Source organism: Staurois parvus, unplaced genomic scaffold (assembly GCF_062004578.1).
Source record: "Staurois parvus isolate SC_StPar_1 unplaced genomic scaffold, SC_StPar_1.0 ptg001120l, whole genome shotgun sequence".
Taxonomy (NCBI): domain Eukaryota; kingdom Metazoa; phylum Chordata; class Amphibia; order Anura; family Ranidae; genus Staurois; species Staurois parvus.
Window position 1 is genome coordinate 100832 of NW_028318916.1, and position 72089 is coordinate 172920.

The 72089-nt window shown below is 46.3% G+C and overlaps 1 protein-coding gene across 1 annotated transcript; it reads right to left on the reverse strand.

Annotated features, from left to right (window-relative positions):
• Positions 1-32633: 32633 nt before the first annotated feature.
• LOC149440061 (neuronal pentraxin-1-like) lies at positions 32634-55426 on the reverse strand. Its single transcript, XM_089658983.1, has 5 exons — positions 54868-55426; positions 51735-51942; positions 46519-46763; positions 44677-44856; positions 32634-40673 (listed from the first exon to the last, which is right to left on the reverse strand). The coding sequence occupies exons 1-5, from the start codon at positions 55321-55323 to the stop codon at positions 40452-40454; spliced, it is 1311 nt and encodes a 436-aa protein (XP_089515109.1). The 5' UTR covers positions 55324-55426; the 3' UTR covers positions 32634-40451.
• Between the last annotated feature and the right edge of the window lie 16663 nt (positions 55427-72089).

Sequence of the window (72089 nt, forward strand, 5' to 3'; positions counted from 1 at the left end):
CCACTTAAACCCACCAAACGACAAGGCCAAATGTACAGCAATGGTGGAAACAAGATTCCAAGTTAGACCAGAATCAATAAAACAAAACCAGATCTGTTGGAGGGAATATTGAAGAGAAAATGTCAGTTTTTGGCCATATCACAAGAAACTCAGCAGGAGAGGGCAATGCAAGATTGCAGAAGAGAGCAAAGTAATACAAGAGAAAGGGAGAAGAAGAAGATGGTGGATGATGACATCCTGGGAATGACAGGCAGCTGTTAGAACATGAACCTGCCAAAGACAAGGCCCACTGGAAAGTAATGGTGGAAGCAAAGGTCCATGTTGTGCCCATACATACATGTGTCCATTAGTAGGACCTAATACTACATTCACAGTTCCAGCTCATTGTCCTAAGTCTTCAGTCACACTGAATCTGACTGAAATTGTGTGACTTCACTCGAATTCACATCATTTCAAAGTTGGATGTCAGTCCGACTTCAGGTGTGACTTGGAAGACATCTGTGCGACTTCATGCCCAGATGTCTGTGCAAGTCACACCTGAACTTGCAAAAAGTAGTGCATGAAGTACTTTCCAAATCGGTGCGACTCCGATCACATTGATGTGACTGCTTACATTGCAGACAATGGGGTGCAACAAGTCGCCCGGTGTGACCTGGGACTAATCTGCTGAGGTGTCTTCTGAAAAAAAAAAACTTTCATATGAAGAGAATTTCCTGAATGTCTCCTCCATCTTACAGTGTTTGGTGACTGGGTGACCTTCCACCAAGTGAGAGGTAGTGCCTACCTAGGTGCAAAACTGACCTCTAGAAAGTCAGCACTAGCATATAATCCTCGGGAAGGAGGCTGCAGCATCAGCTAGGGGGAGGGGCAGGCACTCTATAGGTGGGATTGTAGCAGGTGGATGCTATGAAAGTCATTCTGGTTTGTATGACCCCGTACCAGAATATAAAATGATAAATAAATGAGAATAATCACATAAATTAAGAGAAAATACTGCTACACAACATGGCTGGAGCTGGGGGAATTCAGATGAGTATGGCACAGAAGATTTAGTAGTGGGCAGTTACTGGGAATTCTGCTCAGCCCAGCATGACTCCTATTCCTGAAATATTCTGCTAGTCTAAAGAAGGCTAAAAATAAAAATGCGTGCATAAACCGTAACCATTGCCTTGTCTCACCTGCTCAGGAGAGGGGAACGGTTCCTGGAAAGCAGCCTGAAGCACCTGATTTCAGAACCCGCTCTACCAACAAGGCATTCTCAGTTCTGACACTAACGTGAAGGCGCATTCCAACAAGTGCATTGTGGGAACTTATAATAGCTTTTACCTTGCTTTACTGCAAAGAATGCTAACACAGAAAGGTCACCAGTGTGTGGTCACCAGTCGTCTGGAAGGATATCCTTGAACTGGTGATTGTATAACAAAATAATGAAAGAGGGTTAGAGGAGTTCAGTTATGGAGGATGGAGGTCCTTGGTTGTGGGGTTTGTAGGACCCCAGTTATGGGGGAGGGAGGAGCTCAGTTATAGGGGATGGAGGACCTCAGTTATAGGGGATTGAGGAGCTCAGTTATGGGGAATGGTGGATATCAGTTATGGGGTTTGGAGGACCTCAGTTATAGGGGATGGAGGACCTCAATTATAGGGGATGGAGGATATCAGTTATGGGGTTTGGAGGACCTCAGTTATGGGGTTTGGAGGAGCTCAGTTATGGGGGATGGAGGACATCAGTTATGGGGTTTGAAGGACCGAAGTTATGGGGTTTGGAGGAGCACAGTTATGGGGGATGCAGGACCTCACTTATAGGGGATGGAGGACCTCAGTTATGAAGGGTGGAGGACCTAAGTTATGGGGGATGGAGGACATCAGTTATGGGGTTTGAAGGACCTCAGTTATGAGGTTTGGAGGACCTCAGGTATGGGGTTTGGAATAGCTCAGTTATGGGGGATGGAGGACATCAGTTATGGGGTTTGAAGGACCTCAGTTATGGGGTTTGGAGGACCTCAGTTATGGGGTTTGGAGGAGCTCAGTTATGGGGGATGGAGGACCTCAGTTATAGAGGGTGGAGGACCTTAGTTATGGGGAATGGAGGACATCAGTTATGGGGTTTGGTGGAGTGCAGTTATGGGGGATGGAGGACCTCACTTATAGGGGATGGAAGACCTCAGTTATAGAGGGTGGAGGACCTTAGTTATGGGGAATGGAGGACATCAATTATGGGGTTTGAAGGACCTAAGTTATGGGGTTTGGAGGAGCTCAGTTATGGGGAATGGAGGACATCAGTTATGGGGTTTGAAGGACCTCAATTATGGGGTTTGGAGGAGCTCAGTTATGGGGAATGGAGGACATCAGTTATGGGGTTTGAAGGACCTAAGTTATGGGGTTTGGAGGAGCTCAGTTATGGGGAATGGAGGACATCAGTTATGGGGTTTGAAGGACCTCACTTATAGGGGATGGAGGGCCTCAGTTATGGAGGGTGGAGGCCTTAGTTATGGGGGATGGAGGACCTCCATTATTGGGGGTGGAGGACCCCAATTATGTGTGTAAGCCATTGAAATGTTATTACTTGCAATATATTAAAATGGACATTAGATGGCGGTGGTCTGCTATTCAGGGTCACTCACAAGGACAGAACAGTCCTCTGGAACTTGTCGGCTGATAGCAGGGCAGTCAGGGACTGCATGTTCCAGGAAGGGTAGCTTGTGGGTGTAGGCATATAAATATCAATAGCCTGGGAGCTTGGCCAGGAGAGTGCAGGGAGACACTGAAGGAGAAGGAGGTGTGCTGATGGCTGAAGTGCTAAATTAGGCCGTGGAGCCAGGGTTGGAGAGAGAGGAAGAGCAGAAAGAACCTACTGACCACCTGGTCTGCCATGCTGCCCAGCAGGCCAATCTGACAGCAGGAGACTAGATGGGATGCTGAGTCTGAGCCAGAGAGTCTGTGGACCCTGTTTGCAGAGAAAGACAGACCGCTACGATCTTCTGGACTACTTTGACTGAGTGAGAGAGATCTATGCACGCACTGAGAGTTTGTCACCTCAGCTATCTACCTACACATAGTGGTGAACATTACATATAGTTGCCTCAGTTTGCAGCCTAGTTCTCCCAGCCGCCATCGCTGAGATACATCTACATTGCACGTTATTGTACAAGCTGACCGCAGGACATACAGATACAGGCCAGGATACAGCAGTGCCAACAGAAACAAGTTTCCCTTCTTCAACAAAGCAGGATTCCTACTCCTGTTTATTTTTGCCTTTGATGTAGAGAGGGAGATGTCTTTGCCTATGGACATTTATGCCAATTGTTGCTATTCTATTCATTATTTAAAGCCTGCTCCATGTTTAGTGCTTTAAAGGGGACGCTACCATCAAGAGGAAAAGTGTTAGATCTCCCTTGTTCCTTCACTATCTTTGAGTTACCATTCCAAGGAACTATATTCCACACCTCAACTTAACTTCATACCAACTGAGCCCCAACAAGCACACAGAAGACTCTGTAGTGTTCTTAAAAGAACAGTGCTCAATATCAAATGAGATATTGCTTTCCTTCACATCTAATCCTTGTCATCTAGTTCTGAAGACCCACAGTGAGCTTACCGGTTTCTTGACAGTTGTTGATTTTCACTGAAATCCCATTCCAGTCTTTGCAGATGACACCAAGCTGTGCCGGGGAATAACGTCCTTACAGGATGTCTCCAACTTACAAGCCGACCTCAGTGCTCTGTGTAATTGGGGAACTATGGGGCCAATGAGGGTTAATGGTGATAAATGTAAGCATCTGCACTGGGGGGCCAAGAAAATGTATGAATTATACATACTAGGGTGGGTACAACTTGGGAGGTCAATGGTGGAGAAGGATCTGGGGGGGGGGTCAATGGTGGAGAAGGATCTGGGGGGGGTCAATGGTGGAGAAGGATCTGGGGGGGGGGGGGTCAATGGTGGAGAAGGATCTGGGGGGGTCAATGGTGGAGAAGGATCTGGGGGGGTCAATGGTGGAGAAGGATCTGGGGGTTCTGGTAGATCACAAGCTTAATAATGGCATGCAATGCCAAGCTGTTCTAAAGTGAGCAAAATCCTCTCATGTATTAGAAGAGGTATAGACTCCAGAGAGAGATATCACCCCCCCCTCCCCCCCCCGTACAAATCATTAGTAAGACCTCATCTGGAATTAGCAGTTCAGTTTTGGGCTCCAATTCACAAAAAGAACATTGGGGAAGCTGATACAAGGCATGGAGGAGATCTGCTATGAGGGAAGATTAAAGGGACTGAATGTATTCTCTACTGAGAAGAGATTAAGGGGGGATATGATCTCCATGTATAATACATGAGGGGGGATATGATCTCCATGTATAATACATAAGGGGGGGATATGATCTCCATGTATAATACATAAGGGGGGATATGATCTCCATGTATAATACATAAGGGGGGATATGATCTCCATGTATAATACATAAGAGGGGATATGATCTCCATGTATAATACATAAGGGGGGATATGATCACCATGTATAATACATGAGGGGGGATATGATCTCCATGTATAATACATAAGGGGGGGATATGATCTCCATGTATAATACATAAGGGGGGGATATGATCTCCATGTATAATACATAAGGGGGGATATGATCTCCATGTATAATACATAAGGGGGGATATGATCTCCATGTATAATACATAAGGGGGGGATATGATCTCCATGTATAATACATAAGGGGGGATATGATCTCCATGTATAATACATAAGGGGGGATATGATCTCCATGTATAATACATAAGGGGGATATGATCTCCATGTATAATACATGAGGGGGGATATGATCTCCATGTATAATACATAAGGGGGGATATGATCTCCATGTAGAATACATAAGGGGGGATATGATCTCCATGTATAATACATAAGGGGGGATATGATCTCCATGTATATTACATAAGGGGGGGGGATATGATCTACATGTATAATACATAAGGGGGGATATGATCTCCATGTATAATACATAAGAGGGGGATATGATCTCCATGTATAATACATAAGCGGGATATGATCTCCATGTATAATACATAAGGGGGGATATGATCTCCATGTATAATACATAAGGGGAGGATATGATCTCCATGTATAATACATAAGGGAGGGGATATGATCTCCATGTATAATACATAAGGGGGGGGGATATGATCTCCATGTATAATACATAAGAGGGATATGATCTCCATGTATAATACATAAGGGGGGATATGATCTCCATGTATAATACATAAGGGGGATATGATCTCCATATATATATACATAAGGGGGATATGATCTCCATGTATAATACATAAGGAGGGATATGATCTCCATGTATAATACATAAGGGGGGATATGATCACCATGTATAATACATAAGGGGGGATATGATCTCCATGTATAATACATAAGGGGGGGGTATTATCTCCATGTATAATACATAAGGGGGGATATGATCTCCATGTATAATACATAAGGGGGGATATGATCTCCATGTATAATACATAAGGGGGGATATGATCTCCATGTATAATACATAAGGGGGATATGATCTCCATGTATAATACATAAGGGGGGATATGATCTCCATGTATAATACATAAGGGGGGATATGATCTCCATGTATAATACATAAGGGGGGATATGATCTCCATGTATAATACATAAGGGGGATATGATCTCCATGTATAATACATAAGGGGGATATGATCACCATGTATAATACATAAGGGGGGGATATGATCTCCATGTATAACACATAAGGGGGGATATGATCCCATGTATAATACATAAGGGGGGATATGATCTCTATGTATAATACATAAGATGGGATATGATCTCCATGTATAATACATAAGGGGGGGATATGATCTCCATGTATAATACATAAGGGGGGATATGATCTCCATGTATAATACATAAGGGGGATATGATCTCCATATATATATACATAAGGGGGATATGATCTCCATGTATAATACATAAGGGGGGATATGATCTCCATGTATAATACATAAGGGGGGATATGATCACCATGTATAATACATAAGGGGGGATATGATCTCCATGTATAATACATAAGGGGGGATATGATCTCCATGTATAATACATAAGGGGGATATGATCACCATGTATAATACATAAGGGGGGGATATGATCTCCATGTATAATACATAAGGGGGGATATGATCCCATGTATAATACATAAGGGGGGATATGATCTCCATGTAGAATACATAAGGGGGGATATGATCTCCATGTATAATACATAAGGGGGGGATATGATCTCCATGTATAATACATAAGAGGGGATATGATCCCCATGTATAATACATAAGGGGGGATATGATCTCCATGTATAATACATAAGGGGGGGATATGATCTCCATGTATAATACATAAGGGGGGATATGATCTCCATGTATAATACATAAGGGGGGATATGATCTCCATGTATAATACATAAGGGGGGATATGATCTCCATGTATAATACATAAGGGGGATATGATCTCCATGTATAATACATAAGGGGGGATATGATCTCCATGTATAATACATAAGGGGGGATATGATCTCCATGTATAATACATAAGGGGGGATATGATCTCCATGTATAAACACATCAGTGGTTCATATAGTGAACTCAGTGTAGAGCTATTCACCCTGAGGTCATCACAGAGGACTTTAAAAAAGTCCTGGATTCTTTCTTGGATACACAGAATATAACTGGATATAACATTTATAGGAAAAGTTGATCCAGGGACAGGGGCAGACTGACAACTCATGGGGCCCCCGGGAAATAGGGGATCATGGGGCCCCTGTGTCCTTGCCCAAACTCAAAAAAGCCTATGAAAAAGGTACCAGGGGCATCTCATGGGGCCCCCTACTGACCCCGGGCCCTCAGGTAGTGCCCAAGTTTCCAAATGGTCAGTCCGTCCCTGTCCTGGGAATATCCTATTGCCTCTCGGGGGATCAGGAAGGAATTTTCCCCTGCAGGAGCAAATTGGATCATGCTTATTGATATATATTAACTTGTGTGTGTGAGTCCATTTTACGGTTGTGATTTACTTTGGTCACGAGAGTATGGTGGAGTCAACAGAGGTTGAGCTTTCAACAATAGGTTCAGATTCTGAATACCGAGAGCCCAAAAATTACTGAGCAACCTTTAATAGGGTAGTGCTACATGAGGAGCAACTACAAAAATGAAAGTAATTTTCCCTGGTGAAGAGGCATTTCCGACCCCATGTACATTTGGTGGGCACAGGAACACCATCCAGCCCTGCTACTGGCTGCTTGTCAGACTCTGAGAGGCTGACATCCTATGACAAGCCATGCCAGTGCTCCTAGTGGAACTTACCTTTAGTATACACCCAGGAATGAATGCCCTGAATGCAGACCACCTTCAATCCAGGCATTCATTCCTAGGCACTCCCTGTCCTAAAGGTAAGTACCACCAGGTGCACTGGCCAGGCTTGTCCAGCCTAAGTTGTCAGCCTCTCAGAGTTTGACAAGCTGCCAGTAGCAGGGCTGGATGGTGTCCCTGTGCCCACTGCTGCCACCTAAATGGCGAACTGGGGCTAAACACCCGGTGTACATGGGGTCTAAGAGGTGGTGATATGATCGCAATGTATCAATGGTGATTGTAGTATTGGCAGGAAAGTATTTAATGAAAGGTCTCTAAAGGAGTTGACATGAAGCCGTTCATAGTGGCCACACACGCTTCCATTTTATTGGCCGATTGTTGTGCGGTTTGATCAAAATTAACCTTATAGGCTTAACTTCAAATGATTGATCATGTTGCATCGATCAGCAGCTCTAAGATGCTTTGTTCATTAATTCAATTGTATGTTGATCAATCAGATTCCGAGATTGCATGGGAAGGCAAACAATAATTTACGATCAAATCTTCCAACTGTTGTTTGACATTCACTTCCCCATGCGTGTGTTATATTGATCAAATGGGTTGTCAACTATAGATCGATTATTCCTATTGGAAGAGATCAATCTGAAGAAAAATCGATCATTTAGCGAAGCATGTACGGATATCATTTTTCTTGCTGTTGTGGTGTCCATGCACTCTTTAATAAATGATCAATTTCTACTGAAAATTATCAATTGCATTTCTGTTTTCACCATGCTGTCCCTCAAGTGGACCTATCAAGATCTGATCAAATTCATTGACAAAGCAACTCAGTGCTTCTAATTGATGCAACATGATCAATAATTTTGTGCCCTAGCTGATTGACTCAGTTTGATCGAATCTGACTTAAATTGATTGGAAGGGAAGTTATGCCTATACATTCTTCTTAAATAAATTTCACATTGATTGTATAATAAAATCAAAGTGTCCATGGCCACCATTAGAGGGGTAAAGATGTGGAGCTTCCTTCCCCAGTTAGTGATCAGTGAAGAGTGTGCAATCTGTACATCTGTGACCCGGGGCAGCACAGTGGCTAAATGCTTAGCACTTCCGCCTGGCAGTACTGGGGTTGTTGGTTCGAATTCCAACCATGGCACCATCTGCCTGGAGTTTGCACACTCTCCCTGTGCCTGCGTGGGTTTCCTCTGGGTGCTCCGATTTCCTCCCACACTACAAAGACATGCTGGTAGTTGAATTGGATTTTGTCAAAATTGTCTCTAGTATGTGTATGTATGAATGTGAGTTAGGGACCTTAGATTGTGCGCTCCTCGGGGGCGGGGACTGATGTGAATGTACAATATATATGTAAAGCGCTGTGTAAATTGACGGCGATATATAAGTACCTGAAATAAATAAAAAATCCGCTGAATTCTTAAAAAAACCTTCCTTTCCCTGACAGTAAGGAATACAATTTATACTCACACAATACAGGAAGGGGATATATAAAACATTGAAATTCTGAAAGGCTCTGGATGGGGCTGGGTGTTACTGTGGGGGGGGATGAAGGTTCAGGAGGGGGTTAGGGGACTCTGCAGCAGACTTGATGACCCTTTAAGAGAGGATGTTTCTGTAGGAAACAGGAGGCAACTGTGGGGATGGGGTCTCTGGAAGAAGCTGGGGGCATTTGTGGGGGATGTGGTCTCTGGAGGAAGCTGGGGGCAACTGTGGGGGATGGGGTCTCTGGAGGAAGCTGGGGGCAACTGTGGGGGATGGGGTCTCTGGAGGAAGCTGGGGGCATTTGTGGAGGATGGGGTCTCTGGAGGAAGCTGTGGGCAATTGTGGGGGGTTGGGTCTCTGGAGAAAGCTGGGGGTAATTGTGTGGGAATGGGGTCTCTGGAGGAAGCTGGGGGCAATTGAGAGGGATGTGGTCTCTGGAGGTAGCTGGGGGCAGTTGTGGGGGATGGGATCTCTTGAGGGGGATGAAGATTGCTCCAATGAGGCGGGATATTTTGCAGGGGCAATGAAGAAGCTTGGATGGCATTTCATTGGCTTTAAGGTAATGTGGGAGACTCTTGAGGGCACTATGAGGGGCTTGTGTATGGGAGGGTATGGCACCATGGGAGCTTGGAGGCAATGTGGGCCGTTAAGGGACCTGCAGCTGGCTGGGGGCCACAGCCCGATGGTTGGGAACTACTGCTGTAAATAACTGAACACACTATACAGGGATATGGCGACTGGTAGCAGCAACGCACACACACCGAACTGGACGGCCCAGATCTTTAGTCATCCTTACTAAATATGTAACTCTAGATTTTGGTACTGGAGGCAATATAAGATCTACTTTTTACTTTTCTCCTTTAACTGTGCCAACCAATAAACAAGAGAAAGTAGAGATGACTTTGTATTTCTTGAATTGTAGTGAGTCTTGTGACTTCTCACAATATCCCATCATACAATTAGCCAAAAATGTCCGGATTTTAGGAGGGAAACAAAATATTAGTAAGAGACAGTTTGTACATTTTTAAAAATGTTTGGATTGTTGTTGCCCCCATTAACCATGCCGCCCTAGGCAAACGCCCACAAGTTGCTTTTTGATAAATACAACCCACTGTGTCCCCGTATGTGTTTTCACACCATTTGTACTCTTAAATGAAGCATTTTCCTTTTGTAAGCTCACATGGAGGGTTGATGGCACAGAGACACATGGGTGCCAATTTGCAGAGAGGTTCCTGGGACTATTCAGCGTCTAGTTTTACCCTTCTCTTCTCGCAGAGACGTGAGCTGCGTGTAAGTGTTGGCCCCTCCCTCTTCCCAGGTCTGCGCTGATCCTTTACTGCTCACAATATGGGTCACCTTTTTTTTCCGCTGGTACAGGAAAGCTGCGGAAGACTCTGCCCTGCTTTTTCATCTATTTTTGAATATTTATGAGCTGCAGATTCCTTTCCTGGAGGAAACACAAAGCTGGTTGAACATCTTGTGGTCAGAGAGAGAAAAAAACCATAAAAGAGGCGATGTGGACTCCTGGGGCCCCGTGTTCAGACCTCATTATCAATAATAACTGATTGGGCCAAGGCTTCTAAATGATGCTAAATCATGACTTTTATAGGCAGTTCATGCAAAGTGATACATTGTAATAGTCCGGAATAAAGAGGAAAGCTCACATTCACATGTCCCTGTTCATATATATTTAAAGCCCAACTCCGGGCACAACAAAAAAAATACCCTTCCAGTGGGGCCTCCAGAACACTGCAAGGGCTAAATGTTCATTAAAGTGATATTATTCCTTCAGTTTTTAAGCACTTTCAGCAGCTGATGTGAACCCTTACTGAGTATGCAGCTTGTTGATCTTTAAACCTTGTCTATGTTCCCGTCTCCCATCTCACTACCTGCCCCCTGGATCCTGTCCCCTCACAACTACTACAGTCACCCTCTTCCTCCATCCTATGCTTCCTCACTCACATCTTCAATCTTTCCCTCTCTACTGGTGCTTTCCCCTCCCCTCTAAAGCATGCGCACATCACTCCCATACTTAAAAAGCCCTCCCTGGACCCCACCGACCTGAACAACTTAAGACCCATCTCCCTGCTCCCGTTCACCTCTAAACTCTTAGAATGCTTAGTCTACAATCGCCTGAGCTCCTCCCTCACCGACAACAACCTTCTCGACCCTTTACAGTCTGGCTTTCGCTCACTACACTCCACTGAAACTGCCCTACTAAACGCACTAATGATCTACTAACAGCTAAAACCAATGGCCACTACTCCGTACTCATCCCAACCAATGGCCACTACTCCGTACTCATACCAACCAATGGTCACTACTCCGTACTCATCCCAACCAATGGTCACTACTCCGTACTCATCCCAACCAATGGCCACTACTCCGTACTCATCCCAACCAATGGTCACTACTCCGTACTCATCCCAACCAATGGCCACTACTCCGTACTCATCCCAACCAATGGCCACTACTCCGTACTCATACCAACCAATGGTCACTACTCCGTACTCATCCCAACCAACGGCCACTACTCCGTACTCATCCCAACCAATGGCCACTACTCCGTACTCATCCCAACCAATGGTCACTACTCCGTACTCATCCCAACCAATGGCCACTACTCCGTACTCATCCCAACCAACGGCCACTACTCCGTACTCATCCCAACCAACGGCCACTACTCCGTACTCATCCCAACCAATGGTCACTACTCCGTACTAATACCAACCAATGGTCACTACTCCGTACTCATCCCAACCAACGGTCACTACTCCGTACTCATCCCAACCAACGGCCACTACTCCGTACTCATCCCAACCAATGGTCACTACTCCGTACTCATCCCAACCAATGATCACTACTCCGTACTCATCCCAACCAATGGCCACTACTCCGTACTCTTACTACTTGACCTCTCTGCGGCTTTTGATACGGTTGACCATCCCCTCCTCCTCAAAAAACACCACTCTCTTGGTCTCAGAGACTCTGCTCTCTTCTGGTTCTCCTCCTACCTATCGCAGCGCTCCTTCAGTGGTACCTATAATGCTGCCTCCTCCTCTTTACTCCCTCTTTCTGTAGGGGTCCCTCAAGGTTCTGTCCTTGGACCCCTTCTCTTCTCCATCTACACCTCCTCCCTTGGTCACTTGATAAACTCCCTTGGCTTTAAGTACCATCTCTATGCTGATGACACACAAATCTATCTTTCTACCCCTCACCTCACCCCTTCAGTCTCCTCCTAACCTCACCAGTTCAGTCTCCTCCACACCTTGCCCCTTCAGTCTCCTCTCGCATTACTAACCTACTAAGAGACATATCGGCATGGATGTCACTCCACTTCCTCAAACTCAATCTTTCCAAAACTGAGCTCTTAGTATTCCCCCCAGCCCGTGCCCCCTCCCCTGACTTCTCCATCAAGACCAATAATACAACCATCAGTCCCTCCCCTCATGCCAGGGTGCTAGGTGTAATCCTAGATTCCCATCTGTCCTTTCAGCCCCAAATCCAATCACTGTCCAAATCTTGCAGACTTCAGCTCCGCAACATCTCCAAGATGCGCCCGTTCCTAACCACAGAACCACTAAGCAACTTATTCACTCCCTTGTTATATCTCGCCTTGACTATTGTAACTCCCTCCTCATTGGCCTACCTCATCGCAGGCTATCCCCCCTCCAGTCTATCATGAATGCTGCTGCCAAACTCATCCACCTTACTAACCGTTCTGTATCTGCCACCCCTCTCTGCCAATCCCTCCACTGGCCTCCACTCAGTGTCCTCCAGCTCCTCTCTGCCAATCCCTCCACTGACCTCCACTCAGTGTCCTCCACCCCTCTCTGCCAATGCCTCCACTGGCCTCCACTCAGTGTCTTCCACCCCCCTCTGCCAATCCCTCCACTGGCCTCCATTCAGTGTCCTCCACCCCTCTCTGCCAATCCCTCCACTGACCTCCATTCAGTGTCCTCCACCCCTCTCTGCCAATCCCTCCACTGGCCTCCATTCAGTGTCCTCCACCCCTCTCTGCCAATCCCTCCACTGGCCTCCACTCAGTGTCCTCCAGCTCCTCTCTGCCAATCCCTCCACTGACCTCCACTCAGTGTCCTCCACCCCTCTCTGCCAATGCCTCCACTGGCCTCCACTCAGTGTCTTCCACCCCCTCTGCCAATCCCTCCACTGGCCTCCATTCAGTGTCCTCCACCCCTCTCTGCCAATCCCTCCACTGACCTCCATTCAGTGTCCTCCACCCCTCTCTGCCAATCCCTCCACTGGCCTCCATTCAGTGTCCTCCACCCCTCTCTGCCAATCCCTCCACTGACCTCCATTCAGTGTCCTCCACCCCTCTCTGCCAATCCCTCCACTGGCCTCCATTCAGTGTCCTCCACCCCTCTCTGCCAATCCCTCCACTGTCTTCCCATTGCCCAACGGATAAAATTCAAAACATTAACAATAACGTATAAAGCCATTTATAACTCAAAAGCCCCAAATTACATCAATGATCTTATCTCTAAATATCACCCAAACTGTACTCTCCGCTCCTCGAAAGACCTCCTGCTCTCTAGCTCCCTTGTCTCCTCCTCCCATGCTCGTCTCCAGGACTTTTCCAGAGCTTCCCCCATCCTCTGGAACTCTCTACCCCAATTTATCAGGCTATCGCCTACTCTGCTCACTTTTAGGCGATCTCTGAAAACCGATCTCTTCAGGGAAGCCTATCCTGCCCTCAGCTAATAATGGAATCTTCTTCTCTTCCAACCTGTCCATCCCCCACAGTTACTACCTTTTGTACCACCAGCCCCTCCCTCCTAGATTGTAAGCTCCAAGGAGCAGGGCCCTCCTTTCCCTCTTGTATTGAACTGTATTGTTGCTGTATTGTCTCCCTTATATTGTAAGGTGCTGAGCAAACTGTTGGCGCCATAAATCCTGTATAATAATAACAATAATAATAATAAATAATCCAGTGCCATGACTGCTCCCCAGGTCTCCTGTCTCAGGGTGTCTCCCTTCTCTTGCAGCATCCTCTGGAGTCCTTCTTGTATGCAGGAACTAGAGTTGTATCTGCTACGCTGTGTGCAGCAATCTGCCCAAATCGAGCGACAGAAGTAACTTCAAAACATTTTTGAGCTTCAAGCGTTTAGGAGATATAAACCATGACCATAGAGAATAATTGTGCTTGAGCTGCATTTTTAACATCCATCATCCACTCCTCCTGTTGCTGATGAGGTACTGGCTGGGGGGTGTACACATGCTTCGTGGAATTATACCCCTTGTCAGTAATGTCCACAGAGGACAAACAGGTCAGGTCAATGGGGGCCATCCTTCCGCCGCATCACAACCATACACAACACTCATCGTTGCAGCTCAGTTGTCTGGTAATTATGGGGTTAAAACCAAAATTGCTGTCAGAAGAGCGATCCGCACATGGAGTTTAAAGGAAGTCTAACTGTTAGCAGGACCCAGCCTTGGACTTCTCTCTGCAGAAGGACCTTTACACCAAAACCCACCATAACTGACCTCTCAGAACTGACATCTAATCTCAACTGCTGATGGAGAACTGCACTGGATGTTCAAAAAGAATGATGTCACCTTTCCTGATTGTGGTAATTAAATATTCCTCTTTTTTCCTGCCAGCCGCTGACCCACTTTCATTGCACGTAGGGGGGCGATGCAGGTCCTGAATCAGCGGCATACAGATGGTCAAAAGACTGGGGGTAGCAGGGGGGGAGGGGCAGAGCCAGGGGAAGCAGAAGACCTATCTCAGGGGTGGTAATTACTCAGAGTGATGAGGTAATTCATGGATGGAAGCCACGGAAGAGGAAGTCATGAGAAGGTATTTTTCCTCATCAGAAATGATCTGACATTATGAAGCTGAGAACTGGATGTGAGCTCCTGCAGGCAATGCTTAAAGGGAAACTACGCTCTGTTCTCACCAAACACACTGTTACTATTCGGGTCGCCTGAAAAGAATTTTTATTGTGGCTGTTCCATCATGTCCATGTCGTACTTTGATGAGCTTATTTCAGGATGGACTTGTTCTGAGCAGGAGGAGCAGTAAAGCACAATCAATAAGCAGGAAGCAGATCTGCATATGTAATGAGCAAATATGGCCAATAAGATACTATAAGGGGTCTATTTCTAAAAAACTTACATTGCCGTTTGCTCAGTGAAAGTTCATGTACATTCGTTCTGTGAAAATCGGGGCAAGAAAGATTGTTATTAGGCTAGTTCCTGCGCTGGGCAAATGTTTTCCGTTGGTTTCAAATTTAAAATACTTAATTCAGCTCCTAGATGGCGCCAAGTATCTGACTTCCATCTGTACCTCTTCCAGCTTCCAACCTTTCTTCACCTCCATGATTCCCAGTGCGTTGCAGCCACTCGTTACCAGCACCTGTATACCCCTAGTCTGCTTCCTGCTCTGTGCCCCCAGGCACTCCAGTCTGCTGCCTGCTCTGTGCCCCCAGGCACTCCAGTCTGCTTCTCGTAATCTTGTGTGTCCCCAGGCACTCCAGTCTGCTTCTCGTAATCTTGTGTGACTCCAGGCACTCCAGTCTGCTTCTTGTAATCTTGTGTGACTCCAGGCACTCCAGTCTGCTTCTCGTAATCTTGTGTGACACCAGGCACTCCAGTCTGCTTCTCGTAATCTTGTGTGACTCCAGGCACTCCAGTCTGCTTCTCGTAATCTTGTGTGACTCCAGGCACTCCAGTCTGCTTCTCGTAATCTTGTGTGACTCCAGGCACTCCAGTCTGCTTCTCGTAATCTTGTGTGACTCCAGGCACTCCAGTCTGCTTCTCGTAATCTTGTGTGACTCCAGGCACTCCAGTCTGCTTCTCGTAATCTTGTGTGACTCTAGGCACTCCAGTCTGCTTCTTGTAATCTTGTGTGACTCCAGGCACTCCAGTCTGCTTCTTGTAATCTTGTGTGACTCCAGGCACTCCTACCCACAACTAGTGCCTCTGCGTGTTTCTGTGCACTTCTGCCAACTCTGGCTTTACTACCTACAGACTTTTGATCCCAACATCTCAGGCAAGGTCTTTCACTTGCACATGATCAGGAGTTGGCTGCTCTTGTGAGAGTTGCAACCTGGGAGTCTTCTACAGCAAAACCCATCCTCACCTTCGGGCATTTTGGAGAAGACAAGGTGGCTTCTTGGACTTTGTGTTTTGGCCCTTTTAAGGGCTCTCACCTCAGATGTACATGCTGGTGAGCTGGACTTTAGCACTGGTGCCAATAAGTATCCTGCCTATCCAGGACTCCTCGTAGCTCTCCTCCGCTGCCAATGCCAATGCCTAGACCAGTGTTTCTTAACCTTTTTTCAGTCAAGGTACCCTTAAAAATTTAATGACAGTCCCGAGGCACCCTTTAAAATTATGAACAGTCTTGAGGCATCCTATTCTAAAATGGGGTGCCTCAAGACTCCAGAATGTTAAAAGGCCACCCCATTCTAAATGTGAAAAGTTTTATATAACGCAGCAACATCCACACATGTAGGACACCTAATATTAGAGGCGATTTATTCTTCCAAAGCCAATACACTTTTGGACACTGGTACTCACTAGTATTCCAGCGCTTCTCTTCTCCCTCAGTTTATCTCCATCACTGAGCTAATGTGACCTCCGCACTGATGAAGAGGGGCGGGGGAGGGTCAAACTAGGATGCTGTACAGGCAGCTGACCTCCTCCTTATCAACTTATGATGTCATTGGTTGTCAGGACGCAGGCAGCTAGAAGGTCGTAGTGGTGCATAATTAAAACTCGTGGATTTGTGTAACTAAAAGGCTGGCTTGTATACAAGTTTTGAGCAATTTTTAGACATTTTGCCAAGGCACCCCTGAAGAAACCTCAAGGCACCCCGCTGCCCCAACTAACATCTGGTTAGCCAGTCTGCCCCCTAGTGGGAGTAAACTCCCATGACACTTGTGACAAGAACACCCATTTCACCACATGGTGGATTTCAGTATGGTGAGCAAAAGGAATATTCACCATTTTTGAGCATGGTTACAATTCAACCATTTCTCTTGTGTAATTTAGGTACATTTTCCAACATTTTGACAAATTTTCCTGCCATCTGAGCCCTGATCCTTCAGTCAGGACTAGGATCTGATCCTTCAACCTCTGATAGTGTATCTTCTTGCTCAGCCACCTGAGATCTTGCACAGTGCCCTGCCTGATTCCTTAGACAATCTTACTTTTCCTCTTGCTACTGATGACCCTCAAACTCCTTGCTCCTCCTAGGAACTTCTTATTTAATCCATGTCTCTACACTGTTTGCCAGATTGCTGTGCTCTATCCAGCCAATATCCCACTCTTGTCCCTTCTGCTGCTACCCGTATCTTCTCTACCACTCATCACTGTCCTTTGGTTGTTCCTCGAGTACACTTCTACTTGACCCCAACCTGAAACATCTTGTTACCGTCCTTTGGCTTGTTTACTGACTACGTTTCTGCTTGATCCCTACCTGTTTTATCTGCTACTGGTGAGACAATCCTGAGGACCTGGTACTAACATTCAGCTAAACCCATCTCTACCATCAGTAGCTCCAGTGAACACCTGATAGTGCTTAGACACCTCGGGTGAGCCCATCATCCTCATCCTTCAGGGCAACCTGTTTGTGTAATTATCCAGCTGGTTGTTGGGAGCCTCTCTACTGCTATAGCTGCTGGTCCTTGAGCCTGACCCCTGACCATGACACCTTCACTCTCTATAAAAGACTGGAAGATGAACCACTGTTGGCATCTCTGATGACGGCATTGGGTTTACTGGAGTGAGTCGTTTTAGTAGGGCTAAATGCCCCCCTGTCATCGTTCAGGAGTAGATATTTCCTTGGTCCTATACCAATTTTGTGGGTGTTGCAATCACCTTCTAACACCTTTTGATCACAATGGCAAACAAAAAGATCAAAGCAACCCACAGTCAACAGCAGGAAACCGGACCTCCCAGTATATATAACACAATAATAGAAGATCAAAGATATACAAATGAGGTAAAGAATGACTCAAAGGTGAATATTACAGTAATAACGGAAGATACAGTGGAGTGTCCTTTTAATAGAAGACTGTGAACAGCGCTCTATGGAGCTCATCATCCACCAGTTGTGCCGTCACCAACATTTAAAGCGGCTCCATCTGCAATTATCTGCAGCCTGGAGAGGTGTCAGTGCGGGAACAGAAGACGTGTCACACACCGTACCTTCCCGCCACCTGCGATGACAACCCTGCGCAGTCTTGTCATGTTTTCAGCTGCTCATTAGTGTGTTGCCAGAGAAGGAAATATCCAGGAAGAGTGCGGGAACACAACCTGCCAAGAGTCCTCCTCGTTTCACCTGCCTTCCTCCTCTCAATTAAAGTCGGGTTTGTCACCAGGAAAGTCCTAATCATTTGGTCATTCAGGTCTCTTAATTGATTAGCCGCAGGCCAAGTGGGACGTTAATGAAACAAGACGTACTCAATTGGAGTTCATGGTGGAACGAAAGCTGTTTAAAGAAATTGTGGAACCTTTGGCACTCAATCTTATGACAGAAAGTCGGCCAAAGATAGCAAGAAAAATAAAGAGCTCATTAAAAATACAATTACAGAACCAGCTTTTGCTTCACCATCAGTCCAGAGATTTCCCCTACAGAACACTTTTTCTGCTACAAAAACATACAAGAGGACGAAATACAGAGCTCTAAGGAAGGGAGTGCAGGTCCCGAAACGCGTCAACTTCTTCAACCAGAAGGTTCCAGGAAGGGACCCCGTTATTCCATACTGTGGCATCTTATATATGCCTATCTTTAAGTTTAGTTTGTGAGTATCCGTTTGTCACCATTTTATATCAATACATTTTGTATCATGGAAATGCATGAGGGTGCAGCCCTCTTGTGTGATTTTGTAGTGATTTGAAGATTCCCTGACCTGTGGAGGGCTGCACCTGAGCGAATGGCATACACCAAGGAATACGTAGAGCATCCTGATTTGAGAGCTGATGTGATTTTTGTTTCTACTCTTTTTCTGCTGCTAAATATCCCGGGTCTAATGGCCAGCTTCATTTATTATTATTATTATTATACAGTACTTATATAGCACCAGAAGGTTTGCTCAGCGCTGTACATTATAGTGGGGGACAGAACATGAGACAAGACAGTAACAAAACAAAACACGAGGGATTCAAGGGCCCTACTCTTTCGAGCTTACAATCTAGGAGGGAGGGGATTGTGGTACAGGAGGAAGTGGCTGTGGGGGATGGAGTGGTAGGAGGAGTGGAGGAGATCGACTGTTAGGTGAGGGCGGGGTAGGCTTCCCTGAAGAGATGGGTTTTCAGGGTGCACCTAAAGGTGAGGAGGGTAGGTGACAGTCTGATGGATTGGGGTAGTGAGTTCCAGAGGATGGGGGAAGTCCTGGAGAAGTCCTGCAGTTGGGCGTGGGAGGTGTAGACCAGGGAGCTAGAAAGTAGGAGGTCTTGTGAGGAGTGAAGATTACGGGTAGGGTGGTATTTGGGTATCAGGTCAGTGAGGTAGTTTGGGGCAGCATTATGAATGGCTTTGTATGTCTGTGTTAGTAGTTTGAATTTAATGCGTTGGGCAATGGGGAGCCAGTGGAGGGAATGACAGAGAGGGGTGGAGGACACTGAGTGGAGGCCAGTGGAGGGATTGGCAGAGGGGGGTGGAGGACACTGAGTGGAGGCCAGTGGAGGGATTGGCAGAGGGGGGTGGAGGACACTGAATGGAGGCCAGTGGAGGGATTGGCAGAGGGGGGTGGAGGACACTGAGTGGAGGCCAGTGGAGGGAATGACAGAGGGGGGTGGCAGAAGCGGAGCAGTTGGTAAGGTGGATGAGTCTGGCCGCTGAGTTCAGGGTAGACTGAAGCGGGGATAGCCTGTGATGAGGTAGGCCAGTGATGAGGGAGGCCGGTGAGGAGGGAGTTGCAGTAGTCCAGGCGTGAGATAATAAGGGAGTGAACGAGTTGTTTAGTAGTGTCTGGGGTTAGGAACAAACGTATTTTGGAGATGTTGCGGAGGTGGAGCCTGCATGAATTTGCCAGCGATTGGACATGGGGTTGGAAGGACAGGTTTGAGTCTAGAGTGACACCTAAGACTTTGGCTTGCGGGGCGGGACTGATGGTGGCGTTGTTGGTCGTGATGGAGAGGGTGGGGGGGGGCACAGGCTGGAGGGAAAATCAGAAGCTCGGTTTTGGAAAGGTTCAATTTGAGGAAATGGAGCGACATCCAGTCTGATATGTCGTTCAGTAGGTGGGTGATACGGGCGGAGACTGAAGGGGTGAGGCGAGTGGTGGAGAGGTAAATTTGCGTGTCATCGGCGTAGAGGTGATAGTTGAAGCCGTGGGAGTGTATCAGTTTGTTGAGGGAGGAGGTGTAGATGGAGAAGAGAAGGGGCCCGAGGACCGAGCCTTGGGGGACCCCAACAGAGAGGGGAGGTGGTAGCATTATAGGTAACGCTGAAGGAGCGTTGGGATAGATAGGATGAGAGCCAGGAGAGAGCGGAGTCTCTGATGCCGAGGGAGTGTAGTTTGTTAAGGAGGAGGGGGTGGTCGACTGTGTCGAAGGCCGTGGAAAGGTCAAGGAGTAGGAGGACAGAGTAGTGGCCATTAGCTTTGGCGGTTAGCAGGTCGTTAGTGATTTTGAGTAGGGCGGTTTCTGTGGCATGTAGGGGACGGAAGCCAGACTGTAGGGGATCGAGGAAGTTGTTGTCAGTGAGGTGGTAGCTTAGGTGATTGTAGACTAAGCGCTCAAGGAACTTGGAAGTAAATGGCAGCAGGGAGATGGGTCTAAGGTTGTTCAGGTTGGTGCGGTTCAGATAGGGTTTGGGGGTGATGTGCGCGTGCTTTAGGGGGGAGGGGAATGTGCCAGTAGAGAGGGAGAGATTGAAGATGTGGGTGAGGGTGCGTAGGATGGAGGAGGAGGGTGACCGGAGGAGTTGTGTGGGGACAGGGTCAAGGGGGCAAATGGTGAGGCAGGCTTCTGAGAAGACCTTAGTGACCTCCTCAGTGGTAGCAATGCTGAAGGAGCGGAGTGGTGGGGAGGTTATAGTGTGCGGGACGTTAGGTGTGGTGGGGGGTAGGGCGGTTGCGAGGTCAGAGGAGGGAAAAGTTGGTGGGGTTATGGTGGGAGGGAGGCTAAGTGGGGAGGAAGGTTGAGCATTGGCGATGTCCTTACGGATTGCTTCGATCTTATTTTGGAAGTGATTGGCAATCTCGTGGGTGGGTTGCGGCGGTTTGTGGGGGTAGGAGGGTGCCTAGTGGGTGAGTGAGGTGGAGAAGGACCAGGGTTTGGGGAAATATCCCCAGAGGTTAGGAGAAGAAGAAGGGTGAGGAAAGTAAGATGGGAGTGGGATGTACACGAGCGCACATGCCTTCCAGTCCTGGTGTTTGGGTCAGCAGGAGAGTGAAGTATCAGCAGGAGGTGATGAGAGCAGTTGGGAGATGGTAGCAGTGAGGGGGAGATGTACAAGTTTTGGGATGGAGCAGAGGGGTAAAGAAATGAGATTTTGGGAACACAAGAAAGTAATATGAAAAGGAGGAGTAGAGGGAACATATGAAAGGTACTCGGAGTGGGACTCAGACTTGTAAGAGAGGTTTCCCGGGGTGTTTGCTTGCAGTCTGTCCAGCATGCAGGAGAGTTTCTTGCTGTTGTTGTGTCTTCCTGCTGCTTGAGTTCTCCTGCTTTAGTCAACTGCTTCTTCTTTGCACTCCATCAACTCAGCACTCACGCAATGCAGCACCCCCATCAGAGACTGTACCCCCAATCAGTGATCTCCCCCCATGAGCTGATCTAAATTTATAGGGAGATGCTCAAATGAACATTCAACTCCACCCCAATTAGAAGCTGATAAGGATCACATGAATAGTGGGGGATGTTTCCCAGGAAACAGACTACAGTCATAAAACGGGTGCAGCTAGAGGTGAGAACTGGTCAACAGATACACAAATATAAATACACTATTTGTTCTGAATTTAGCAGGAGTCCGTGCGTTTCCTAGTTAAGAGTGGAGATAGGTGCATTTACCCAGTGAAAAGCAGCAGGAGTCAATGCGTTTCCTAGTTAAGAGTGGAGATAGGAGATTTAATCCACTTACTCTGAGCCCAGGTCATGCTTTTCCCCCAATGTCATGATTAGGGCCCCTATGGGCTGAGATGTGGACTAGTTTTTTATCCCACATATTAAATAATAAAATGTTTTATGCTGTGAACATACCAAGCTGCTGATTTTCCTTGGTATCTTGTTCCCCCCCAGCCTAAGACTGGACAGTGACATGAGAAGCAGCACAATGATGAGCTCATCTATGTCACTTTGCTCTCTTCTCCTATCTGCATGCTTCTCTTCAGCATTGGCTCAAGCTCAGGGAGATGTAGGGCTCATCCTGAACTCAAGCTGTTCTTCTTGCGGCTGCGTACGAAGTCATACATTACTGGCAATATTACTAGTTCATCCTAGTTTACTACAGCACATCCCTAGACCCATTCAGCTGGATGTAAACTGAGGGGTCCGGAATGCCGGCTGATGTCATTGACCAAATATGCCAGCATCTCTGGCCCTCTGCGGGAGAGGATCAATGAGAGAAAATCGGTGGGAGAGAATCAACGGGAGAGGATCAATGGGAGAAAATCGGTGGGAGAGGATCAACGGGAGAGGATCAATGGGAGAAAATCAATGGGAGAGGATCAGCGGGAGAGGATCAATGGGAGAAAATCAACGGGAGAGGATCATCCAGGGATAATAGTCAGGGGAGGATCGGAGAGGGAAGATCTTGGGGGAGGATTGGCAGGGGAGGATTGGAATGGGAGGATCAGAGGAAGGGACTAAAGGGGGAGGATCAGCATGGGAAAATTGCGTGTGGAGGATCGGCGGAGAGGAAAGGCAGGGGCAGATCAGCAGGGGATGGTCAGAGAGGAAAGATCAGTGGGGGAGGATCAGCAGGAGTCGGTTGTGAGAGAGGATTGGCAGGAGAGGATCAGTAGGAGATGATCATCAGGGGAGGACCGAATAGGGAATATCAGCAGGGAAGGAGTAGCAGGAGTGGGAGAGGATTGGTAAGGGAGAATCAGAGGGAGAGGGTCGGTGGGGTAGGATTGGTGGGAGACGATTGGTGGGAGAGGATTTGTGGAGAAGGATTGGTGGGAGAGGATTGGTGGGGGAGGATCGGTGGGAGAGGATTGGTGGGGAAGGATTGGTGGGAGAGGATCAGCGGGGGAGGATTGGTGGGAGGGGATCGGTGGGGGATGATTAGTGGGAGGGGATAGGCTTAAAACAATTAGTTTGTGGGACATTGTTTAGATATTGGTTCACATAATTTTTTAGACATTTTTTGGATATTGTAATTTTTATCTTTTAATGAAGGACTTTATGTATGTTGTGTGTTTATTTATTGTTTTACTTTTTTTGTGAATGAGCAAGTAGGGTAGTCCTTCATGTAGGTGCGGGGAGGGGCGATATCTGTAGGCAACCATATCTGAAATGAGGCTTCCAAAATATGCCCCTTGTGGGCCCTTAGGCTCCTTTGGACCCCCATATCCACCAAGCCACGAATGTAGAGATGAAGACCTTGTCTCTATCAACAAAGCACTCATCCCATGTTAAGGGCATGTGACCTGTTATGGTTAGGTGGGGCCACACAATCGCGGCCTCCCCTCACCTAGCCAGCCAGGCTGTATACATGGATAAGAGTCAGATGTGGGGACCTCACACAATTTTTTTACTTTTTTGCCTTACAATCCATAGCTGACCCCTATCTGTGAAACAAACAAATGGAAGAGCTGGGAAATGTTATTTATTGGCAATCCAAATGGACTATTTCCTTTGTAAACGTCACTTTTGTTTCAGCACATGGTACAGGTCAGACCCTCCAAAGGCGGGTTCAGGGAATAGCAAAGTGTCAGGAGGGTCTCCCTTGAAACGTGAAAGTCATTTCTTGGATCCTGGATGGCGTCCATTTGCTGTCTGAGGGTTCTCTGGGTCTTATTTACCATTGTACCATAAGGCTGCACCCCGATATGCGTTTTTTTACACATTGGGATACTGCACTAGGATGTGTGCTCTCTGTTTGTCTCTTTGCAGTTGGGTTCAGGGAATACCCTGCTCTCCGATGAATATTACTTTTAGCAAGGTTTATTGCATTGGTACATGTTCCCCACGGCAGAGCCCGGCTCCCCATATACTTTGTATGACAGTCCCCATCCTATCAGGCCCCTCTCCCAGCCATTCCTACTGGATCCTCAGTTTTTCCGAGGCAGGTCCGAATGGAAGCTCATTCTTTGTCTATGGGCAGGTTCCTGTAAACAGATGTGAATCCCTTCACCTCCGATTACCCAAAAATCTGTCTAAATTAGAAAAAAAATGTTTTGTGTCCTATGCTGGTTTCTCAGACCTAAATGTGGCAGATTGGAGGTAAAAGGATGTAAATGAGTGTCGTACACATCTGCCTGTCCATAGACCTAACATGGGTCCATTAAAATCCAGTTTTCCTTCATCGCAAAACATTCAATGTTACATAGTTATTCTGGTTGGAAAAAGACACAAATCCCTCTAGTTCAACCAATAAAAGGGAAGAAAATGTCTACAATCCTACATACACAATCCTACATACACGGTCCTACATACACGATCCTACATACACGGTCCTACATACACAATCCTACATACACGGTCCTACATACACGGTCCTACATACACAATCCTACATACACGGTCCTACATACACGATCCTACATACACGGTCCTACATACACGGTCCTACATACACAATCCTACATACACGGTCCTACATACACGATCCTACATACACGGTCCTACATACACGATCCTACATACACGGTCCTACATACACGATCCTACATACACGGTCCTACATACACAATCTTATAGTCACAATCCTACATACACAATCCTACATACACGATCCTACATACACGATCCTACAGTCACGATCCTACATACACGATCCTACATACACGGTCCTACATACACGATCCTACATACACGATCCTACATACACGATCCTACATACACGGTCCTACATACACGGTCCTACATACACGATCCTACATACACGATCCTACATACACGATCCTACATACACGGTCCTACATACACGGTCCTACATACACGATCCTACATACACGGTCCTACATACACGGTCCTACATACACGATCCTACATACACGGTCCTACATACACGATCCTACATACACGGTCCTACATACACGATCTTATAGTCACAATCCTACATACACGGTCCTACATACACAATCTTATAGTCACAATCCTACATACAAAATCCTACATACACGGTCCTACATACACGGTCCTACATACACGATCCTACATACACGGTCCTACATACACAATCCTACATACACGGTCCTACATACACGGTCCTACATACACAATCCTACATACACGGTCCTACATACACGATCCTACATACACGGTCCTACATACACGGTCCTACATACACAATCCTACATACACGGTCCTACATACACGATCCTACATACACGGTCCTACATACACGATCCTACATACACGGTCCTACATACACGATCCTACATACACGGTCCTACATACACAATCTTATAGTCACAATCCTACATACACAATCCTACATACACGATCCTACATACACGATCCTACAGTCACGATCCTACATACACGATCCTACATACACGATCCTACATACACGGTCCTACATACACGATCCTACATACACGATCCTACATACACGATCCTACATACACGGTCCTACATACACGGTCCTACATACACGATCCTACATACACGATCCTACATACACGATCCTACATACACGGTCCTACATACACGGTCCTACATACACGATCCTACATACACGGTCCTACATACACGGTCCTACATACACGATCCTACATACACGGTCCTACATACACGATCCTACATACACGGTCCTACATACACGATCTTATAGTCACAATCCTACATACACGGTCCTACATACACAATCTTATAGTCACAATCCTACATACAAAATCCTACATACACGGTCCTACATACACGGTCCTACATACACGATCTTACATACACGGTCCTACATACACGATCTTATAGTCACAATCCTACATACACGATCCTACATACACGATCCTACAGTCACAATCCTACATACACGATCCTACATACACGGTCCTACATACACAATCCTACATACACGGTCCTACATACACGGTCCTACATACACGATCCTACATACACGATCCTACATACACGGTCCTACATACACGGTCCTACATACAGGATCCTACATACACGATCCTACATACACGATCTTATAGTCACAATCCTACATACACGATCCTACATACACGATCCTACAGTCACAATCCTACATAAACGATCCTACATACACGATCCTACATACACAATCCTACATACACAGTCCTACATACACGATCCTACATACACGATCCTACATACACGATCCTACATACACGGTCCTACATACACAATCCTACATACACGGTCCTACATACACGGTCCTACATACACGATCCTACATACACGGTCCTACATACACGGTCCTACATACAGGATCCTACATACACGATCCTACATACACGATCCTACATACACGATCTTATAGTCACAATCCTACATACACGATCCTACATACACGATCCTACATACACATTCTTATAGTCACAATCCTACATACACGATCCTACATACACGATCCTACATACACGATCCTACATACACGGTCCTACATACACGATCTTATAGTCACAATCCTACATACACGATCCTACATACACGATCCTACAGTCACAATCCTACATACACAATCCTACAGTCACAATCCTACATACACGATCCTACATACACAATCCTACATACACAATCCTACAGTCACAATCCTACATACACAATCCTACATACACAGTCCTACATACACAGTCCTACATACACAATCCTACATACACGATCCTACATACACGATCCTACATACACGGTCCTACATACACAATCCTACATACACGGTCCTACATACACGGTCCTACATACACGATCCTACATACACGATCCTACATAGACGGTCCTACATACACGGTCCTACATACACGATCCTACATACACATTCTTATAGTCACAATCCTACATACACGATCCTACATACACGGTCCTACATACACAATCCTACATACACGGTCCTACATACACGATCCTACATACACGGTCCTACATACACGGTCCTACATACACGGTCCTACATACACGATCCTACATACACGATCCTACATACACAGTCCTACATACACAATCCTACATACACAATACTATAGTCACAATCCTACATACACAATCCTACATACACGATCCTACATACACATTCTTATAGTCACAATCCTACATACACAATCCTACATACACGATCCTACATACACAATCCTACATACACAATCCTACATACACGATCCTACATACACGATCCTACAGTCACAATCCTACATACACGATCCTACATACACAATCCTACATACACAATCCTATATACACAATCCTACATACACAATCCTACATACACAATCCTACATACACAATCCTACATACACAATCCTACATACACAATCCTATAGTCACAATCCTACATACACAATCCTACATACACGATCCTACATACACGATCTTACATACACGGTCCTACATACACGATCCTACATACACGATCCTACATACACGATCCTACATACACGGTCCTACATACACGATCCTACATACACAATCCTACATACACGATCTTACATACACGGTCCTACATACACGATCCTACAGTCACAATCCTACATACACGATCCTACATACACAATCCTACATACACAATCCTACATACACGGTCCTACATACACGATCCTATAGTCACAATCCTACATACACAATCCTATAGTCACAATCCTACATACACAATCCTACATACACAATCCTATAGTCACAATCCTACATACACAATCCTACATACACAATCCTACATACACGATCTTACATACACGGTCCTACATACACGATCCTACAGTCACAATCCTACATACACGATCCTACATACACAATCCTACATACACAATCCTACATACACGATCTTACATACACGGTCCTACATACACGATCCTATAGTCACAATCCTACATACACAATCCTACATACACAATCCTATAGTCACAATCCTACATACACAATCCTACATACACAATCCTATAGTCACAATCCTACATACACAATCCTACATACACAATCCTACATACACAATCCTATAGTCACAATCCTACATACACAATCCTACATACACAATCCTACATACACGATCTTACATACACGGTCCTACATACACGATCCTACAGTCACAATCCTACATACACGATCCTACATACACAATCCTACATACACAATCCTACATACACGATCTTACATACACGGTCCTACATACACGATCCTATAGTCACAATCCTACATACACAATCCTACATACACAATCCTATAGTCACAATCCTACATACACAATCCTACATACACAATCCTATAGTCACAATCCTACATACACAATCCTACATACACAATCCTACATACACGATCTTACATACACGGTCCTACATACACGATCCTATAGTCACAATCCTACATACACAGTCCTACATACACAATCCTACATACACAATCCTATAGTCACAATCCTACATACACAGTCCTACATACACAATCCTACATACACAATCCTACATACACAATCCTACATACACAATCCTACATACACAATCCTACATACACAATCCTTCATACACAATCCTTCATACACAATCCTATAGTCACAGTTGATCCAGAGGAAGGCAATGTGACATCCATTATGTTCTTCTCCAGTTCAGACTCCCTGCTGATCAGAATGGACACCGTCTGTGAAAGGACCTCTAGATGTGAAGTGTAACTCCAATTTTGCTGAGAATCATCCCCTCCCCGCTGGGGGATCTATGCACATTGAAGGATTGTAACTTGTATTTTGTTGCATATTTGACTTTTTGTTGCTCTGAAGAAATAGCTGTTTGTTTCCGTGTCCTGTGCTCACTGAATCTGAATGGGAGGGTTCGGTTCATTATAATCACCTGGTGCACGCTCAGTGTTCAGATGAGGAAAGCTGCAGGGGCTGCATCCCTTTAAAAGTATTTATTCTTCAGATTTTATTTAACATATAAAAAAGTTATTTTAACATATATTTGAAAATGCATTCTAAAAATGTAGATTTGTATTTTTAAAGACATACAGTATATTTGAAATATTTTTAAAAAAATATGTTTCATATATTTTGTAATAAAAACGCATTTCAACATGCAGTAAATATATATTTAATATGGCCAAAATTGTAGCATTTCAAATACGTCAATATATTTGGGAAGAATATTTTTAAAATATATTTCAAATATATTTTTCTTCCATGTGGGTGAGCTTAGTGACCAGGACAGAGTGCATATCCCTAGCCGGGATGCAGATGTCAATAAAAACATGACAGAGCGCCTAACACCTACCCACTCCAAAAAATGTTGGCAATGCATACACTTTAATGCTTATTCTTACTTCTTTCTTTATACCTACATGATCAGCAGTATAATTGTTTTATGGCAGCCCTGAAGTGAGATTGTGTTCCAGGGGAACAAAAAGAGGTGGGGCTGAGGGTGGGGTCTAAGCATTACACGTTCAGATCTATATGATAAATACTTCAAGTATGAAGTAGAATTTGTGTTTTGTATACATACGGTATATAAACATTTATATGGGTGATATTGTTACTTTATTGCATATTATGAAAGTTTTGGTTCCTTCGCTTTCCCTGTGACCTTTATCTTCTCACTGATTCCTGAAATGAGGTCACTGTGACAACCTTCCATAAATACAGCCAACCGCACATAAGGAGAATAAGGAGAATGTGAACGTGGCTTTTGCTCTCTGGAGACACTGGTGAAGGTCAGGAGGTAAAGAAAAATCCTTTCCAAGAATAATTAAATCGGTTATGTCACTCTCTGAATCCTGAGCTATCTAGAATATCATGTGACCTCAAGGTCATAGAAAAATGGCAGAATCAGCTCTCACTGCCAAAACCCAAAGGATTTGCCTGGTAGTTAATGAGCATTTTGAACTTTTAAGCATCCAGAAGACCCTTGTGTGTGACATCCGTAGATATAAGCTTTATTTATTCCATCACCCACAATGCCATCTTAGAACGCTTTTCAAACTTGAACAAAAGACCCAATCAGCTTGACTTGTACTAAATGACCAAATGTTTGTGGGGACCTGACCATCACACATTTATGAGCTCGTTGGACCCCTTATTCCAAAACCATGGCCATTTGCAGCTTTATCTTCCTCCACTCTTCTTGGAAGACTTTCCACAAAATTTTGGAGAGTGTTTGTGGGAATCTGTGCCCATTTGTGAGGTCAGGTACTGATGCTGGATGAGAAGACCTGGCTCACCATTGGGGTTCCAATCCATCCCAAAGGAGTTCAGTAGGTTGAGGTCAGAGCTCTGTGCAGGACACTGGAGTTCTTCCACACCAAACTGGTCATCCATGTCTTTATGGAGCTGGCTTTGTACACAGGGGATAGTCATGGGAGAACAGAAAAGGGTCTTCACCAGACTGTTACCACAAGGCTGGAAGAGCACAGTTGTCTCCAATGGCTTTGTATGATGGAGGATTACCAGGACCCTACAATGGAGACACCTGACCTCCATCATTGGGAAGAATACTTTTGGCTATATTGAGTATGTTTTACCTGATGGTGTACAAACCGAGGTGTTTTTAGTGGCATCAGGAAAAGGATCATTAAGGAGGTCATATTACAAGGGTTAAAGTGTATACATAGTCAAAACTTGCTTTGGATAGAGTAGGGAACAGTTAGAACCTCTGCCAGGTCTTCTTTTGTTGTCTAAGTTCTGATGAGGAGATTTGCTTTAAAGCAGAGCTCCACCCAAAAGGGGAAGTTCTGCTTTAAGGCTTTGTCCCCCGAATTTGACAGGTACCCACTCCCACTTCCGCTGCAATCGCCTAGGCGATCAGAAGCAGAAGTTGGTTTTCCTCCCCCCTTCCACTCCATAATCTTCTGGGACACATGACAGGTAGGAGTGAGTACAACAGGCATCCAGACCCAGGAACCAGAGCCAGACCCAGGAACTAGAGGAAACTGCCAGGTGATTCAACTCTTCTGGCTTTACCAAACACCTAAATATAAATGGAGGGATGGGGTGGTGGGAGTTGATGCTTTAAAACTTGGGTCCCTTTATTAAAACAAGCCTGATCCTAAGGTTATCTGCCACAACTGTATCCCATAGAGATAGAGAGCATACAGTCAGTGAATAAGAGCCGTAGTAAAGAACAGATTTATCCTATACTCTGCTAGACCAGTGGAAGAGATATATACCATATTCTGATGGTGAAAAATTAAACAAAATTGGCTGAATTTAGCGACCATGGATACTTACAAAAGGTGGGTTGGTAGGATGAGAATAAGGCTCTATTAGGCCAGGTGCTGAACTTATTTAATAAGAAGACCAAGACTTTAAAGAAGAATGTCAGCCATGACAAACACTATTGGTAAGCTTAGAATATCAGGATATAGTCACATGGTATCTTGTTCTATGTCAGGGGGATCGGATCATTGGCAGTCTGAGGGTACAGGATGTCTTTCAGGGAGTTTGGTGTTTTACGGAGGAAGATGCAGAAGACAAGCATTCTATGTGAACATCCGAGACCTAGCTAGACAGAAGAAAGATTGGATCTTTGGTGACTAACGATTTTAAGGGGTACACTAAACTGTTGGGGTCATTTTTTTTATTTTATTTTAAAAGAGCTCCAGACGTTCATTTATTGATCCTTATGTCCTCAGAGCTTGTACTTTCCAACTGCTCCACTCTTTGGTGGATTATAATTAGGCCAGTTCAGGTGACTCCTATGACCACTAGTGTAAAAGTAGCCATAGTTGAATCAAAATTCAGCCAGTTCAGCAGGGACCAGCCAAATTTTGATCCATGTGTGGCCACTGCCACTCAACAGAAGTCAGTTTATCAATTGAATTCTGTTGAACAGACCTGTTGGGACCTTTTTTAGGGAGTCTTCTTGTTTCCAATGGCTAATATAATGTACAGAACACTTTCATTATGGGGGTGTCCAATGATGATCAACATAAAGGGGTGAAAATAGAAGGGATATTTTAAGTACTGGTAAGTAGGAGGTATGACTTGGTGACAATATTGGTCAATGGCCAATAGTGGTAATAGTGCCAGTTACTAGATAAGCAAAATACCAAGTGCTACAGAGAAATCAAATTTGTGTGTCCTGTTATTAAGATGAGAAATGGCCCAGAGAAATAAAATCGGACTTGGATATCTTAATTCGCAATCGGTTGTTGCTGTCTAGGTACATCCACTTTTGGCTGAGATCAAGCTGTCTTCAATGTTCGATACGGCCATAAATACCTCTAGAATCCTTGGTGTCAGCAACAGACCTTTATAAAATGAAGTCTAATACAGATGTACGGCTCAGTACTGAATGTTTTCCCAGAATTTATTTTTAAGCTCTAGTAGCTACCCATTGGATCCATCGTTATCCAACGAGCATTTACTAAGCCGGAAAGAGGATAAACCAAAAGGCTATAGAACATTTGTACATCAAAATGACATTTGTGAGTTGTCGAGTGACCTTTTACAATCGGTGAACGATGCCTTACAGACATTTTACATTTATGAACACATCAAAAAACAAACAACACAAAAGAAAACGTTTTTGCTTCTCGTCTTTTTTTTTATTGTGTAAAAATAAAATCAACAATAAATTCCAGCAGTGAAGTCAACAAAACAGCATGGTGTAAATCAACGATATAACGGGAAGGGCAGAGACGGAGGGATTCACAATCTGGCTTTGAACCCATACAAATCAGAAAGTACAACACAGAAGTTTTTAGGGTAATATGGCGAAAAGGGGAATTTACAGCTTTGGTCAGCAAAAAACATCTTTGTACCAAAAATATGGACAGGCTGGTAGAGAAAAGAAAACCATTGGCAACTCGATGGCTGTAAAACCGGAGTATGGATAAAAATAAAGCTCATTTTGTGCTTCCGTTTTTTACTCAGGTCTTTCACCTTTTTTATGTTACACAGTGAATAGGATAAGAAAAATGTTCTGTACAGAGGGTTTATAGCAGCCTGCGTTTGATATGTGGATCCAGCCCTACAGGAGCTTGATGTACAGTGTAGGACATTCAAGACAGACGGTTCAAACATTGTACACTCCCTACTCATTGTCTGTGTGGGAGGATGGTTAACCCCCAAGGCAACTGCCACTCCATATCCACACTGAACGCAGTTTGTAAGCCACTCAGTCGCTGTTCACCTGGTACAGCTTGTGAACCGTCCATCTAGACTTACCCTGGGAAGGACCACTACACCAAGAATACAACGTGACCTCAGATACAAAATAAATCAAGAAAAAAGTTTACAGGTCCTTGGCAGAAATGAGTGGCACTTGGAGTGAAAATATCTTGTTTGTATTACATTGTATTAAAGTGAATTAATTGTAACATATTGGATGAAAGTGGAGTTCAACCTGAAAAATTAAAACCAAAGTGGACATACTGGTCTCTATTGGTGTCATCTGTCATTACTGCTTCGTCAGTAGTTCTCAATGGAGCACAAGTGTGGTGATGTCTCCGCCCTTGGGATCCATTGATACTTCCCAAAACCCTGTAACCCAAGGTCCGTACCAAAGAATGGCCCTACAGCAGGAGGAGGAATAGTCTGTAGGAGACATAGCATTGCATCTGCAAGTCCCTGAGCGCAGTTGCAATGCTTTGTAGACTCCAATCCAAACAATAAAAGCATAATTTTTTGTTTTATGATGCAGGTATAAATTTTTGTGCAAAATATGGATTTAGCCTTTAAAGTAACCTTCAGCTTGGGTTTGGAGATGTTAAATCATAATAAAAATCCTGACAGTCACTTTATTTAAGGTGATAGAAGGTTCCAGCACGTTTCAAGTTGTGCCAAAGTTTGCTGAAATCCTCTAGCAGCTAGTATAAATGAACCGCCAGTGCTCCCATGAGGATGTGCCTTACACGTCTCCAAAATGAAACCAAAGGGTGCTTCAGGGACTCATTACAGCTGTGTTGCTCTGTGAAGAGCGATCAACGGTGGATGGTCTAAATCGAAATAGGCTCGAAAGTTGCAGCACAACTCCAATCACTTGAATATGTCATGTTTCGCAACAGTGCTGTCCACCAAACTCAACAGGGTGGATTCATTTATGCTCTGGCGTATGTACATCCCCCTCCAGCTGCCTTTGCAGCTTAATTGGGTCATTTGGGGGCTCACCTGCTTATTTTCACACCCTACTTCACACCCTTTCACACAAACAAAAGTGTAGGCTTTAAGAATTTTTCTTGCTTATTTCATTACTTTTCAAATGTGTTTCTATCTCCTTCAATTTGGTGCTATTTTTCATCAAGAAATCTGTTATCTGGATTTTTATACACTTTTGATATTAGTGGGCTCAGCTATGCTGTAAAATAAAAATATTTACAGCTCTACGTAGGTTTTAGGGCATTTCAAGAAGGAAGAGCTTAGCCTTCATTTTTGGTTAAACCAAAGAGGAAAAAAATAGAGCGACTAATCTATTATGAAGTAATATTTAAATCCAAACAGAACCTCCCCCACCTCCCCAAGCAGACAAGTACATGGGACATATTTAAAAGTAAGATCCAATGCGTTCTCCCCACATCTGATGTAATATATATAAGTTGGGAGGGGGCAACACAATATACATCAGGCTATAGAAGGATCTCCACCATTTTATGTCTATTAATAAATTTTAGTGTTTTCAAATGCGGATCAGAATTTAAGGATTTTTGTTTAAGGCAACAAAAATGAACTTAGTACCCAATGCAAACCTTCACAGCTTTCAAAAGAAAAACTGGGCTGAAGAAAGCTGATTTGTAATTGGGTTTGCACTTTTTTTTAATTAAGTTTACATAAAGTAGCTACAATGTAACAAGATTCTGGTTCACACTTTATTTTCTTTTTACATTGGTATTAGTTATTAATTAAGACAAATGGAAAATCAATATATTAAAAAGATTACCGCATGCAGAAAAGGCACATTTTACTTCTGTAAAGAAAATTAAAAAATGAAAGATACCATTTTGTTAGTGGTTACATGACCGATTTTTTTCTAGTGCCTCTCCGTGAAGTGAGAGCGGTGAGCGGCGTCACTCCCATACCCAGATAAACACCCTTCTCCTGCCATTGGGACCCCAAAAAATGAAATTGATCTATCAAATTGAAGCTATCAGGATTATAGTGGCGTAAAGCAATATATCAAATTTGGATTTTAGGTTCACACACACTTTCTGTTTCACTCTCAATCTTTAACAATTACAACATATTTTTTAGGAAACACAATAATTGCAAATAAAACTACATTTGGGAGATCTATGACATCATAATTATCTGTTAGGAGGTCAGGCTGCATTTCATTGGGTGTAGTGGTCCTCCTTAGAAATCATTATAACCATTCAGCTCTCTGGATTTGCCATTCAAAAAAAATAAGTTTGAATTCCAACAAGATTTCAAGCAATAACTACAGTCTGTCTCCAAAGAGGTTAAAGATTCCATAGAAAACATAGAATTTCTGTGAAAATAGGTGCTTTTCTCTATATATCTCTGTTCTTTTTTTTACAATAATTTGAGGGAGGGTAGCCCAAGAATAATTTGCTTTTCCTCGTTTCTTTTTTTTTATTATTTAATACATAACATGACATATAATAAATTCCTTTTATAATGTGATACAGAACACTCAGTTATTAAAAGGGGCAAGACTTTCAGGTGCAGTAAGGCCGACCATATCGTAATGGGGTGGATTTGAGGTAAGCAAGGGAAACTGGTTGGCCCCAAATCAGGCAAACAAAATAGAATTTTGTACTTTCCAGGCAAGTTTCTTTTTTAAAAAAATGTCATTTGCCTGATGGGCGCCAAATCATGTGACTTGTGAATGCCAACAAACAAGATGGCAGGGGCCCTGATAGTAGGGTGCGGTAGGTAAGGATTAGCGCCAGGTTAGAGGGTGTGGCTTAGGAACAGAGGGCAGGGCATAATGCCAGATTAACAGGTGTGGCTTAGGTATGGCCGGCTTCAGCATTAAAGCTTGCCAGAGACAATGGTCAAGTAACTACCCCTACTAGCTATATTTTAAAGAGGGTTTATACACAGTAATTAGGCAAAAAATATACACTGTCTTTTGGACAGCATCCATCATAAAATGGCGTATACCTGAGACGTAGTCTAGTCAGTGCAAGTCTGGAGATCTAGAAGGGACTTGGGTATATTGACATCTTCAGCGACAGGGATTGTCTGTGGCTACATATAAAGTACAGTATGAGACTAACTTTAAGGGCAATGGACCCGCACTTTTTTTTTAGTTCTAGCTCTGTGTATTCCTGGCATAAAAATGAAATGAAAACTGTATGTATTTTTTTTAAATGTAGGACTTCTCCTAGTTATTGAGATGTTAATAAGGCTAGCTGTAGATGAACAGAGCTCTGGGGATAAGAGGAGCTGAGACATTTGCCACAACACCGTCATGTTAGCACTGAGATTGAGCTAACACATGGCAGCAATACACAGTGATGAAATAGTTACTGAATTTCAGTCTTTAAAAAAGGGAGCCATTGGCAATCTATTCATGCAATATGCTTCTATTGATCAGGAGAACTTCTTATCACCCCCTAGAGGAGCCCCACACAGTTCATTTCCTCACAGAAGATAGTCATATCAGTTGCTTTCAAGAGTTGACCCAATACATGGCCACCCTGAGATTATTTTCAGCATTCATCATTGTGTAAAAGACCGATGTACCTTCCCATTAACCCAACATCCCTTTATTACCTCCCAAAGAATGGCTGTCTATTGTCCTGAGCTAAAGTAATTCTCAATAATGTATAGGCATGACCTAACAGCAAAGCACATATGTGACATCTCTTGGGAGTAGGACATGTCATGCTGGTGTGGCCTAGGTGTCCATGGTCTGCAAATCTGGAAACAGGGACTAGTGCAGAAGAAGTAGAGACAACCCCCTCATCTGGTCATCCATTAATTGCCATAACTGGCAGATTTCCAGTCTTGACTTTTCCCCCATTTCTGTATAAAGAACAAAAAAAAATTACAGGTGTTTTAGCCTTCAAAGCTGTCAATTTTAGGTCAATATCTACTCAGATACCAATGAGGCAGGATGGTAGGTGCAGCTATCTGATGACTGCGACTGTCCCAGTACAATCCCTTTGCTGTTCTTTTAACATGTATGTTAAAATCTCTTAAAAGTCTGCAGACTGTGGTTCCGACCCAAACGCTGGCTCTTGATGAGTGGCTTAAGCAGTTGCAAAGCTAAAGGATCAGCAAGACCAGTGGCCCCCAACCTCAGTCCTCAAGTACCCCCAACAGGTTGTGTTTTCAGGAATAACTTTACCTTGCACAGGTGCTTTAAATCAATGTCAAATGCTTGATGTTTATGAGAGCTATTTTATCTAAGGAAAGTACCCAGATCATGGCCTGTTGAGGGTTCTTGAGAACTGAGGTTGGGAACCACTGAGCTAGATTACTGTGAGATATGTCTTTGGAGTGGGGGGATTAGGTGGTAGTTGTCAGTCATTTCCTTGATAATTTGAACAATTTCCTGTTCAAACATATAATTGGGTCCTTTTCAGGTTACCAAGCTAGATTTTGCGTACTTTGGGCAAGATGGGTTGGATCTGGTTTAGGCTGACATCACAAAACATAAAAATTAACAATCATGCAAATGGACCATCTCAAGCTCTTGAGTCAGCCTCTGTGTCAGCCAAATGGCAATGGAGTTGGAGGATTGGCTTCATACACATCTGGATGATTGGAGGGGGGGTGCGATAGGTGCAACCAAACAATGAGCAAAATAAAAGTGTAGATGATCCATCCTACCAAAATCAAATCTGAATTGATATCAATTGGCCAAAGAATTGATTTCATGCTTGGGTGACTGTTCCCAAATCTGACCTCAATTTGCCCCAAAATTTGCAGAATTAGTTCTATTTTTCCAAGTAAAATTAATTTTGCTGGGGTTCCCAGATCACGATGGACACAAATCAGACCCCTGACTGACCCTGCCACAACTAAGCTCTGACATGTCCTAGAAGATTCACAGCTCCTCCCACTGATGTGAAGCACCTACTGGGATGGAGCCCATATCCTTCCACAAAGGGAAAATGAATACCAAATATCACTGAAGAACAATCCCTTTAGCCGAACTGTGTTATTGGCCTGTATTAAAATTAATAAAAAGATATAAATCTAAACAAATGAAAAAATAAGATCGTCCTGAAAAAACAGGACACATCGGAGGTCTGAACACTTATCCCTGTCTTTATACCAGAAGTAGACAGACTGTGACTTTTCAGCTTCTGAAGGCCCACACGGCCCACCAAGCCTTGTCTGTTTAATTTTAGATTGGCTGAACACTTGACCAGTCCCATGAAGTCACCATCCAAGGATAATGAACACCGAACATTTTCCTGGGAGTGCCCTAAGTACACTGAAGAGCACAAGATGGTGAATACATGGATGGAAAGGTCATTATTTGCCCTCCTTGGTTATAAGATAAGAGCACCTCATCTGTGTGACATTGACCACCACGTGATTGCGTAAACTGTTTTCAGAAGAACCAAAATAAATGACGTACCATTGAAGACTCATGTAGTCAACAAGACTGACTGCACTACAATGGCTGTTTGGTGCGGTCTAAACCTCCGTTGTCTCCTTGGCAAGCAGTCCATTGGTTCTAACTGAAAAAATAATTAAAGGATATCTACAACCAAGAACAAAAAACATCATATATTGTAGATTGCCAGTCCTTAGATACAGTGGCTGCATTGATTTAATTTTTTTGGACATTGTTAGAAAATGATGCTGCCAGAAATGCAGCATCCTTGTCACTTCCTGTGAGCTGAACCGAAAGCAATCTTCCTTCTGTAAACTTGTAATCCCATCACCCCTCATGTAATGGAGATGAAGAGAGGAACATGCGATTAAAGTCCAGCTTCAGTGACAACTATAGCTACCTCCATAGATACAGTACAGAGAGTGAGTGTAGTCACCAAAAGACTTGGTGGATACAAATTAAAAAAAAGGAAAAACTAATGCAGCTGCCACATTCAAGGACCGATAAGCTACAAAATAAAAATGTTTGTTTGTGGGTTTAGATGCACTTTAATTCAAATGCCATCACAGCGGGTCATAGCATACTAAACAGGCAAGCAGGAAGCGTGGCCCCACATAATCTTTTCCCAAACATCTGCAAAGCAGTAAAACATGAGCTACATATACTGTATTTTGGTATGGAAAAAAATTACCCTTTCAAAGTTTTTTTCCTAAATTCATCATGGCTAGCAGAGAAAGTGCTTCATAACATTAAATAATCTGTAACCAGAATCAGCATTCCAACCACACGGTAAGAAAATTCAACGTTTTTCCATTTTTTTTTTTTTTTACAAAGGGATCCAAATAACTTAGAAATATTGCCTGGAAAATCGAAGGTTTCTTTTCACGTAGTAAAGTTGTTTGTTATCAAATTGCAAAAGAGTCCTCTTGCACGGCTGACTTTTTTTTCTTAGTTCAGCCATAAAAGTTTCACTAAATTGAAATAATTCTACCGGGAGGTGAAAAAAAATGAAGGAATGTCCGTTTACTTATCATGCATGCTCGTCAAAAAAAAAATATATTTACAGAATAATTGAAAAAAAAAAAAGATTCACAAAAAATGCTACGGTGTGACGACACCAGTGGACAGGGTTGGGGTTTTTGTCTGCCATGCGTTAGCATTTGCTGGAGTTATCGAAGAGACAGCAAGGTCCCAGAAACCCTGACTGTAGGTCACAACGAGTTCAAAGCTCTCAATGACAGCAATCCGAAAGAGAATGAAGACAGCTGTGGATGGGCAAGCTGGAGCCGCATAGCCAACAAACACCGTTATTATTACACGTCAAAGAGGAAACATGGTCTATAGAATGTAATGCAAAGGATGAGAAATGTGCTGAATCTCTGTACCAGCGCAAGGCACTCCGGATTAACCCCCCACGCTGCTGGAGACACCCAGAGCTCCCATCCCCTGTGCAGAGCCCTCCAGCAGCCAAGAGATTAAACCAAGTTGGCAATGTAAAAAAAAAACTCAACGAGGGATCTTCCAATGTAGAAAAGTGAAATCTCCCTGCAAACAAAAACATTGAAAAATGTCCTGCTGAACTATTTGCATGCCTTTCCTATAAAAAAAATCAAGCTTTCTCCCTCACGGATGCAAAAGGTGATCGATGGAAAACGAGACGATGGGCTGAATAATGTGGTTTGGCTTGTCTGGATATTTTTTCCTATTTTGTCATTTTGCAGATTGGAAAAAAAAAAAAGAAAAATTTATTTGAACCACCTTTTTAGTTGATGACCCCCCTCCCCCAACATCATGTTTGAAAGGCAAGTGCAGGATGAGGCCGATGGTAAGAATTTGTGTCTCGCCAGGAAAGGGGATCCGTGGGCTTCAGTTGATTTGGCGGCATGCATCGAATGTCCACTTGGTGGCCCCGCCGAAGATCTCAATGTTGGTTTCTGCCCAGCTGATGACGTTCCCGGTCAGCGCTTTGTTACTGCAAGTGGCCAGATTGTAGACCTCTCCGACGGTCAGCTTTCTGTCCCACATGTTGAAATGAGCGAGCTCGCCAACGAAAGCCTGAGTGGCATCAAACCCGCCTCCAAGCGTGTCCTTCAAAAGGCAAAAAGATCAGCTTATTAAAGATGTCTGCCATAGAAACATATAGCTGGGGTTCCAGGAACACGGAATATGTCAGCGTCTGCTATTCGTCCAGCAAATCGTCCTGTACATTCGTTCTGTGCGAAGCGGGCAAAATTCATTTTCCTCAGGCCAGTGTTTCTCAACATATTTTCAGACATAACACCCCCTGAAAGTATGCAAAATCTAAAGGCACCTCTGTCTAAAATGTGGTCCCCATGACATCAGAATCCCCCCTTTCACGTCAGTCCTCAGTCCCCCCATTTCCCACATCAAAGTCCTCAGTCCCCCCATTTCCTACATCAGAGTCCTCAGTTCCCCCATTTCCTACATCAAAGTCCTCAGTCCCCCTATTTCCAACATCAAAGTCCTCAGCCCTCCCCCCCCCCCGTTTCCTACATCAAAGTCCTCAATCCCCCCATTTCCTACATCAAATTCCTCAATCCCCCCATTTCCTACATCAAAGTCCTCAATCCCCCCATTTACTACATCAAAGTCCTCAATCCCCCCATCTTCTACATCAAAGTCCTCAATCCCCCCATTTCCTACATCAAAGTCCTCAATCCCCCCATTTTCTACATCAAAGTCCTCAATCCAACCATTTCCTACATCAAAGTCCTCACTCCCCCCTTTCCTACTTCAGAGTCCTGACCCCCCCCCCCCCCATCTCCTGCATCAGAGTCCTCAGCCCCCCCCCCCCCCCTCCCTACATCAGTCCTGACCCCTCCCCCCTCCTACATCAGAAACCTAAGCCCCCCCCCTTTCTTTCCTACATCAGAGTCCTCAGCCCCCCCTTCCTTTCCTACATCAGAGACCTCAGCCCCCCCCCCCCTTCCTACATCAAAGTATCAAAGTCATCAGTCCCCCCATTTCCTACATCAGAGTCCTCAGCCTCCCCCCCCCCCCACCTTTCCTACATCAGAGTCCTCAGCCCCCCCTTTTCCTACATCAAAGTCCTCATTCCCCCCTTTCCTACTTCAGAGTTCTGACCCCTCCCCCGTCTCCTACATCAGAGTCCTCAGCCCCTCCCTTTCCTATATCAAAGTCATCAGTCCCCCCATTTCCTACATCAGAGTCTTCAGCCTCCCCCCCCCTTTCCTACATCAGAGTCCTAAGCCCCCCCCCTTCCCTACATCAAAATCCAAAGTCCTCACTCCCCCCTTTCCTACTTCAGAGTCCTGACCCCTCCCCCGTCTCCTACATCAGAGTCCTCAACCCCCCCCCCCCTTCCCTACATCAAAGTCCTCACTCCCCCCTTTCCTACTTTAGAGTCCTAACCCCTCCCCCGTCTCCTACATCAGAGTCCTCAGCTCCCCCCCCCTTCCCTATATCAAAGTCCTCAGCCCCCATTCTTTTCCTACTTCAAATTCCTCAGTCCCCCCCCCCCCTTCATTTTCTCTTCAGTGTCTCCAGGCAGGGAAGGTCTAAACAGAGGCGGACTTCCCTCCCCTTCTAGGGCTGCCCTGAATGCCGCCCGCCCTGAATTAGCATCATGTATTTCCATGGTTCTGGTGCAAAATAATATCAGATGCATCGCGGCACCCCTGACAACTCCAGATGGCACTCTGATTGCGAAAAGCTGCTTCTGGATATTTTCTCTTCAGAATGGATGTTCTCTAATTCTGGGTAGTAATAAATACCACATTATGGCCACCAGATGGAGCTGAGGAGCAGAGGAAATACAAATACAATGTAACAAATCTAGAGAACACTGGAGGGAATTAGCAAATTCATGGAACTGTTGGCTACAATTATTTGCTAATTCCATCTAGCGTTCTAGACTTTGTTACATTTTATTTGCTCCTGTTCACCTCCATCTGGTGCCCATAATGGGGCGATTCACTTCTGTCCATAATGCAGAACATAGCTTCTGGAACATTTATTTTTGCCCGATTCTCACAATGAATGTACATGCAGATTGGCTGGATGAACGGAAAGGTATATTATTTTATAAATCAGTAATTACATTTATTTGCCAAATCCCTCTAGTGCAGGGGTGGACTGACAACTCATGGGGCCCCCGGGCAATAGGGGATCATGGGGCCCCTGTGTCCTTGCCCAAACTCAAAAAAGCCTATGAAAAAGGTACCAGGGGCATCTCATGGGGCCCCCTACTGACCCCGGGCCCTTGGGCAGTGCCTGAGTTTCCAAATGGTCAGTCTGCCCCTGCTCTAGCGTTCTCTAGAACTGTTACATTGCCCTCCTGGTACAAAGACCAGTATGCATTTCCTGAGCTCGTCAGCTCCATGTAGTGGCCATGTTGTATGTTTTGTACTTCTGCCCATAATATAAATAAGAGCCTAAAGAACATTCATTTTTGCTCAGTTCACACAGGCAGATTCACTGGATGAATGACTATAAAGACAGACCCCTCAAAGTACCACAAGAAGAAAAATATCATTGTTGCAGATTACCAGTCCACAGATGTGGTGGCTGCATTAGTTTTCATTTTTCAGGGTTTTTCTCCTTTCTTTTTACCTGGTGATCCTGCCAGTAACACATCTCCTGTCTTAGGGTAATACTCACTGACTGTACTGTATTTGCGGTGAAGTACCATTATCACCACTGAATAAGAAGCATGTCAGGACTACAGAACACCTCCCCATCTCATTTCCATTATATGCCGGGGAGTACCACTGGTCCTGTGGAACACCAAAGTTACTGACCACCAACAGGGTCTTTAATTTGTAATGATGGCTGGTTAACTAACAATAGAATCCACGTGTTACTATGTTTAAAGAGTACCTTTACCCTTAATTGAGGAGACACACACTACTGGCCAGCAACATCGGAAGAGGCGCTCACCACTGGCCACCAACATTTGAGGAGGAACACACCACTAAACACCAGCATTTGAGGAGACACACACCACTGGCCACCAACATTTGAGGAGGCAAACATCACTGGCCACCAACATTTGAGGAGGAACACACCAATGAACACCAATATTTGAGGAGGAACTCACCACTGGTCACCAACATTTGAGGAGACACACACCACTGGCCACCAACATTTGAAGAGGCACACACCACTGAACACCAATATTTGAGGAGGAACTCACCACTGAACACCAACATTTAAAGAGGCACACACCACTGGCCACCAACATTTGAGGAGGCACACACCACTGCCCACCAACATTTGAGGAGGCACACACCACTGCCCACTAACATTTGAGGAGGCACACACCACTGCCCACCAACATTTGAGGAGGCACACACCACTGCCCACCAACATTTGAGGAGGCACACAGCACTGAACACAAACAATGGAGGAGGCACATACCACTGACCACCAACATTTGAGGAGGCACACACCACTGCCCACCAACATTTCAGGAGGCACACACCACTGAACACAAACAATGGAGGAGGCACACACCACTAACCACCAACATTAGGAGGCACACAAGACTGACCACCAACATCTGAGGAGGCCCACACCACTGATTACCAACATTTGAGGAGGCGCACACTACTGGCCACCAATATTTCAGGAGGCACGCAACACTGACCACCAACAGTTAGGAGGCACACAACACTGAGCACCAACAGTTAGGAGGCACACAACACTGAGCACCAACATCTAAAGTGCATTCTACAATGCCCACCACAGTAAGGGGACATTTAATCCCGACCACTGAACTCAGCAAGTTGTTCTGTACACAATGTTGTTCTGATCCCTAGTCTCTGACCTCTGCATTGCATATGTTACTGTATGTTGTACATGACATAATCTTGACTTCTGAACCCAATACACTACATACAGTACTTGACTGTGTTATATACTTAACATTACTGCATAAAACTGTCAGCTATAACAACTTAAGCATTTATTACCATGAAGATTGTATTATATATAAAACGTGAAAATGTATGGGAAAGCAGGAAAACAGCCATTGATATGAAAAGCTGCTTGTAACCAGGAACACGTACAGTAAAGTAGATATGAGTATAAGGTTTTCTAACACATTTACCTGTTCCTGGCCCAGCACCAATACTCCCTGGTGTTTGATGGGGTGGTAAGGTGCCAAGTTTTCCCCATTTCCTCTAAGTACGCCATCCTGGTAGGCTTCCCACACACCATCTCGTGTTGTCCAGGCAATGCAGATATGATGCCATTTGCCATCATTGATTACAAAAGGCAATTTTGCTACCTGTTAAAAAAAAGAATATACATAAATGATGAGGGACATGGATTGCCCACAGCAGGTCCATGTCACAAAATAGTTTTATTTCTGCTAAGGAATATTGTACACCGGTGTGCCTGAGCTCCTCATCTTGTTGTCACTTGATGAGGCTCTACAGGAAAGGTCAGGTACCAATCAGTGTATAACCTGGTCGTGATTACTGTGAGTGCAAGCACAAATTGTCATTTATTCAAATTCTTTCTCCTGCTATATTACCACGCTCTACCACTTGCCATCTCATATTCAACCTCCCACTATATAGACATTCTCTAACTTCCACCATCTAGTCACGCTTTACCTCCCCCTACCTTATCAAACTCTACTTCCTTCCATCTAGCCATGCTTTACCTTCCTCCATCTAGCTAGGCTTGACCCTCTACCATGTATCCATGTTCTACCTTCTTCCATATAGTCATGCTCTACCTTCATTTATCTACCCATGCTCTACCTCCCACCATGTTGCCGAGCTCTGCTTCCCACCATCCATCCATGCTCTACCTTCTACTATCTACCCACGCTCTTCCTTGCACCATCTAACCATGTTATACCTATCATCTAGCCATGCGCTATCTCCCACATTCTACCTCTCACCATCTAGTCATATTCTACCTAGGACTGACTCTACACCATCAAGCCATGTTCTACCTTCTTTCATATAGTCATGTTCTACCTTATCTACCCATGTTCTACTTGCTACTATCTAACCATGCTCTACCTCCAACCATGCTACCAAGCTCTAATTCCCACCATCTAGCCATGCTCTACCTTCTACTATCTAGCCACGCTCTTCCTCACCCTAACCCTAAGAACTGACTCCATACTATCAAGCCATGTTCTACCTCCCACCATCTAGCCACACTTTACCTTCTTCCATCTAGCCATACCCTACCTCCCAACATCTACTCATTCTCTACCTCCCACAGTCTAGCCATGTTCTACCTCCCACCATGTTACCATGCTCTACTTCCCACCATCTAGCCATACTCTATCTTCTACCATCTAGCCACGCTCTTCCTCTCACCATCTAGCCATGTTCCACCTCCAATCATCTAGCTATGTGCTACCTCCCACATTCTAGCTAGCCTTGCCCCATATCATGAAACTATGTTCTAGATCCCACTATCTCTCACTATACTCTACTTCCTATTATCTACCCATGATCTACCTCCTAGCATGTTGCCATGATCTACCTCCCTTCATGTAGCCATGCTTTACTTTCAGACAAGTTTACAAATGTATATTTAGCAAATTAAAATTATGCACAGACATCCAGAATATGCAGTTGCATGCTGAGTTTTGGAGGCACCCTATGTGTACATAGAGCATTTAATCCAGAGACTCGTAATATGTATGACATAGTTGAGCTGCTGAGTCACTGCTAGTAGATGGAAGGAAGGAGAGCTGAGCTGCTGAGAGAATGATTTGAAGGACTACTGCTTCAATAAGTCAGTGAGGACTTGATTTAAAGGTGATTTATTGCTTGTTAAACATTTGTAAATTGTTAAAAGATGACGGCCTGGCCAAAGGTTCACTTTAAGCACCTCTCCGTGCTTGATCCCTCCCCCTAAAGCCTTCCTGAACTCTGTGCACGTCCCTAATTCTAGCAATAAAGACTAATGATTTTATTACCTTGTCATTGATTAATATTTCCATTGGATTGTTCCCCCACTCAATCAGCACCAACTCGTTGGCTTGGCCTGGCACTGCATATGAGAATGGAGTCCCCACCCCTGGGGAGGCATTGGATTTGAGCCACATGCACACAGTGAAAGCGTACATTTCCGGAAGGCTCTTCTTCACTTTGGCATACATGTAGTTTGTCCTCAAAGGGAAAGTCAGCTGAAATTTGTCTGCAGGCCTGTTCTCCTTCTGACCTAAAGAGATGGAGAAGAAAGGCAAGGTTCATTTTACAGCGGCCGAGACTCAAACACAAGCCTAACCTGTGACATCTAGACTGGATTAATGAAGGCAAAAAAAATCTCTTCTAATCCCAGTGGAGCAATAATGATTATTTGGCACCTCTGCTGAGATAATACTCAGAGTGCGTCTTTCCATAATCTGACCCTAAGCAGGATTGTAGGGTTAGTTGGATTGCAATGGGAGGAAACATCCCTGGAATCACCTGTCCTTGCAGGTGCAGGGCCTGGATTCTCAGCACATCTTGGATAGACTTCTGATGGCCTGACCCCATGTATCTCTAAATAGATGTGCCTATTGGCTGCTTCCCATGTGGCCTTCGTTCCATCCATCCTTGACTGAGCTTCACCCTCAATACCCCACAGAAGAACAACTGTGCTGGGTGCAGAGAACGCTTATGCAACATTGAAACCAAGGGACAGAGATGACACAGCCACATGCAACGCAGTTCTGTCAATGGAAGTGAAAAGATGATGTCAATTGCATATAGACACTCCTTTTATGTGTTTTAAGATGTGACTAAGAAATATTTTTTTTTTTATAATTGAATGAAATTCTAGCATGATTATACTTATACTTTTTGGTTGCTCTTGTTTCCCTTTGAAGAGATTTCCTGACATTTCCTGTCCTGGAGACACAACAGGAAGTGAGGGGAAATCCCCTCTTAGATGTCTCCAGAACAGGAAGATTTCCCTATACTTCCTTTTTCTGAGAACATCCTGAAAAACTTTGGATTTCCCATAAATTTCTATTTCTATACCTGAGACAAATAGTCATCAGGACAAACGGAGAGGATAAATCTCCCCAGCGCTGACACAGACAGCAATACAAACCTAGCAGGGATTCTAAAAAGTCCTCAATGTACAAAGCTAAGATGAGGTTGTGTCTTTGTGTACAGTTTTATTTTGTTTGAGTAGCTGCAAGCTCAGCAGTTCATTCTTGGACCATCATCCTGTATCAGAGGTCCTGCTGCTAAATTAAAGGGAACCTGTCACAACACCAAATATGGAAGCTGGCTGCCCTCTGGAAATATGCAAATTGCTTGGGTGTTAACCCTAATTCAATGGCTTCAATAAGTCAGCAATCTTGAGATCTGACTTCACTGGCTGCATACTTGTTCCGGATCAATGACAGCCGTATTTTCAGAAGGTAGACAGCAATGGCAGCTTTGTATTTTTATCCTGTTAAGATTTAAAGCCAAACTGAATGGATGATTTTATTACTGAGATGCAGTCAGCCTGAATAATTAGTGCCCAATGTCTTATATTTTAATGTATTATTTTGCTGCAGCCTTTGTTAAAGATTTCCTGTGTCACCCGCAGCTTATGACCAATGCTCAGCAGAGAGGGTCAGGATAATCAGCAACATGATCCCCCCCCCCAAATCAACAACCTTGCTCTGGGAGCAACACTGACACCGGTCACAAACTGCAGCATAAAATGCACACCATCACTATGACAAGTTTCAAAAATTCTGTAACTTCCCCAAATGTGTCACTAGGAGGCGCCCTAACCCAGCCCAGCCCAGCCTGCATTTCCCATTAGTAAGGGAAGCTCTGCTACTTCTTCCAGCGATATAAACCAACAAATCGCAAATACTGATCATTATTCTGATGGCATAACGTGGCAGGCAGCTTCAATAAAGCCAGCTCCATAGAAAAACTGAGGTCTGGGGGGGGGGGGGGGATGCTGAGAGAGCTAAATCCTTCCTAGGTCACCTCGTCTGGAGCGTACAGATGTCTGCAATGTGAATGCACTCTCCACTTCTGTGCAGGTAGCAATACACAGAGGCATTCAATGTGGGCCAAGGCTACGAGCGCTGAAACACATTCCTCTCTGATTCTGCATGTTATGTAACTGCGTCTGTTATGTGGGAGAAAGACGCAGCACTTTGTCAAGGAGAAAAAGAAATGGTCGGCGGGGGGGGGGGGGGGGGGATGAGAGGGTGAAGAGAGGAAAGGAGAGGACAGGAGAGAGAGGAGAGGAGCAGAGATGGAGAGAGAGAAGAGAAGATGAGATGGAGAGAGAGGAGAGGAGATGAGATGGAGAGAGAGGAGAGGAGAAGAGATGGAGAGAGAGGAGATGGAGAGAGAGGAGATGGAGAGAGGGGAGAGGAGATGGAGAGGAGAGGAGAGAAGAGGAGAAGAGATGGAGAGAGAGGAGATGGAAAGGAGAGGAGAAGAGATGGAAAGAGAGAAGAGAAGATGAGATGAGATGGAGAGAGAGGAGAGGAGATGAGATGAGATGGAGAGAGAGGAGAGGAGAAGAGATGGAGAGAGAGGAGATGGAAAGGAGAGGAGAAGAGATGGAGAGAGAGAAGAGAAGATGAGATGAGATGGAGAGAGAGGAGAGGAGATGGAAAGGAGAGGAGAAGAGATGGAGAGAGAGAAGATGAGATGAGATGGAGAGAGAGGAGATGAGATGGAGAGGAGATGAGATGAGATGGAGAGAGAGGAGATGGAAAGGAGAGGAGAAGAGATGGAGAGAGAGAAGATGAGATGAGATGGAGAGAGAGGAGAGGAGATGGAAAGGAGAGGAGATGGAGAGAGAGGAGAGATGATGAGATGGAGAGAGAGGAGATGGAGAGGAGAGGAGGGGAGAGGAGAAGAGATGGAGAGAGAGGAGAGAAGATGAGATGAGATGGAGAGAGGGGAGAGGAGATGGAGAGGAGAGGAGAGAAGAGGAGAAGAGATGGAGAGAGAGGAGAGAAGATGAGATGAGATGGAGAGAGAGGAGAGGAGAAAGGTGAGGAGAGGAGAGGAGATGGAGAGGAGAGCAGAGGAGAGGAGAAAGGTGAGGAGAGGAGAGCAGAGGAGATGGACAGAGAGAAGGGGGGGGGAGGAAAGAAGAAGGAGAGAGAGGAAAGGAGAGTGAGAGAGAGGAGAGGAGAAGAGAGAGCAGAGAAGAAAAGAGAGAGGAGAGGAGAAAAGTGAGAAGAGAAGAGGAGAGAAGAGAAGGGAAGGGGATGAGAAAAAAAAAGTGTGAAGAGCAGTGTAGAGGAAGAGAGAGATAAGAAAAGGAAAGAGGAGAGGAGAAGAAGAGGAGAGGAGAAGGGAAGGGAAGGGGAGAGGTGATGGTAGGGAAGGAGGGAATTCAAAGAAATAGTGAGGAGAACAGAGGAGAGGAGTTGAGGGGAAGGCAGTGGAGGAGAGGAAAGAGAGGGGAGGGAAGGTGAGTAAGAAGAGGATAAATGGGGCCTGGGGGGGATAAGAAAGATGAGGAAAGAAGGGGTGGGGGGGGGGATAAGAGAGAGAAGTGGAAAGGAGGGGTGGGGGGATAAGAGAGAGAAGTGGAAAGGAGGGGTGGATGAAAAAAGAAAGAAGGAAAGGAAGGGAGAAGAAATAAAGGGCAGGGAGTTGGGTTTGGTAAGGAAATAAGAGAACAGAAGAGAGAGGGAAGGGTAAAGGGAGGAAAGGAATACATGTATTATGTTCCGAGACAGAGAGGGAAGGGTAAAGGGAGGAAAGGAGTACATGTATTATGTTCCGAGACAGAGAGGGAAGGGTAAAGGGAGGAAAGGAGTACATGTATTATGTTCCGAGACAGAGAGGGAAGGGTAAAGGGAGGAAAGGAGTACATGTATTGTGTTCTGAGGCAGAGAGGAAAGGGAAAAGGGAGGAAAGGAGTGCATGCATTGTGTTCTGAGACAGAGAGAGAAGGGTAAAGGGAGGAAAGGAGTGCATGCATTGTGTTCCGAGACAGAGAGAGAAAGGTAAAGGGAGGAAAGGAGTGCATGTATTGTGTTCCGAGACAGAGAGGGAAGGGTAAAGGGAGGAAAAGAGTACATGTATTGTGTTCTGAGACAGAGAGGGAAGGGTAAAGGGAGGAAAGGAGTACATGTATTGTGTTCTGAGGCAGAGAGGAAAGGGAAAAGGGAGGAAAGGAGTGCATGCATTGTGTTCTGAGGCAGAGAGGAAAGGGAAAAGGGAGGAAAAGAGTGCATGTATTGTATTCCGAGACAGAGAGGGAAGGGTAAAGGGAGGAAAGGAGTGCATGTATTGTGTTCTCAGACAGAGAGGGAAGGGTAAAGGGAGGAAAGGAGTGCATGTATTGTGTTCTGAGACAGAGAGGGAAGGGTAAAGTGAGGAAAGGAGTGCATGTATTGTGTTCCGAGACAGAGAGGGAAGGGAAAAGGGAGGAAAGGAGTACATGCATTGTGTTCCGAGACAGAGAGGGAAGGGTAAAGTGAGGAAAGGAGTGCATGCATTGTGTTCCGAGACAGAGAGGGAAGGGTAAAGGGAGGAAAGGAGTGCATGTATGGTGTTCCGAGACAGAGAGGGAAGGGTAAAGGGAGGAAAGGAGTACATGTATTGTGTTCCGAGACAGAGAGGGAAGGGAAAAGGGAGGAAAGGAGTGCATGTATTGTGTTCCGAGACAGAGAGGGAAGGGTAAAGGGAGGAAAGGAGTGCATGCATTGTGTTCCGAGACAGAGAGGGAAGGGTAAAGGGAGGAAAGGAGTACATGTATTGTGTTCCGAGACAGAGAGGGAAGGGAAAAGGGAGGAAAGGAGTGCATGTATTGTGTTCCGAGACAGAGAGGGAAGGGTAAAGGGAGGAAAGGAGTGCATGTATTGTGTTCCGAGACAGAGAGGGAAGGGTAAAGGGAGGAAAGGAGTGCATGCATTGTGTTCTGAGGCAGAGAGGGAAGGAAAAGGGGAGGAAAGGAGTACATGCATTGCGTTCCGAGACAGAAGCTGCAGATACATCACACAGCAGATTTTATGCTGATTTGTAAGGACTGGAAATCCTATAACTACAAACTCTTTGCACACAGAATATAATATGTGACTGATTATTGAGGTTGGACAATTAGGAAATGTTTCGGCTTCCCAGGCAATGGCCATGCCCCATGTTGTGGAATACGGGGAGCTGTGAGCATACACACACAGATGGCTGCAATCACAATGAACCATCATCATGTTCTCAGCACCTTTTTCCAGGTCGGTGATCCTCTGCTGTAGAGAGGTGAGGGCAGTCTCTATTTTGCCCCTCAGCTCCGTCTCGTTCTTCAGGTTGACCTTCCCCTCTTCTAGGTTGTTGACTCTGGACAGGACTTGCTTCTCCAAGTCGTCTATTTTGGTCTGCAACAAATCTTTCAGACTGCTGGCCTGGACAGATGAGTTCCCTCTGCTGTATTGCTGCAAAGGGTCAGGGGAAGGGGGGGAGGGACATGTCACACTGTCAGATAAGTGGATTGTCACAAACATTACTAAACATTCTACTTTCTCAATTAAACCCATTAGCAGCTTATTGACTTAGGTAACCATGTGGATGATTGTTGAGGCTGCATCCCTACAGAAGCAAAGCAACAGGCTGCTATTTCAAGGGCACCCCGGCACTGGGCAGATCACCCACAGACACGAGATGCTGGTTGACATGCCGAATGACCATAGGCTAAATGGACCAAGACATCAACATGTACGCTTGTTTGGACTAGGTGTACACATTTATGAACTGAGCAGACAACCCTGGCTCCAGTTTTATCTCAGTGAGAAAATTGGTGACAACTATTAGAACCCAACAAGGGTGATCAATTCCTCCGCCAAGGTTGGTCATTGCAAAGATCACAGACATGTGCCCATGTCCTGATCAGTCTGCCAGATTGGGATTCGGCAAGCAGTTGTATCTTGTCTTTGGACACCATTAGATTAGTCGTGAAGAGACACATTTGTGAGGAATTCCAAACCACCATCGTCCACCATGAGCGTATGCAGAGGACGCTTGACGCAGTCCTAATGCCATTTTCTTGACAAATATGACAAATAGTAATGTTCGGCCATTCAGAGTTTTCCAAGGAAAAATCTCTGTGCAACTCAGGTGGTAACCCCTTCACTACCTAATAGACTCAAGCAAGGCTTTTTACATGACTTTGATTTATGAGGCTGCATATGGCCACAATCTGAAGGCTGGTCAACCAAAGTCACATTTCCTGCCATCTATGAGACCCGTCTGTCTTGGTAACTCTTAGCAGCTGGTTGATGGCACCATGATTATCGCTACCAATGCAGTCAAAGAAACAGAAGAATTGTTCCTTTTCTGATGTTAACAGGAGTAGGTGAATGTACTGTGTGCGAGCCGCATGTGCACCATCCTGCTCTCTTCTGACAGTACTTCCAGCTATACAATCATCACTGCTTAGGATACTCTGCTCTTCAGCCTCTTTAAAACACTTGGGACTCCAATAAAAGGAATAAATATTCCACCAATAAGTTACCACCAATGAGCTAACAAGACAGAATCTTGCATCAACTTCCATAGTTGTGCCTTGCTTTTGTGTATGACCCGAGCCCCACCATCTCCCGCACCCTCCATGTCCCATATCCTTCCCACCATATTCCACACCCAGCCATGTCCCAGGTCTCCTTTGCCATGTCACGAACCCCCTCATGTCCCAAGTCTTCTTCGCCATGTCATGCAACCCCTCATGTCCCAGGTCTCCTTCGCCATGTCACACAACCCTTCATGTCCCATATCCTTCCCCCCATATTCCACACCCAGCCATCTCCCGCACCCTCCATGTCCCATATCCTTCCCACCATATTCCACACCCAGCCATGTCCCAGGTCTCCTTCGACATGTCACACAACCCCTCATGTCCCAAGTCTTCTTCGCCATGTCATGCAACCCCTCATGTCCCAGGTCTCCTTTGCCATGTCACGCAACCCCTCATGTCTCATATTCTTCCCCCAATATTCCACACCCAGCCATGTCCCATGTCTCCTTCACCATGTCCCACAACCCTCCATGTCCCATATCCTTCCCACCATATTCCACACCCAGCAATGCCCCGCAATCCTCCATGTCCCATATCCTTTCCACCATATTCCACACCCAGCCATGTCCCAGGTCTCCTTCACCATGTCATGCAACCCCTCATGTCCCAGGTTTCCTTCGCCATGTCATGCAACCCCTCATGTCCCAGGTCTCCTTCACCATGTCACGCAACCCCCCATGTCTCATATTCTTCCCCCCATATTCCACACCCAGCCATGTCCCATGTCTCCTTCACCATGTCCCACAACCCTCCATGTCCCATATCTTTCCCACCATATTCCACACCAAGTCATGTCCCGCAACCCTCCATGTCACATATCCTTCCCACCATATTCCACACCAAGCCATGTCCCGCAACCCTCCTATTCCACACCCAGCCATGTCCCTTATCTCCTTCACCATGTCCCATTACCCTCCATGTCCCATATCCTTCCCACAATATTCCACACCCAGCCACATCCCAGGCCTCCTTCATCATGTCCCGCCACCCCTCATGTCCCATATCCTTTTCACCATATTCCACACCCTGCCATGTCCCGCAGCCCTCCATGTCCCATATCTTTCCCACCATATTCCACACCCAGCCATGTCCCACAACCCTCCATGTCACATTTTCTTCTCGCCATATTTCACACTCAGCCATGTCCCAGGTCTCCTTCATCATGTTCCGCAACCCTTCATGTCCCTTATCCTTCTCGCCATATTCCACACCCAGCCATGTGCCAGGTCTCCTTTGTGTGTCCCAAAGTCACCCACCATGTCCCATATCCTTCCCGCCATGTCTCACACCCAGCCAAGTCCCAGGTATAGTTCACCATGTCTCACATCCATCATAGTCCCAAATCCCCCCACACTCACACACACCATGTCAAATAGCCAGCCGTTTTCCGTTTCCCCTTCACCAATGTCCTACATCCCTTTCAAAAAATGTCCTGCAGCCAGCCATGTCCCCCACCTTGTCCTGAACCCCCTCATCCAGCCATATTCCACACACCCCAATTATGTCCAGCACACAGCTATATCTCATGTCTCCTTCATGCATTCCCCCCCCCCATGTTTTACACTTTGCCATGTATCCCATCCCCCTCCCCACCATGTCCTGCACCAAGCCATGTCCCACCACCCCAGGCATGTCCCACCAGAGAGGGGCAGCACATCTTTCTTCTATCTCTGGAAAGCACCCCCTCCAATGTTTCATAGCTCTGCGACACCCATTTTCATGCAATAGACTTTAAATGATCCTACTGACCATACAAGCCACAGCCAAGAGACCAACGAGCTATCCCTACCTCCAAGTTCTCCAGCCTGGTCTTCAGACTTTGCAGAGTCTGTCCCAGCTGGGTGAGGGTCTCAGCTGTGGGGGTCCTGGACAGGTCTCCCATGGTGTTCTTGGAGGTCCCAGTCTCCTTCCTCCTGGATCCAGGGGCTGCCCCAGTCTTGGGCTCGTTGGAGGGCACCTCCAGCACTGTCTGCCCTTCACACCTGGCCAGCTTGCCCGTCAAGTCCCTGATAGTGTCCTTCTGATTGATGATGGTCTCCTTCTGCTGGATGACCGTCTCTCTCAGCTGCAGGATGGTGGTCTTCAGGTCCTCGGTGGGACCACTGTTCTGCATGGAGGAGGTGCACATATCCATGTCTAGAGGCACTGAGGTGCAGATGAACCTCGTCTGGGGGAAATTCTGGGCAGATCCTCGCAGGAAGAAGAAGCAGAGGAGGAGGCACCTCCAGCAGGCTCCGGTGATCATGGCTTCTCCTGTGTCCAGCACTGACGGCTCGCTCTGAGCGCGGAACAGTCGTCCGCCTGAGTTCAGCACCAGGAACTGTCCGCTGAGCAACTGCCACTGCAGCACTGCCAGCCTCTTATATAGAGCAGGGAGGGGGCAGAGCCGTCACAGGGGCAGGAATCCCTCCCTGGCTGGGCTTCTAACAGGCAGACACAACTTTACAGGGGGGGTTCAGAGGAAACAGAGGGCTCCCTCCTGCAGCACACAGGGGGGCAATCCTCACACCATGCACCATTGTACTGCAACCAGCAATCTGCTGCACCAAGGGGGCCCAGGGGGGCAGTGAGGGGGGATGGGGTGTTTGGAGGAAGCAGAGGTCCTGGGATACCCTCCCCTGCCATGGTAAGTGCCCAGCAAAGTGTGGAAGATGGTGGGAGGAGGGGAAAACCTCAGGGTATCCCCCAATGCCAGCAAGGGGGCTGCTGCAGGTCTCTCATTATTTTGGAAAAGCCCCAACCGCTGTAATGGTGAGTGTGACTGCAGCGAGGCGTATTGCAGGTGAATGGATGAGGGGGGCTCATCCGCTGCCAATGTAGGACCTGGAAAATCAGAGAATTTCTGTTTATTTTAGGAATTCATATGAGGCTGATAATTTACACAGCGCTGTACATATATTCTACATGTATATATATCCCTGTTCCCAGGAGCTTACAATCTAAGGCTCCTATAAAATGAGAGAATTTATATTTATTATAAGAATTAAAATACAGCCAACAATTTACACATTTATATCATTCCCTGTTCCCAGGAGCTTACAATCTAAGGTCCTTATCTCACATTCATACACATACTAGGGACAATTTTCCTGTCTTTGGAGTGTGGGAGTAAACCGTACTCGGAGAAATCCCACCCAAGCACAGGAAGAACATGCAAACTCCATGCAGGTAATGTCATGGTTGGGATTTGGATGGATGATCCCTGTGCTGCAAAGCAGAAGCTCCAACCTCTAAGCTGCTGTGAATTATGAATTTGAAACCAGAATCCCAGAATGCTGATTTACAGAAAATGACACCAATTGTAAATTCAGGCAACTGCTATTTACTATTCACCAAAATGTAGAGTCTGGGGAATTCTGAGGTGCTTCTGTGCACATATACAAGGACCAGATACACTAGCAGCATGTCCTTGGAATGTGGGGGAAAGCCAGCACAAACACAGGGAGAACATGCAAACTCCATGCAGGTTGGGATTTGAATGGATGATCCAACAGTACCGACCACTAAGCCGCTGTGAACCAGAAGCTTTCAACCTAAATATTCACATGCTAATCTACAAAAAAATAGTTCTTATTCAAAATTCAGGCAACTGGCATGTGGGATTCAGTGAAATGGTGGAGAATTTCGCAGCGATTATATGCAAAGTGCTGCATCTCTACATGCTGATCAACAGAGAAATGTACGTTGTAAAAACAGGCAATTCCCATTGGGAATCGCAACATTTCACCCCAATATCTGCATGCTGGTTGGCAGGCAATCCAGGCAACCGCTATTTACTATCGCAATGGGTGAAAGACAGATTTACTGACGGGTGACAACTCTTCATTTAGCAGTGAAATCGCAGCAGCGTTGTCACCTTGTGGACAAGATAGTCTAAAGCTGGCCATAGATTAAACTGGTTCAGCAGGGACTGGCCGAGATTCGATCGATGGCTGGTTGTACTGAGGTTGGTCCAATGATTAACTTCAGTACAACCAGCCTGCTGGATTTATCGCACACGATTACTGCTGGTGAGTATAGCCTCCAGCAGTCGTGTTCTGCCAGCAAGGAAGGCTCGCTGGCGGCAGAACAAAATAGCGCTGTGGGAGTGTTGAGGGGAGAATTGAGCGATTATTTTTCTTTCCAGCCATGGTAGCAGGAGAGAAAATTGCATCATCTATGGCTTGCTTTTGAGAGATCTGAAGGAAGCACAAATACTAAGCAGTTACAGCAACTGTTTGTTTCACTTTGTAAGAAAAAAAGGCGTGACCCAAATAAATAAAAGCTGATGATTGGACGCACACCCAGTGGTGTCAGTCTGTCCCCACCCCTGTAACTTTCACTCATGCTGGACAGCTTGGTCTGCATGTAAAAATGAAGAAAAATATCAGTAAAAGAACGTGAGATACAAAAGGAATCCATATACTGAATACAATCCTTGCAGGTTTTATCCACATACGGCTTTCAGAACATATATGTGCAATACTTGTCCATTAACCCTTTCAATGTTATTGATGTATGGTGGGGGATGGTAGTGGTGGGGTGGGGATGGTGGGGGATGGTGGTGGGGATGGTGGTGATGGTGGTGGGGTGGGGATGGTGGTGATGGTGGTGGGGTGGGGATGGTGGTGGATGGTGGTGGGGATGGTGGCGGTGGGGGGTGGTGGGGATGGTGGTGGGGATGGTGGTGATGGTGGTGGGGGTGGGGATGGTGGTGGTGGGGGATGGTGGTGGAGATGGTGGTGGTGGTGGGGTGGGGATGGTGGGGGATGGTGGTGGTGGTGGGGAGGGGATGGTGGTGGTGGGGATGGTGGTGGGGTGGGGATGGTAGTGATGGTGGTGGTGGTGGTGGGGATGGTGGGGGATGTTGGTGGTGGGGTGGGGTTTGTTGCTGATGGGGATGGTGGTGGTGGGGGGGGGGTGGTGGTGGGGATGGTAGTGATGGTGGGAATGCTGGTGGTGCTGGGGATGGTGGCGGATGTTGGTGGTGGGGTGGGGTTTGTTGCTGATGGGGATGGTGGTGGTGGTGGGGGGGGGATGGTGGTGGGGTGGGGATGGTAGTGATGGTGGTGGTGGTGGTGGTGGGGGTGGGGGGGATGGTGGGGATGGTGGTGGTGGGAATGCTGGTGGTGGGGGGGATGGTGGGGGATGTTGGTGGTGGGGTGGGGTTTGTTGCTGATGGTGGTGGTGGGGGTGGGGGGGATGGTGGGGATGGTGGGGATGGTGGTGGTGGGAATGCTGGTGGTGGGGGGGATGGTGGGGGATGTTGGTGGTGGGGTGGGGTTTGTTGCTGATGGTGGTGGTGGGGATGGTGGTGGTGGTGGTGGGGGGGGGGGGGTTACACACACTCTGGCTGCTGCAGTATCCAGGAATGTCCGTATAGCTGAATGTTGGCTTTCAGATGGAAGTGATCAGTGACAAGGATTTCATCAATTACGGTTTCTGTTGTCACCATCCCGGCCACTGTAGGAAAGAAGCTAATGGTGCTCAATCTGTGTCTCAGGAGAATGGAGGAGGGACCTCAGGAGGGTGTAATAGACCCCAATGTCTCATTAAAGAGAACCTGTCACTCTAAGGTAAGTAAAAAAATAAAAATTGTCCAAGCACTTTAACCCCTCCAAACATTTGCTCCCCCCCTCCCCCAGGCCCCATGTACATCAATGCACACTGCTGGGGGCACCTAGGAAAAAGAGTTCAGCACACTTGGCAGAGTGAGATCAATAATGCTGGGGTCACCCTTCATGATAAACTCCAATCCCATGACTTGTGAAGGCTTCTACAGCGTCACCATTTCACATGCGATGTTACAGCAACACTGATGGCTACACTTCTCTTTTCTTTGGTGTTGGATGGAGTGGAGAGAGACCCAGGGCCATGAATAAGGGGGTACCACCGTCCTCCTGTACAGGGCCCAGACCAGCAGGGGGTCCCAGGCAGCTAGGAGAATCAGATGTGGACAGGGGGGGGGCAATTACTGGAACCGATCCCCCTGTACAGCTCTCTCTGCAGCAGCTGAAAGACGGCTTCTTCTCCTCTCCCTCCCGCTGGCTTTCAGCTGCTGCAGAGAGAGCTGTACCCCCCCCTCCCCTGCACACCCATCACCCTCCTTGTGCACTGTATGTTTTACCCTGTTGCCCTGGCCCCCCTGTGTGCCCCCACCCCCACAGTGCTGCTGTCATCCCTTCTCTCCTTCCCACTGGCAGCTGCAAGCACACAATAGGATTCCTAAGGATGGTGAGAGGGGGAAGGGTCCGGTCAGGACCACAAGGCAAACAAGGCATTTGAACAGGGCGGCATTTTTCAGGGGGGCAGCAGTACCCCTCGGAAGAAGGGCCACACGTGGCATGGGGACCAGGGGGGATCCGAGAGAGGCTGCAGGCTATGTGATGGTGTATGCCCCGACTCTTGTTCCCGGGGATGTCCAGAGCTGGGCAGATCAGTGTCTTTCTCTCCACGGGATGGGGGTCGGTGGCAGGTGTATGGGGAGTGGTAGTGGAAGACTCTCCCGGGTGGTGGGGGGCAGGGGTGTTGTTGGTAAATGTCAGGCTCTCTCCGGGGGGGGGGGGGGGGAGAGAGGATGGTGGTGTTTGTTGGTGTCAGGCTCTCTCTGGGGGGGGGGGGGGAGAGGATGGTGGTATTTGCTGGTGTCAAGCTCTCTTTAGTGTGGGGGGGGTGTGCTGATTTTTGTGTTGCCTAGGGCAGTACAAGATCTAAATACACCACTGGGTCCAGTAACTATGTCACATTTACCAGCCCCTTCCTTTCCTGAATGGACACAATGATTGATCGGTACCGGTTACTCATTGTGATCATTCATAACTGAAGCATAGTAAACTTTTTTTTTTTTTTGGGGGGGGGAGGACCTGTCAGGTTGTCTGTATGGGGCTCCGTGGTTTCTAATAGCAGCCCTGATTATACCCCCTTCAGCTTTTTTTGCTGTCTGTGTCCCCATTAGGGGGGATTCGTCCTCTCTTTGTCTACTGTTCTTACAGAGAGCGAAAGAAAATCACACATTTTGGGTTGTCACCACAGCAGGAATAGAGGGGAAACCTTCCAATGGGGATTCCTTTCATTTGAAGGAAGACCAGCCAGGAGTTCTAACCTTCCCTTACTCCATCCAGAATGACTTCTACTTTAGGGCTTTACATGTTGGGTATCTATTTGCTTGGCAGAACCTTTCCTTTGATATTTTACCAAACATTGGCTATTATGTTGCCTTTTTATATACATTTTTGACTGAAAATATCTATATTTCATAAACCGCTAATATCATGTGACATAAACATTGGACCTACCAGCATTTTATTCTGCAGGATCTCTGCTTTCAGAAAATATATCAAGTTTTGGGTTTTTAACTGATCTGCTGTCCTAAAATCTATATTTTTCACAAGTACATGAAGATAAAAGCCGCGTGGCTCTGGCAGGGAAATGGTTGATGAATATTCGATGTGCGCTCGCTGGGAGGCCTGTTTAATGATCGTTGAATCGACCAGAAATAACGATGATATAACGGGATCAGCTCTGCCGGCTCCTGTCACCCCATACACAGAGATACACGGATTGAACCCGTGACCACGTCACGCTCTATCCAAACCATGCAGCTGAATTCTGTTTCCCTATAAATAGTCTGTCAGTTCCATGTTTGTGTGTAAAAAAAAGAAATAAAAATTCCAGATGGTGTGCGACTTATCATCCCTCCCCCCCTCCCCCCACGTCGTCATTCAGATCCAGAAAAGAACTGTTTTTGACTTTTTCTGGGGATCTGAATCACGCCGTCTCTGCTATATTTGATCAATATTGGATGGGGGGGGGGGGTTGTCGCTGGGGGTTGTAGTGAGGAGGGGGGTGGAGATGGGAGGCTGACAGATGACAGCTGTACATGGGGGGCATATAATGAGGCGGAATGAGTCAGCTGGCAGGTGGATTCGTAAAACGTAGGAAATCCATATTACATGTCATAGATTAGAAGTCATGTGTCGGGATACACGGGTGTTGCTGGAGGAAGGAGCTCACTCCCTGCTGATTGGCCTCCCTGTCATGGGGATCCTCCAGCTTCACTACTTACATGTCATAGATTCGAAGTCATGTGTCGGGATACACGGGTGTTGCTGGAGGCAGGAGCTCGCTCCCTGTTGATTGGCCTCCCTGTCATGGGGATCCTCCAGCTTTACTACTTACATGTCATACATTCGAAGTCATGTGTCGGGATACATGGGCACTGCTGGAGGAAGGAGCTCGCTCCCTGCTGATTGGCCTCCCTGTCATGGGGATCCTCCAGCTTCACTACTTACATGTCATAGATTAGAAGTCATGTGTCGGGATACACGGGTGTTGCTGGAGGAAGGAGCTCGCTCTCTGCTGATTGGCCTCCCTGTCATGGGGATCCTCCAGCTTCACTACTTACATGTCATACATTCGAAGTCATGTGTCGGGATACACGGGCGTTGCTGGAGGAAGGAGCTCGCTCCCTGCTGATTGGCCTCCCTGTCATGGGGATCCTCCAGCTTCACTACTTACATGTCATAGATTAGAAGTCATGTGTCGGGATACATGGGCACTGCTGGAGGAAGGAGCTCGCTCCCTGCTGATTGGCCTCCCTGTCATGGGGATCCTCCAGCTTCACTACTTACATGTCATAGATTAGAAGTCATGTGTCGGGATACACGGGCGTTGCTGGAGGAAGGAGCTCGCTCCCTGCTGATTGGCCTCCCTGTCATGGGGATCCTCCAGCTTCACTACTTACATGTCATACATTCGAAGTCATGTGTCGGGATACACGGGCGTTGCTGGAGGAAGGAGCTCGCTCCCTGCTGATTGGCCTCCCTGTCATGGGGATCCTCCAGCTTCACTACTTACATGTCATACATTCGAAGTCATGTGTCGGGATACACGGGCGTTACTGGAGGAAGGAGCTCGCTCCCTGCTGATTGGCCTCCCTGTCATGGGGATCCTCCAGCTTCACTACTTACATGTCATACATTCGAAGTCATGTGTCGGGATACATGGGCACTGCTGGAGGAAGGAGCTCGCTCCCTGCTGATTGGCCTCCCTGTCATGGGGATCCTCCAGCTTCACTACTTACATGTCATAGATTAGAAGTCATGTGTCGGGATACACGGGTGTTGCTGGAGGAAGGAGCTCGCTCCCTGCTGATTGGCCTTCCTGTCATGGGGATCCTCCAGCTTCACTACTTACATGTCATACATTCAAAGTCATGTGTCGGGATACACGGGCGTTGCTGAAGGAAGGAGCTCGCTCCCTGCTGATTGGCCTCCCTGTCATGGGGATCCTCCAGCTTCACTACTTACATGTCATAGATTAGAAGTCATGTGTCGGGATACACGGGTGTTGCTGGAGGAAGGAGCTCGCTCCCTGCTGATTGGCCTCCCTGTCATGGGGATCCTCCAGCTTCACTACTTACATGTCATACATTCGAAGTCATGTGTCGGGATACACGGGCGTTGCTGGAGGAAGGAGCTCGCTCCCTGCTGATTGGCCTCCCTGTCATGGGGATCCTCCAGCTTCACTACTTACATGTCATAGATTAGAAGTCATGTGTCGGGATACACGAGTGTTGCTGGAGGAAGGAGCTTGCTCCCTGCTGATTGGCCTCCCTGTCATGGGGATCCTCCAGCTTCACTACTTAATCACCCAAATGGCCCAGATCAGAAGTCTCCACCCCCAGATCAGAAGTCTCCACCCCAAATCAGAAGTCTCCACTCCCCTGATCAGAAGTCTCCACCCCGAATCAGAAGTCTCCACTCCCCTGATCAGAAGTTTCCACCCCCCGGATCAGAAGTCTCCACTCCCCTGATCAGAAGTCTCCACCCCCAGATCAGAAGTCTCCACCCCCCTGATCAAAAGTCTCCACCCTCTGATCAGAAGTCTCCACTCCCCTGATCAGAAGTCTCCACCCCCAGATCAGAAGTGTCCACCCCCCTGATCAGAAGTCTCCACCCTCTGATCAGAAGTCTCCACTTCTGGATCAGAAGTCACCACCCCCAGATCAGAAGTCTCCACCTCCCTGATCAGAAGTCTCCACCCCGGATCAGAAGTCTCCACCCCCTGATCAGAAGTCTCCGCCCCGAACCAGAAGTCTCCGCCCCTGGATCCAAAGTCTCCGCCCCCGGACCAGAAGTATCCATTCCCGGATCAGAAGTCTCCGCCCACCGGATCAGAAGTCTCCGCCCCCTGGGAATGGTCGGCCTTGGTACAGACACACAAGGTGACACACACGGGATACAATGCAAATCAGAGGTTAATGTCCCACATCTGTGGCTTCTTACATCACAATCAGTGTCCGTGTATAAATATATGAAGATGGAACCAGCGCCACGGAAAATATATGTAAAACAATAAGCTGCAAAACCTAATCTATAAACACATATAGGGTGTACAAAGTTTCAAAAAACAGGTTGCGCTTAAATACATACAAATGTGTAACAAAAAATGTGTCAAAACAAACGAATAATAAATAAAAGATAAAGCCCAGCAAAAAAGAAAAGTCCAAAATATATAATGAATGTTCAAATAATCAATGGTGTCCAAAAAATATCACCAAGTGAATCCACCACCAAATCCGGTTGAACAAAACTCACCAGAGCAACATGCTGAGTAAATGAAAAACCAGCATATAAGGTTTGTTGCTCTGGGAGCGATGATCAGTAACACTGGGATAGTGAAAGATGAATTCCAAAGGGTAATACTCTGCAGAGCTGAAAATCCATTCCAAAGATGATTTACTATCCAAAATGAGAGATATCCAAACCGTCACTCCAAAGAAAAAAGTAAAAGATCATTGTGCAGTATGTAATAAAAAGCATCAATCTTTAATGAAGAAATACTTACAAACATGGTGTCCAGACTGACACCAGTATAGTGTGTGATGAAATGCAAGTATCTCAGACCCAGCTAAGCGGACCAGGGGCGTGCTGACATCACATCCAAAGGCTCCCCCCTACGCATTTCGTCCTCACGGGGCGTGTTACTGATCATCGCTCCCAGAGCAACAAACCTTATATGCTGGTTTTTCATTTAATCAGCATGTTGCTCTGTTGAGTTTTGTTCAACCGGTTTTGGTGGTGGATTCACTTGGTGATATTTTTTGGACACCATTGATTATTTGAACATTCATTATATATTTTGGACTTTTCTTTTTTGCTGGGCTTTATCTTTTATGTATTATTCGTTTGTTTTGACACATTTTTTGTTACACATTTATATGTATTTAAGCGCAACCCGTTTTTTGAATCGGTGTATAAATAGTCAGTGAGTTTGTTAGCTCTTACGTGGAAGCACTGAGCAGGCTAGATACTGAACCATGGGGAGCAGAAAAGAAATGTCAAAAGTCCTGTATAATAAGGTAATGGAACTTTATAAAGAGGGAAAAGGACATAAGAAGATGTTCAAAGCCTTGAATATGCCAATTATCACTTCCACTAAGAAGTAAAAAATTCAGGGATCTCTTGATACCAAGCCAAGGTCAGGTAGACCAAGAAAGATGGCAGCCACAACTGCCAGAGGAATTGTTCGGGATACAAAGGGAAACCCACAGGTAACCACAAGAAAAATCCAGGCTGTTCTGGAAAAAGACAGTGTGATTGTGTTGAAGGAGCACAGTATGATGACACTTGAACAAAAATGAGCTGCATGGTGGAGGTGCCAGAAAGAAGCCTTTACTGCATCAATGACAAAAAGGCCTGGTTAAGCATGTCAAGGGGTTGTCAGTCATATTGTAGCCGGGCTTTTTTGTGTCATTGGTGCAGTAAAAGCTTCTTTCTGGCACCTCCACCATGCAGCTCATTCTTGTTCAAGTATCACCGTATTGTACTGCTTAAAAACAACCACACCGTCTTTTTCCAGAGCAGCCTGGATTTCTTTTGAGGTTGCCTGTGGGGTTGTCTTTAATAGGTGATTGAACAGCACTGATTGGCATATTCAAGGCTTTGGACATCTTTTTATGTCCTTTTCCATCTTTATAAAGTTCCATTACCTTGTTATGCAGGACTTTTGACCGTTTTTTTTTTTATCCCCATGGCTCTGTATCTAGCCTAGTCAGTGCTTCCATGTGAGAGCGAACAAACTCACCGACTATTTATACACTGACACTGATTGTGATGTAAGAAGTCACAGATGTGGGACATTAACCTCTAATTGTCATTGTAACCCGCATGTGTCAGAGACTTCTGATCTGGGGGTGGAGACTTCTGATCCGGGGGGGGAGACTTCTGATCTGGGGTGGAGACTTCTGATCTGGGGGGCGGAGACTTCTGATCCGGGGGCGGAGGCTTCTGATCCGGGGGCGGAGACTTCTGATCCGGGGTGGAGACTTCTGATCCGGGGGTGGAGACTTCTGATCCAGGGGTGGGGACTTCTGATCTGGGGTGGAGACTTCTGATCTGGGGTGCGGAGACTTCTGATCCGGGGGCGGAGGCTTCTGATCCGGGGGTGGAGACTTCTGATCCGGGGGGGAGACTTCTGATCTGGGGTGGAGACTTCTGATCTGGGGTGCGGAGACTTCTGATCCGGGGGCGGAGGCTTCTGATCCGGGGGTGGAGACTTCTGATCCGGGGTGGAGACTTCTGATCCGGGATGGAGACTTCTGATCTGGGGGGCGGAGACTTCTGATCCGGGGGCGGAGGCTTCTGATCCGGGGGTGGAGACTTCTGATCTGGGGGTGGAGACTTCTGATCTGGGGGCGGAGGCTTCTGATCTGGGGGTGGAGACTTCTGATCTGGGGGCGGAGGCTTCTGATCTGGGGGCGGAGGCTTCTGATCCGGGGGCGGAGGCTTCTGATCCGGGGGTGGAGACTTCTGATCTGGGGGTGGAGACTTCTGATCCGGGATGGAGACTTCTGATCTGGGGGGCGGAGACTTCTGATCCGGGGGCGGAGGCTTCTGATCCGGGGGTGGAGACTTCTGATCTGGGGGTGGAGACTTCTGATCTGGGGGCGGAGGCTTCTGATCTGGGGGTGGAGACTTCTGATCTGGGGGCGGAGGCTTCTGATCTGGGGGCGGAGACTTCTGATCCGGGGGCGGAGGCTTCTGATCCGGGGGTGGAGACTTCTGATCTGGGGGTGGAGACTTCTGATCCGGGATGGAGACTTCTGATCTGGGGGGCGGAGACTTCTGATCCGGGGGCGGAGGCTTCTGATCCGGGGGTGGAGACTTCTGATCTGGGGGTGGAGACTTCTGATCTGGGGGCGGAGGCTTCTGATCTGGGGGTGGAGACTTCTGATCTGGGGGCGGAGGCTTCTGATCTGGGGGCGGAGGCTTCTGATCTGGGGGGCGGAGACTTCTGATCCGGGGGCGGAGGCTTCTGATCTGGGGGGCGGAGACTTCTGATCCAGGGGTGGAGACTTCTGATCTGGGACATTTGGGGGACTTCTGTTATCATTAGGATTTAAAATGCAGCCAAACAACTCTGTGATAATAAATGGCGTCACATGATCACCGTCCTTCAATAAAAGAGCATTTTTTGGCAGATCCGTCATATTATCATTATCAATGCCAACATTTCACAATTTCTGCCGGGGGAGGGACGTTTTGGAGCACATCTGTATGTTGGAGGATCCCAAGAGGTGGAATGCAGTTCTATACTGTATGGGAATTGGAGAAGAAAGTGGCGGCCGAGGCGCGGACACTTTACACCGATCGATATTTCTTCGCTCTCAGCGATCTATAGACGTTTTCTTTCTTTATTGTGGTTTATTGGTCATACAAATGTGCAGATCAGATTGATACATCGAGTGGGAGGCGCAGCAATATTCCTCTTCTCACTTAATAAAGGAAGATTCTTCTTCATTAAAATGACTTTTTTGTCTCCTGAGCCCGGTCCCAAAGCTGCCGCCATCTTTTTGTGGGTGTTTCCTTGACTATCTGGCTGCTACGGAGACACCCATGCATGTACCCTTAAGCCACGCCCCCCACTCACCTCCTCCTCCCAGCTATTTGAGGGACAGCAGCAGGAACCTATGGCTACACGGCCCTCACTATCCACCTCTGCAGCCTGGAAGGTCGGAGGAAGATGGAGTGCAGGTAAATGTTGGGGGTGGGGGGCACCAAATGGTTCTGGGACATTCTTTACCCTAATGCAGAAAATGCATTCCTTATATTAAGGTAAACAACGCTCCATGACCTGTCCTACCCCCTCCCCCCATCCATAGACACTTACCTGGCTCCATGTCACCACCACCAGCATCACTTACCTACTTTCACAGAAGAAACTAAGGACAGTGAAGCCATTGGCTCCTGCTGCCATCAGTCAGACTCCTGGAGGTGGGACTGGGGGCGTGGCTTTGTGGTACTGGACCCGAGGGGTTCGAGCATGCACAGGTTCCTCCTTAGTGTCTGGTTTGCTACAGGAAGGGCTTAAGGAGGGGAGGAGCCAACTGCACCAACAGGGACTGATGGAGGAGGAGAAAGTGTTGTGTCTGTACAATGTTGTTGCACTTGGTAGGTAAGTGTTCCCTCACTTTTAGCTATAGTATAGTCTCATAGTCCCACAGTTCCATAGTCCCCTAGATCCAATATTCCATAGTCCCATAGTCCCCTAATCTCATAGTTCCAAAGCCCCAAAGTCCCAAAATCTCATAGTCCCCTAATCTCATAGTTCCATAGCCCCAAAGACCTATAGTTCCAAAGCCCCAAAGTCCCAAAGTCTCATAGTCCCATAATCTCATAGTTCCATAGTCCCAAAGTCCTATAGTTCCATTGTTCCATAGTTCCATAGCCCCAAAGTCCCATAGTCCCAAAGTCTCATAGTCCCATAGTCCCATAGTTCCATAATCTCATAGTTCCATAGTCCCATAGTCCCAAAGTCTCATAGTCCCATAGTTCCATAACCCCAAAGTCCCATAGTCTCATAGCTCCATAGTCCCATAGCTCCATAACCCCAAAGTCCCAAAGTCCCATAGCCCCATAGTTCCATAGCCCCATAGCGCCATAGCCCCATAGCTCCATAGTTCCATAGCCCCATAGCCCCATAGCTCCATAGCCCCATAGCTCCATAGCCCCATAGCCCCATAGCTCCATAGCCCCATAGCTCCATAGCCCCATAGCTCCATAGCCCCATAGCTCCATAGCCCCATAGCTCCATAGTTCCATAGCCCCATAGCCCCATAGCCCCATAGCTCCATAGCCCCATAGCCCCATAGCTCCATAGTCTCATAGCCCCATAGTTCCATAGCCCCATAGCTCCATAGTCTCATAGCCCCATAGTTCCATAGCCCCATAGTTCCATAGCCCCATAGCCCCATAGCTCCATAGTCTCATAGCCCCATAGTTCCATAGCCCCATAGCTCCATAGTTCCATAGCTCCATAGTCTCATAGCCCCATAGTCCTGTAGTTCCGTAGCCCCATAGCTCCATAGCCCCATAGCTCCATAGTTCCATAGTCCCATAGCTCCATAGCCCCATAGCCCAATAGTCCCATAGCTCCATAGTTCCATAGCCCCATAGCTCCATAGTTCTATAGCCCCATAGCTCCATAGTCCCATAGCCCCATAGCTCCATAGTTCTATAGCCCCATAGCTCCATAGTCCCATAGCCCCATAGTTCCATAGTCCTATAGCCCAATAGCTCCATAGTCCCATAGCCCCATAGCCCCATAGCCCCATAGTTCCATAGTCCCATAGCCCCATAGCCCCATAGCTCCATAGCCCCATAGCTCCATAGTCCCATAGTTCCATAACCCCATAGTTCCATAGTCCCATAGTACCATAGCCCCATAGTCCCATAGTCCCATAGCTCCATAGTTCCATAGTCCCATAGTCCCATAGTTCCATAGTCCCATAGCTCCATAGTTCCATAGTCCCATAGCCTCATAGCCCCATAGCCCCATAGTTCCATAGCCCCATAGTCCCATAGCCCCATAGCCCCATAGTTCCATAGTTCCATAGTCCCATAGTCCCATAGCCCCATTGCTCCATAGTCCCATAGCCCCATAGTCCCATAGCCCCATAGCTCCATAGTTCCATAGTCCCATAGCCCCATAGTCCCATAGCTCCATAGTTCCATAGCCCCATAGTCCCATAGCCCCATAGTCCCATAGCCCCATAGTTCCATAGTCCCATAGTCCCATAGCCCCATAGTTCCATAGTCCCATAGTTCCATAGTCCCATAGTCCCATAGTCCCATAGCCCCATAGTTCCATAGTTCCATAGTCCCATAGCTCCATAGTCCCATAGTCCCATAGTTCCATAGTCCCATAGCTCCATAGTCCCATAGCCCCATAGCCCCATAGTCCCATAGCCCCATAGTTCCATAGCCCCATAGTCCCATAGCCCCATAGTCCCATAGCTCTATAGTCCCATAGCCCCATAGCCCCATAGTCCCATAGCCCCATAGTCCCATAGTCCCATAGTTCCATAGCCCCATAGTTCCATAGTCCCATACCTGGTAAGATTGACCATGGAAGGTTTTTGAATGCAGAGAATTCATGAAGGTAAAAGCCGTTCTGCCTATAGAGCCCCTTTGATGATTAGTTTGGGGGGGCTGTATCTCCTCCGCAGGTCGGCGGTCTCTTCTCCACTCCATCACGCCTGCCATTCATTGAAAGTTGCGTGTTCTTCCACTTGTACGGTTTGTTACGCCGCAGTCATTCCGTGGCGGGGAGTCGGCAGAATGTGTTCAGAGACGGTTTTATTCTGCAAAGAACAACAAATCATAATAGAGCCGCCATCCCTCCCCGCACCCGGAGCTACCCCATCCCCCCCAGCTCTCCCGCTGTGCCTTCTCTATCTTCTTTTATTAGGAAGGCACAGAATTGGGGGAGAAGAATCTTCGATTTACACTGACAGCAGATAAAGTCCAATCACTGCCCGGCGCACGTATTGATGAAGCGGCCGTCCAATCATCTCCAATAGAGCGCCGCTTATCGAAGACTACAGAATACGCCTTTGTAGGAAGGCGCCATCGATGAGGTCACCACAAACATCGTTCTGTATGGATATTCCACCCATTGGGGAGATTTACCCCTCACCTCCAGTGGGGTCACCATACAGGAAATGAGCAGAACCTTGAGAAAGGGAACAAACAGCTACAAATTCCCTTTTATTAAAGAACTCCAGACAAAAATAACAAAAACAAAATTAAAAGTACCAAAACCAATCTTTACTGCAATATTCACCTTCTATCCAGAGATTCCAGCAGTATTGTTTTCCTGCCACTAAGTGTCCTCAGTTTGATGGCCAGCATCACCCAGCCCACTTCCTCTGAGCCCAGGTCATCCTGGACCCACCCCCAGCCTGTGACTGGACAGTAAAAGGAGAAGCAGCACAGTGATGAGCTCATCTCTCTGTCACTCTGCTCTCCCCTCCTATCAGCACGCTTTATGTTAGCACTTGAACTGTTTGGCTCCATGTGCTGCTTTCTTGTCTCACACTCCAGCTCTGCTGTACAGAGACTGTAAGTGGCTGATACCGGGTCACCTTCAGGTACCTACGCTGCTTGTATTTAAAGAATTCATGTAAGATTCATGCACAGCAGAAATTTTATACAGCATAGTTACCGGACACTTTCCTGCACCCGGGGAGCCGCATGTGCCGTGTACAGCCTGACATACAAGTGAATAGCTGTACGCAGCCGTGCTCTTGTCAACACCAATACCTCTTCTCATCAATGTTCACCCGCCATCCAACCTATTCTCCAAACCCAGGAATGTCCTCAGGACCTGGAACCTATTGACTCCTTTGTGCTGCTTCCTCTTCTCACACTCCAGCCCTGCTGTACAGAGACTACAAGAGGCCAACACCTGGCCACATTCAGGGACATACACTGCTTGATAAATGAAGGAGCTGCATTCATTTGTGTCTTTTATATCTACCAGGAGCTCAGCTTTAGTGAACAGTGGAGCCTCTGTCAGGGTTTCATTTCTATCTGTCTGTCCCTATTAGGGAGATTTTTTGACACTTCCTGTATGACAATCAGAAAAAAAACAAAAAGGCAGAGCTCATCTATGAGTATCAAGAGTTGAACAGGAAACTCGAGATCAATGTATGCAGGCAATGCCAAATTTATAAGGGTACAAAAAGGGAACACTGCCCTGAGCCCCCCTGACAGAAGGGCCCCACCTATAAAAAATATAAAATACTAATAAATAATAATAACATGTATAATAATATTAATTCTATAATGAGCTCAGTAGCACTCTATGTATTTTGGGGCACGCATTGCTCCCTCTTCAGGAGTATAGTGTCAGGACAGGAAGTGATTGGAGATCTGGTAATGGGTGGAACCGCTGTCTGTATCCTGTTGGATGGATTTCCTGACACTTCCTGTCCTGGAGACACCACAGGAAGTGAGAGCAAATCTCTTAAAAGTGAAGGAAATTCCCCCTTGAGACAGGGAACACTTGGATGTGTATGGAGGAGCACCCGGTACAAAAATACATTTCACTTAAAGGTCTGTTTAAACATTTAATATTGGAGAACATCAAATACAGCCAACGTGTTTCGGGGGAAAACCTCCCCCTTCGTCAGGGCTGGAGATCACTACAGAATACCCCAAGGGACCCGAGTGATGAAGACTAACGTTTCCTAATGGCACTCGGAGAGGCCTGCTGAGTCTGGGGCTGATACTGGCCCCTAAATAGGCATCACACCCCATTTGTCATTTTACAGTTAGGTGTTCCTGCTATTTCGGCAGACTACAAATCCAATGATATGCAGAAGGTTAGGTATCTGGAGTGCTTTCATATCATTCGGTAGACTACAGATCCCCCCCCACCAATGTTATGCAGAAGGCTGGTATCCTGGAGTGCTTTCATATCATTCGGTAGACTACAGATCCCCCCCCACCAATGTTATGCAGAAGGCTGGTATCCTGGAGTGCTTTCATATCATTCGGTAGACTACAGATCCCCCCCCACCAATGTTATGCAGAAGGCTGGTATCCTGGAGTGCTTTCATATCATTCGGTAGACTACAGATCCCCCCCCCCACCAATGTTATGCAGAAGGTTGGGTAGCTGGAGTGCTTTCATATCATTCGGTAGACTACAGCAGTTCCATTGGCAGCCATACATGCCCACGCCA

Coding starts and splice junctions, on each gene's coding strand:
- LOC149440061 (XM_089658983.1), bottom strand. CDS start 55,323: ATGATCACCGGAGCCTGCTGGAGGTGCCTCCTCCTCTGCTTCTTCTTC. Junction 44,857..46,518: donor AAATATTAATCAATGACAAG/GTAATAAAATCA, acceptor TTTTTTTAACAG/GTAGCAAAATTGCCTTTTGT. Junction 40,674..44,676: donor TGGTGCTGGGCCAGGAACAG/GTAAATGTGTTA, acceptor TGCCTTTTGAAG/GACACGCTTGGAGGCGGGTT.